Source organism: Cyprinus carpio, chromosome B23, assembly GCF_018340385.1.
Source record: "Cyprinus carpio isolate SPL01 chromosome B23, ASM1834038v1, whole genome shotgun sequence".
Classification (NCBI taxonomy): Eukaryota; Metazoa; Chordata; class Actinopteri; order Cypriniformes; family Cyprinidae; genus Cyprinus; species Cyprinus carpio.
In genome coordinates, this window is record NC_056619.1 from 4,746,139 (window position 1) to 4,818,227 (window position 72,089).

The 72,089-nt window shown below is 37.5% G+C and overlaps 1 pseudogene; it reads left to right on the forward strand.

The window, feature by feature from the left end:
• The first annotated feature begins 2,887 nt into the window (after positions 1-2,887).
• Positions 2,888-39,140, forward strand: LOC109065328 (annotated as a pseudogene).
• The last annotated feature ends 32,949 nt before the right edge of the window (positions 39,141-72,089 follow it).

A 72,089-nucleotide genomic window follows, 5' to 3' on the forward strand; every position in this document is an offset into this window, starting at 1 on the left:
AAATATTAATTATCTTTTTTTTTTTTTTGGACCAATCAGTACTCCTACAATACTCCAATAATCCTTCCCCTGATACCACCTGCCACTGACTAACAATAGCTAGTAGCAAATCATGGCTTTGTCAACTGATGTCAGCTGGCTAGTTTCACACACACACACACACACACACACACACACACACACACACACACACACACACACACACAGCAACAACAACAACAAAAAAAGTTATTTATGATATTCTGCCTCCACTTCCTGTTTCAATAAAAAATACATCAACACAAGAAAGAAAATGTATGCATTTAGTTCAGTTGTTTAGTTCAGATGCATGTGTGTTTGTTGTGTGTTTGTGTGTGTGGTCAGCATTAGTCTGTGATCAGCGACTCTAGCTGAGAGAGTAAAAGTTGATGCTCAAGTGTGTGTGTGGGTGTGTGTAGGGTCAAGTCAAGGGTCATCGAGTCCTAATCGACGCAGCTCTCCATCCACAGACTCCTTCACTGCAGGTGTAACGACAACAGGGGTCAGCGGGGGCCTGGGGGTCACCGGAGGTCAGGGGATGGAAGAAGACGGGCCACACAGAGATCACTCTCACAACTTCTGTCACTCCTAATACTCTTCATCTCTTCAATGCATTCAGAATCCTCTCAAAGACTCAATGAAAATGGTCTGACAAGTATTTTTTTCCCCTTTGTTGAAATTTCCTATTAAAATAGGAAGTTGAGGTGGGACATATTGATGAGCTTGATGGGCCTTTATATTAGACTTTCCATTCACTACCATTCATATGCATGCAAATGTGGGGGAAACATTTTTTTTTTTTTTTTTTTTTTTTTTTGGTTGGGTTCTTCAAACAAGATTATTCATATAGTTGTTGTTCTCTTTACAATGGAAACTTTCAAACAGCAATAACTTAAGACCAAAACACTGCTCAGTTTTAGCAATCCTATAAGATCACTGCATGTCACACTGTGCAACATGGAGCAAATAAATATGGCTACGATGTGTGTGTAGACCAGGGGTGCCCAACCCTGCTCCTGGCTATCGACCACCCTGGGCACCCCTGGTGTAGACTGTATGATGATGACACCTATTTACCCGACTAAGCCTGGTTTCCATTCTGTCACCGATGGAGTTTTGGTTCCTTGCCGCTGTCACCTCTGGCTTGCTTCGTTGGGGACACTTCTTTTCCAGCGATATCGTCGACTTGAGTGTTTAGGCTTTTAATGGAATAAACTATTTACTACGTTGACTTTTCCCCATGTTTTGCGGTCTGGAGGAGTTGGTGCTAGTCAGAGCCACTCTTCAGATTTTGGGCAGTCAGAGTTGACAGATTTCATAGAAAATCATGTTGTGTATGATAGGCACAAACATATTAGCTTCAGGCTATAGGCTGTTAGAATCTGAAGGTCTATAACATGCACAGGATGGTACCTCCCAAAACTGATTGGGTTTCTGAGGCAGCATAATAGTTTAATAATCTACAACTAAACAGAGCAACTAAGCAAATATTTCGTTTCTACAGTATTAATTTTCCAACTGAAATTACATTAAAAATGGAAAGTAAAAACATGCATTTACATGAAAACTGACCACCAACAGCAACTTTCAGATGGCATCTTTAGTTTTTAGCTCAATTATGGAATCGAATGAGGGAGTTCCCTCAGATAACTGAGGGAAATCATTAATCCTTCAGTAGACAGGATGTGACATGATTCATTAGATTCAGGACGTGCCTTGTTATCTTATACATCTATGTGCTGCCTGCAGAGGCTGCATTTTTTTCAGATGGCGGAGATTCAAATGTTAATGTTTAGAACATTTGTTTGTTGGTAACACTTTAGTATAGGGACCAATTCTCACTGTTGCTAATTAGAATGCCTATTATTTACATATTGTCTGTTTATTGGCACATATTCTGCATGACCATATTTTACATCCCTAACTCTACCCCAATATCTAAACTTAACTACCGCACTAACTATCAATAAGCAGCAACATAGGGGTTTATTGAGGCAAAAGTCATAGTTAATGGTTTGTTAATAGCGAAAATTAGACCTTAAAATAAAGTGTGACCTTATTGTTTTCATTTGTCATGTGACTCCTTGCAATGAGACACATGTTTCTGTATGAGCTTGTTGTGCTCAGAACACCTGAATGAGTGAAGGTCTTCAGGCATTTAGTTTTACTTTGTAACCATTTACAAAGTCAGCAAGTGTTTTATTGTCTAGTGTTTCAAAACATTTGTTCAAATTTTAATAGTTGTGCAGTATATGCCAACCTTTACTTTCTTCCATCAACCACAAAGAGATGTTTTGAGAATGTTTAAGCAGGCTCAACCAAAACACAATTGTTCCTCATAACAGATGCAGAAGGTTGAAATACTTTAACGTACTGTACTAATGTACTGAGGTTGATCTGGATATAACTGTCCTGTATACCTGCACAATTCACAATTGTACAAACCGTATAAAATGTACTAAGAGATTGCACGATATCCACAGACACTGGTTTTAGTCTAATGGCCCTTGGCCTTAAAAGCCTGGTGCATCTGTAGGCTAGGCCCATTTTTCTCAGTCGTTCTTAGCAGAAACCTGTTTTTTAATACATCCAGGTTAGTAGAAGGGCCATTATACCGCATCTAAACACGTGTGGCGCACAAACAATGCTGTGATTGTTAACAGCAAATTATATTCCCATCCATCCTCCATTCACTGCAGATTGTACAGCCAGGTTGTTTATAAAACATTAAATCAAATAGCTTTAAAATTCAATTAATTTTAAAGAAAACACAATGTGCACATAAAACAGAGACCACACAGACAGACTAGAGGCTAACGTTCATGCTGAGGTGCATTAGTTCTGTTTGGAAGTCAGATGTAAATAAAACATGTCAGTAAAATGGTAATGTTAATTTAATTCAATGCTGTTATATGTTTTAAATATGGACCATCTCTTTACTTTAATAGGCCTGAGGCAGTTTTGTTATGAGATGCCCCCCCCCCCCCCCCCCCCCCCGCCCCCCCCCCCCCCCGACTCCCCCCAAGAGTTGGCAATATAACAGAGGCCTGTGGTGGTCCCCCACAAACCTAAAATAATAATAAACAATTATTAATAATAATCAAATATTAATAATAATAATAATAATAATAAATCAATTAATAAAAATATAAAAAGTAAATAATAATGAAGTGATTCTACATTTTATAATCACGATTTATTCATGCGTGATTTTAGTTTTATTTCGTGTTTGTAGAATTATATGGTGCATTTTCCCGGGAAAGTAAAATAAAGTAGCTCACGGCAATAAACGTTCCACCAATCAGATTTCAGAAACTAACTCCGTTACCGCCACTAACGTGGAGCATCAGAAACTTTCCACCTTTCACTTTTGATTAACCTTATCATCATTATGGGTAAATACCACGGAAAAAACAATTGCCAAATGTAAACTGTTTTAAAAATGAATTTCGTATGTTATTATCTTCCTTGAACCTTGTAAAAAATTCTAAACAAACTGTAGAAGCTATTTGTTATGCTGCTGAAATGTTTTTGATCCTGTAACACATATTTTATTTTGAGAACAATGCCTTATTTTATTTATTTATTTATTTTTATTTTTTTCATTGTCAAATCTGCATTTTGTTGATGCCTTGCCTGTTTTTCTTATGCTGTTGTCTCCACGAGAGTTTGTAATAAACATTATAAAAAAAATAAAATAAACTTTTCCACCAATCAGAGCGCAGATACGCGTTCTCTGTACGGCCAACAACCAATCGGAGCGCAGAGCTAGTCTCCTGTACAAACAGTAACATGGAAGACCAGACTGGACTGAGATTAACAAACACAGCGAGCAGAGAAAGTCAAAGCAGCTCCTAACCTGTGTTTCCGAGCGCGTTTTCGTCTGTTTTGAAGAAAGGCGTTTTCCTGAAGTAATGAGGATGTTGGGCATGTATGTGCTGGGCAGATTTTTGCTGAAGTCCTCTAAAGTTCAGGACGGGATGGGGTTACACTGACAGTGCAGTCAAAAAGGTTCGTGCATATAAAACAAACCCTCAGCATGAACGATGAAGTATGCGTAGTGCAGGACGCTTCTGTTTTAGCCTACTGATTTTACTTCGCACATGGAGCATTGAGTATATTCGCCTGGTTGTAGATGCATTCCTCTGTGCATGTGCTTACATGTGCTGCCACGTCCCTTATAAACAATCACCATGGTAACCATCGTTTCCGCCAAAAAATCATCATGACAGCCACCGTTTCCGCCACAATATACAGCTACTGGACAGTAAAACTGTGTTTTCTGTTGTACTCTACTGTCTTAAAAAATGAAACAAACACCAAGAAGAGTTTGCTCTGTTTGAAAGAGATCCAGTATTGACTTATATTTCACCCCAGCATAAGAAAATACACAATTTTAAAAGTGACAGTAAAACGTGTGTAAAAAATTAAGCAATTGTCATCATCCTAAATACGTAAAATATTATAATTGTAAGTTCTTTGCACTTATGGTTTTAAAATTTTTGCACATAATTGCACTTATTTGCTAAAATATTTAGCATATATTTAAAAAAAGTACTTATTTAAATAATATAGGCTACTTTAAAAGAATGTACTTAAGAGCAAACTAAATGTAATGATTTCAGACACTTAATATGCTATTAGTTATTTACAATTTAATGAATATGTGTAAAAGTGTAACATTTATATTAAATGCAACTAGTTGAAATTAGTGGCACTTTTTGACCCACTTAATTGGACTTAATTATGTTTACATTGGTGTGTCCTTTCATAATCACGTTAATCGTCTTTGAAATATGGTTTAACTGTGCTGTCAAATGTACTGACAATCATTTATGTCGAAACTTGTATGTCATGCAGTTAAATATCTTTGTATTGATGAAGTTGCATTTTAAAAGTTTGAAAATGAAGTTGCATGAAATATACTAATGGGTTAGTTCACCCAAAAAATGAAAATTAGCCCCATAAATTACTCCCCCTCAGACGAATCCAGCCAGAGTTATATTAAAAATTGTCTTTGATCTTTCAAGCTGTTTCATGGCCTCAGCGGGTGTTGCATGCATCAGTCCAAAAGAAGTTAAATAAAAGTGACAAATAAAAAAAAGTGTCTCACACGATTCCGGGGCTGAACAAAGGCCTACTGTAGTGAATTGATGCAATTTTGTATTATATCATATTCAAAATGTAATAAGCAATTTAATCTAGCTTATGCTCACTGTTGTACACGGAAGCAGTTCCGGGATGATGGCGTATGAGGTCAGCTTTGCGCATGCAGAAGTACAAAACGAGGATTTGTAAAGAAGAATGTTGGATGATTTCGATATAAGCCAAAAGGAGACTGGTTTTCCTAAAGTAAGGAAACTTTGCTTCTTTTGCTCCTGTTAACAAACGTTGGTGTTCACGAGACTAACCGGCACATGTGCAACTCTGACCTCATACGTCATGCTTCCGGAACTGCTTCCTGTGTACAAACTGTTGGCGCAAGCTAGATTAAAGTGATTATTACATTTTAAATATGGATATTTTTCTTACAAAAATGCATCGATTCACTACAGGAAGCCTTTGTTCACCCACTGGAGCTGTGTGAGACACTTTTTTTTTTTTTTACGGATGGGCCCTTTTTATTAAACTTCTTTTGGACTGATGCATGCAAAGATCAAAGACAATTTTTAATATAACTCCGACTGGATTCGTCTGAAAGAAGAAAGTCTTATACTTGAGGGTGAGTAATTTATGGACTAATTTTCATTTTTGGGTGAACTAACCCTTTAACGTTAAATGTTACATTTTACATTTACATTTAATCATTTAGCAGACGCTTTTATCCAAAGTGACTTACAAATGAGAACAATAGAAGCAATCAGATCAACAAGAGAACAACAACGGTATACAAGTGCCATGACAAGTCTCAGTAAGTCTAGTACAGAACACGTAGCCAGGGTTTTTTTTAAAGAATATGATAGACAAGAAAAGAAAAGGTAAGTACTAGTATTAGTTGGTTAAGTGCTGGCGAAAAAGATGAGTTTTAGATGTTTTTTGAAAATGAGTAAAGACTCAGCTGTTCGAATTGAGATCGGGGGGGTCATTCCACCAGCTGGGCGCAGTGCAGGAAAAGGTCTATGAGAGTGATTTTGAACCTCTTTGGGATGGCACCACAAGGCGTCGTTCACTTGCAGAGCGCAAACTTCTGGAGGGCGCATAAGATTGAATTAATGAGCTTAGGTATGTTGGTGCCGTGCCAGTGGTTGTCTTGTAGGCAAGCATCAGTACCTTGAATTTGATGCGAGCGGGCTACTGGTAGCCAGTGTAACCTGATGAGGAGAGGAGTAACATGAGCTGTTTTTTGACTCATTGAGACCAACCCTCGCTGCTGCATTCTGGATCAGTTGCAGAGGCTTGATAGTACATGCAGGATGGCCCGCCAGGAGAGCATTTACAATAGTCCAGTCTGGAGAGAACAAGAGCTTGGACAAGAAGTTGGGTGGCTTGCTCTGAAAGGAAGGGTCTAATCTTCCTAAACGTTGTATAAGGCAAACCTACAGGGACCGGGTCGTTGTAGCAATATGGTCTGTGAAGCTTAACTGATGATCCATCACAACTCCTAAGTTTCTGGCTGTCCTGGAAGGAGTTATGGTTGACGAACCCAGCTGTATAGAGAAGTTGTGATGAAACGATGGGTTAGCTGGAACCACCAGCAGATCAGTCTTAGTACACAGCAAAATCCCCAGTGTTAATTTAACACTCTGAGTGTGGACTCATATAAACACCGAAGTAGTGTTAAAAGTAACACTGAAGTAGTGTTAAAGTTTGTGAGATAATTAGGTGATTAATTGAGTGATAATTGACCATTATTGAAGACACCTGATGTTAACAAGCAGAATCACTAAACGAGAAAATCACAATTTGTGTGTCACCATTATAGTGGTCAGTGTTTGCTTTAGTTGGGATCTTGACCTTGACTTTTTAACATTAAATTTTGTTTGGCTGATATAACTGAGTTATAACAGACAGATAAGCCGAGAGTAAAAGTCATCAGGTTGTGATGATTATGTTTTAATGTAATCATTATGTGATCTGAATCACTGAACTCACTCAGAGTCTTTTCTCTGAGTTATATTTCCTTGATTGAATATAACAACTTTTGATGCCACAGTGAAAAAGTCTGTATCTGCTATACATTTGTGTAAGGGTCCCTTGCAAACTGTTCTGATTTCTTTTTCAAGGTTTATTATTTTAGGCACACACAGACATCAAGAATCAGTGTATGAATCTCAACAACGGTGACAAACAGCATATTCAGATAAACAGATCAACTCTGAACATCACAAAACTAAATACTAAAAAGTCACATCTGTCTGATTAGGCCAAAATGCAAGGTCTTGTATTTTTCATTTAACTTATGTAATAAATAAAGACAATCCAACTCAAGTATTCAGACCCAAAACACAACCAACGACACATGACCACATTTCCTCTGGTTTGTTTGTCTGTTATAACTCAGTTACCACAGCCACACAAAACCTAAAGTTAACCACTTAACGGTCAAGATCCCAACTAAAGCTAATACTGACCACTATAATGGTGACACACAAATTGTGATTGTATTCTTTGGTGATTCTGGCTTGTTAACATCAGGTGTCTTCAATAATAGTCAATCATCACTCAATCAAAAACACCTAATTATCTCATTAACTTCAACACTGCTTCAGTGTTACTTTTAACACTACTTCGGTGTTTATATGAGTCCACACTCAGAGTGTTAAATTAACACTGGGGATTTTGCTGTGTAAGGTTGAGCTGAAGGTGATGGTCATTCATCCAGCTAGAAATGTCACTCAGACAGGCTGAAATGCGAGCAGTTACCATTGGGTCATCTGGTTGGAATGAGAAGTAGAGTTGAGTGTCATCAGCGTAGCAGTGATAGGAAAAGCCATGCTTCTGAATGATCCTAATGACGTTCTGAGACATTTTGAGACAAAACAAAGGCACTGACATGTTTTAAGATCAATTTTTCAGTTGAAACAGCTCAAACTTGCATTTTAGTCTGGGTCTAGGATTAAGGCTTGTCTGTGAAACTGGGGGATAATGATTTAAATTGTACTTTAAAGTAGGGCTAAAACTTTTTAAAAGTGTACTTAAAGGGATAGTTCTCCCAAAAATGAAAAGTTGATGTTTATCTGCTTATCCCCAGGACATCCAAGATGTAGACGACTTTGTTTCTTCAGTAGAACACAAACTGAGATTTTTAACAAAAACCATTGCAGTCTGTCAGTCTTATAATGAAAATGGATGGGAATCACGGCTAAAACAAAACCAAATTAAACCCTGCGGCTTGTGTGACTAGGGCTGGACCAGAAATATTTTGATTATTCGAATATTCGATTGGTGGGTTGGCATTCGATTAAAAATTTTGAGATTCAAATAATCTTTTTCTTTTTTGAGCACCTGACATCCCCCGCAAAACAGTCTTCATTCGCACTTGAATATAGCCATTTATTTTACTATTTGGCCGAACGGTTCTAAGGACTGTAAGGTACGGTTACAGTTGTATTTCCACGTGAGCCTGGTATGGCGCGGCATGGTTACAAACCGTTCTCGGCCTGGAATTCTAGGCACGGTTAGACTGCCGTGCTTAGCCGTGCTGTTAGAGTGCGTGTGCTTGACTACGCCACTCTGTTGCCTGGCTACCAGTTTCTCCAAACACTCAAGTAAACAGCTACGCTACGTTCAATATAAAAAAGGAAAAAAAATGTCTTGAGACAGTTTGGGTCTGTGGAGGAAACATCTGCACATTATTGATATTATACCCGTCGTCGCCTTCTGTTTATTTTATTTTTCACATAGAGAGTTGTCTTTTTTTCTGTTATTGAACGAAGTAAATATCAGATAAAAAAAGGAGTCCCAAAAACAGAAATATCTGAACATCGTCCATATCGCTGTTTATATTACACTTGCCTTACCAAGGCAAGGACCGGCGTGTTGTTATTGCATTCCAAAGACCTCCGTTATCAGCACCACAGTGGAAAATGAAACCATATCTGTGCTGACTGGCCGGGATCGGCATGGAATGGAACGGTTAAGCAAAGAGAACCGTTCCGTCCGATAGTAGAAAAGCTGCTTATGAATCCCCTGTGATGTGAACGTCATAATTCAGTTCATCTGGAAAGAGACGAACAAAATGATGCAGAAGACCTCAGCTGTGTGGGAGAACTTTAAATAGAGTGAGGACAAGACAAAGGCAGTGTGCCAGATATGCGATTTGAAACTGGCCTACCACAACAGCACATCAAGTTTGAAAAATCACCTGAGTTCTGTAAGTAGTATGCCTATAGTATATTGTTGGGGTAAAAAAAACGAGCTGCATTTATCCGCCATGTTAATCAGTAATTTTACACATTATAAAAAATGCACTTAATTTGCTTGGAAAATACTTGCGAATACGGGATCCATTTAAAAGTAGGGCTGATTTTTTGCTTCGAAGCTCAAAAAATGGTATTCGGATCAGCCCTACTCGTGACGATACATTGACGTGTAAAGACACAAAATGATCGGTCTGTGCAAGAAACTGAACAGTATTTATATTGTTGTTTTTATGCAACACGAACTGCAGGGTTTAATTTGGTTTTGTTTGTGTATGTTTTTTTGTTTTGTTTTATTGTATGTTTTAGCTTTGATTCCCCATCCACTTCCATTATGAGACTGACAGACTGCAACGGTTTGTGTTAAAAATCTTTGTTTATGTTCTACTGAAGAAACAAAGTCGTCTACATCTTGGATGCCCTGGGGGTAAGCAGATAAACATAAAATTTTCATTTTTGGGTGAACTATCCCTTCAAGTGTCTTAAGAAATGTAGTCATGAAAGTGTACTTCCTTTAATTACACTTAAGTGGCATTTAATTTAATTAATATTATGTACAATTAGTACAAGTGCATTGTTTTAAAAAAAAATATGCTTTTAAAGGGGTCATATGACGTTGCTAAAAAGAACATTATTTTGTGTATTTGGTGTATTGCAATGTGTTTATGTGGTTTAAGGTTAAAAAAAAACATTAATTTTCACTTACTGTACATTATTGTTTCTCCTCTATGCACGGCCTTTCTGAAACGTGTCAATTATTACAAATTTCATCGTTCTGAAAAGCAAGGTGTGCTCTGATTGGCCAGCTATCCAGTGTGTTGTGATTGGCTAAATGCTTCAAGCGTGTGACGGAAATGTTACGGCCCTTAACATTCTGTGATGCTGTGTGTCCTGGCTCGATGAGACAAAAACAATAAAAACCCATTACAAACAAGGCATTTGTTGCATCCAGTGGAGACATAATTACTGATTATAATGACAAATAAGGCATTTGTTGCATCCAGTGGAGACATAATTACTGATCGCCTTGCTAATATTAATGCAGAACAGAACATTTTTATTCGCAAACATGTCTGTATTTGTACAAATTGCTCCACAGTCATTTAATCCTGAATTCCATAGACTCAAATTGAAAGGCATTTGTTTGTGGTTAGTAAGATAAATGTATAAAAGTTATGAAGTACATGGATAATTGTGCATGCATCTGTTAATCATTTTGAGTCTAATTTCATCCCATATGCACACATCTGAATATTTGGGTTGAACTGTTCTGGAACAGTGTTGTAAATACAACTTAACCACTGATTTCTAGTTGTGTCCTCTTTTGGAAATACAAACAAAGTAGTTTCGCTTTCACAATGAAACACACAGCGTCTCCACAACATGGTGCCGGTGGCAACAGCGAGAACAAAAGTTAGGACTTCTTTCTTTGCACAAACATTTTGGGCAGCGTTATGCAAATCTTCCCACATGGTGACGTAGAGATAGTGGGTGGTTGGTGTGTTAGAATAACAGTACAAACCCGATTCCAAAAAAGTTGGGACACTGTACAAATTGTGAATAAAAACAGAATGCAATGATGTAGAATTTTCAAATTTCAATATTTTATTCAGAAAACAACATAGATGAAATATCAAATGTTTAAACTGAGAAAATGTATCATTTTAGTGGGAAAAATAAGTTGATTTTAAATTTCATGGCATCAACACATCTCAAAAAAGTTGGGGAAAAGGCCATGTTTACCACTGTGTGGCATCCCCTCTTCTTTTTATAACACAGTTTGCAAACGTCTGGGGACGGAGGAGACAAGTTGCTCAAGTTTAGGAATAGGAATGTTGTCCCATTCTTGTCCTAATACAGGCTTCTAGTTGCTCAACTGTCTTAGGTCTTCTTTGTCGCATCTTCCTCTTTATGATGCGCCAAATGTTTTCTCTGGGTGAAAGATCTGTACTGCAGTCTGGCCATTTCAGTACCAGATCCTTCTTCTACGCAGCCATGATGTTGTAATTGATGCAGTATGTGGTCTGGCATTGTCATGTTGGAAATGCAAGGTCTTCCCTAAAAAGAGACAACGTCTGGATGGGAGCATATGTTGTTCTAGAACTTGGATATACCTTTCAGCATTGAATTGCCTTTCCAGATGTGTAAGCTGCCCATGCCACATGTACTCATGCAACCCCATACCATCAGAGATGCAGGCTTCTGAACTGAGCGCTGATAACAACTTGGGTTGTCCTTGTCCTCTTTAGTCTGGATGACATGGCGTCCCAGTTTTCCAAAATGAACTTCAAATTTTGATTCGTCTGACCACAGAACAGTTTTTCCACTTTGCCACAGTCCATTTTAAATGAGCCTTGGCCCAGAGAAAACACTTATGCTTCTGGATCATGTTTAGATATGGCTTCTTTTTGACCTATAGAGATTAGCCGGCAACGGCGAATGGCACGCGTGGATTGTGTTCACCGACAATGTTTTCTGGAAGTATTCCTGAGGCCATGTTGTGATTTCCATTACAGTAGCCTTCCTGTATGTGATGCAGTGCCGTCTAAGGGCCCAAAGATCACGGGCATCCAGTATGGTTTTCTGGCCTTGACCCTTATGCACAGAGATTGTTCCAGATTCTCTGAATCTTTGGATGATATTATGCACTGTAGATGATGATAACTTCAAATTCTTTGCAATTTTTCTCTGAGAAACTCCTTTCTGATATTGCTCCACTATTTTTCGCCGCAGCATTAGGGGAATTGGTGATCCTCTGCCCATCTTGACTTCTGAGAGAGACTGCCACTCTGAGAGGTTCTTTTTATACCCAATCATGTTGCCAGTTGACCTAATAAGTTGCAAATTGGTTCTCCAGCTGTTTCCTTATATGTACATTTAACTTTTCTGGCCTCTTATTGCTACCTGTCCCAACTTTTTTGGAATGTGTAGTTCTCATGAAATCCAAAATGAACCAATATTTTGCATGACATTTAAAAAATGTCTCACTTTCAACATTTGATATGTTATCTATATTCTATTGTGAATAAAATATAAGTTTATGAGATTTGTAAATTATTCCATTCCTTTTTTACTCACAATTTGTACAGTGTCCCAACTTTTTTGGAATCGGGTTTGTATATATAATCACTTTATTTCTTAATAAGATTCAACCTGGTATCTTATGTTTCACTTTCTTTGCTTGTCTTGAGTTTTCAATCGGTCGCATCTTAATTAGGTCAAGTCACCTGAAGCATACACAAACCTTCGGACAGATTTCGGACCATTTTTAACATATATAGCATGTTTTGAAACTGTATTCTGAACCTGTCTGAGTCAACTTGACATCTCTCTAAATGTGTGCATCTCAGAATAAGCTCTATGAGTGGAGAATCAACCCATAGATGCTTAGAGATCCCACAGAGCCTTTCCTTGATCATGTTCAGATAGCACACAGAAACTGCTGAATGTGACATCCAAAGCCTAGTCACACCACACACACACACACAACACAAATATACACACACATTCGCTCTTTCTTCACAGGGTGAGAAGTTTGGTCCATTTGTAGGTGAAAAGCAGATGCTGAGTGACTTGGATGAAAGCATAAATCCCGACTGATGTGGGAGGTGGGTGACTAGACTCAACAATCTTTCCATCGCTTTACCCACAATGCATTGCTATACGTATTTTTGTTTTTGTGTCACTTCAAAGGCAGCTCATATCTTATCAACCCTTTCGAAATGCTAGATGGTAGTTTATATCTGGCCTATTTTATGACTGTACAACATTTATGTTTATCTGAAGAGAATGAGAGTAGTTGCACATACAAACTCACTGTGACCATCATATTAAATTGCCAAGGTGTCCTGAGTGTTTTATAATGTGTTGATATATAGTTTGCTATAGATTTCTGTCTCTGATATATTTTTTTTTACCTTTGTCAAACAGAAGAAGAGATTTCTGTCCCTCCATTGACAGTCTATGCAACTACCACTTGACGCTTCAAAAAGATCAAAAAGAGTTTGTAAAACTAATGCGTATGATTAGTGGTAATAGTCCAAATTTTCTGAAGAGACTAGTGGTTCAACGGATCACAAATCTGTTTGGAGCATATTAAGGTTTTTGAGCCTCGGATTGGATCATTTTTCGGATCAGGAAGAAAAAAAAATTCAATGTAACTTTGCTATCCATTACTCAAAGCTAAGTACTTCTTCTATACCACAGCAGAAACTCCTAGCCTAAGAAAGTTCAAACATTATTAAGGAGACAAGTGAAAAGCCAGTAGAAATACTAAAAAGAATGAACAAATACACAAATTACACAAATTAGATAAATCCAACAATGTTACAAATAAATAAGGCACGGAATCACAGTAATGGTAAGGGGAGTAACATTTCGGTCACCCACGCTTGAGGAATTCGGGTAATCACAACGCACTGCATAGCTGGCCAATCAGTGTACACCTCGTTTTCAGAACAGTGAGCTTTGTAAAAATCGACGTGTTTCAGGAGCAACAATAATGCACATTATGTGGAAAATAATGTGTTTTTTGAACCTTTACATTACACTAAATGCACAAAATAATGTTCTTTTTAGCAATGTCATATGACCCCTTTAATTATTTAAATTATGACAGAGACACAGCAATGCATCCTGTTTTCTAATCTAGATCATCATGTTTGTTGTGTGTTCCCGGGGGATTAAAACGTACAATATATATTTCAGACCTAGTGGAGTAATAGTAAATACTTATATAGTAAGTAATTGTAAATGTGTAAAGTTGCATAAGTTTGTTACTTAGTGTCATATCCATATAAATCATTATTATGGTTTCTATGGGTAGAGGACCTGCAGTTCCTAAAAGGATTTAAGTTTACTACTAGACTAAAAACAGTTAAAGTTAGCAGGTTGCATTTAGACAGCGCTACATCCCACTTCAAAACGCACAATATTTTTATTCTTTTGTGAAAAATTATCTGTCAGGTTCTTTGGGAAAATGATGAAAGGCAAATTTTTTCACTATCACACTGATAGTTTTTGCAGTGGATTGCCCAACATTGCATTCTTTTATTGCACTTTGACCTCTCTTTTGTTGTTATTCTGTCTATTTCTGTGTATCTGTGCTGTTATTCAGTTTGAATTTTCACCCCCAAAATGGGGCCGGCCGCCGCGCTACCGAAAAAGCATTAGAGTTCACCTTTTGGGCTTCTATACTCTTTGGTGCAATCAAATACAAAAGTTGACAGGCCAACCTACTACTGTAACCAAAAGATTGCAACGCTTGCCCTGCCTCCGGGGTCTTCTGATCGGTCCACTGTTTTAGAAATGACTAAACCGCTACATTCATATGCTTTCATTTTATGATCTCTTTGTCAACTTTTTGAAGCATCAAAGTGGTAGTTGCATAGACTGTCAATGTATTGAAATCTTCATATGTGTTCTGATAATTATTTATCCCCAGCATAATGGGTTGATTTAACCCAGCTAATGGGTTTATTCATTTGTACTATATTACTAGCTCTATTTGTTACTTCATACATTAAATAATGTTTACATATTAACTTAAATCCTCTAAACTTTTCTAAAATACTCCATACAGCCACTGGTTTTGCATGATAATTTCCTTTATTTTCCTTTATTTAACATTTAAAATATTGTTTAGCCTATATCATTTTTAATAGGCTATACATATTGCCTATATTTAAACTCTTTTAACAAACATTAGAAGAAAAATTAAACATTAAATAGAAGTAATTCACGTGTAATTGACAGTCTCTTGTTATTTTGTTTCCACCGTAATGGCGTTGGTTCTCGTGCCCGAGCTGGGGTCGTGTTCGGCGGGGAGGAACTGCTAACGGAATGCCGCCCTGCTGCATTTCACTCTAGCTCTGAGGACATGTTTTAACATCCAAAGTATTATATTCTGTATCTTTATGAATAAAATTGGTTATTTTATGCAAAGCATCAGGCTTTTCCATCACGCGAAAAGACCGCAACACTTGTTTAAGTTGATTCACACTATGAGTTACACAAAAACTACCCAAACATTGGATTGTTATAAATAACAATCCCCCAAAAATGGGTTAAATAAATAACCCAGGATTTTTTAGAGGGAAAAGTCTTACAGGTTTAGAGTTGCAAACAAGCAGTAAACATCCAGTAAAGTTATGCATATTTTAAAAAAAATTATTAAAAGAAAATCCAGAATTGTATGGAATTTTTTCCAAAATTCTGGAAAGTTCCCAGAAATTCAGGACAATTTGCAAGTTTGGAACGACATGAGGGTGAGCAAATGATGACAGAAGTTTCATTTTTGGGTGAACTATCCCTTATATATATCCTAATATCTATATATATATATATATATATATATATATATATATATATATATATATATATATATATATATGGTATGTATATATATTATATATATATATATATATATATATATATATATATATGTATATATATATATATATTATATTTATATATATATAAAATACTTTCAGTTAATATAATATTAAAGAAATAAAAGGCCCCTTAAGTGACTTAAAGAGAGTTCATGAATACGCTTATTAACACAGAAGTACGCTTTAAAATGCACTTTGTAATTATGTCAGATTCAGTTAATACATTTGAAATGGACATGGCATACAAGTTTTAATAGAAACAACATTACAATTATAAATTCAGTTTACCATAAATACTTGTCAGTAAATTTCAGTCAGTACTGTACAGTTTAACCATATGAAGTCCTACTTAAGTGGGTCAAAAACACTTTAAAACTCAATTAATTGCATTTAATATAAATTTAAGCCATATTACATTTTTTTTACCGTATTTTTTGCTTTTAAATATTCAGCTGAGTGTCTAAAATATTTAATTCATTTTGCACTTAATTAAATTCTGGTAAATAGTGGCATGGCTTAATTCTCTCATTCATTGTAAGTCTGTTGGACTTTTCGCCTGTTTTATTGTTCTCCAGACAAAAACACCTCTCAACAAGTCACATGACTTGTGGTTTCATTCATGTCTGTAGCACAAACAGTGTGGTTTAGTACTTTGGGTTAGAGGTTTGTTCAGATAATACTAACACTTAATAGTCATGTTTGTCTTTGCAAAGACCACTAATACCGGTTTCAGATTTTTTTTTTTTTTGCATTTAAATCTCTCTGACTGCGATCTTTGAGGTCTGACTGAATTTTAAAACCGTCTTGGAGAAGTTGTTGCCCCCTTGTTGAGACAGATGCATCACTGCTCATCTCCAGGCAACCATTAATTGGATGAGACGTGCCAGCATGAACTCAACTCACGCTGACTCTCCCATGCCAGACACGTCTCCCAGTGCATGCCGTATCTAATATCCCATCAAATATCTGCTCTCGAAACTAAAGATTTGGGTTTATTTTCGGCTGCATTAAAGTTTTAATTATAACGCAGACCGGGTCGGGGTTCAGCCACATTAGAGTTGTGATTTATTGATCTGCCTGCCCTGATGACACTATTCTGCACAAAGTATAGTGAGCTTAAGTTCTCCCAAATTACATACTTGTGCATATAATTATTATGATAGATCATCTTAGTATGCAATCTTTGACTGTGCCGCTCTTTCATTCTGCTTTGTGTGTTGTGATGCAGGCAATTTCAGGGAATTTACCTTTCAAGATTAGTCAGAATAAGTCACTATTAGTCAACGTTTCAGTAAGTTAAGAACAAGAAATATCTCAAAATAATAATTTGTATCCAAAAACAGTGGGACCAAGGTACTCGTCAGATTTGGGAAAAGAGCATTCCTGTGGGAAGTGAGCAATTTTCCTGATTCAAGACTGGAATTTCAAAAAAAAAATCCATCTGTGTGCTTACATGATGACAAAAAAGATGTACTTGTTTGAGAATATGTCTGATTACACCCCTAGTAAAAAAGTAATATATTTGAAATAGATTTAAAATTGCTCCAGGGTTACTGATATAAAAATTGTAATGCAAAACATTATTTGGAGTACTTTACTTGTGCACAATGCACATTTCTTAACATTAAGCCTAAATATCACTATTGACAAGGATTGTATGATTTTTTGAATAATATCAGGCTTTACATGCAAGATATTTAAAGTGGTACCTGACTTATACTTGCAATAGTTCTTTTTTTAGCACAATCAAATAGATGGACTACTTCAGCACAATTAAAGTGCATTAAATACAAAAATAGTTGTTACAATTTTAGCATAGTGTGTATATATATATATATATATATATATATATATATATATATATATATCTATATATATATATATATATATATATATATATATATATATATATATATATATAGGAAGGAATCTATTGGAACATTGAAAATGATGGACTGGCCCCTCAAAGTCCAGTGTCCTGACATTTTATCCTACCCATCTGATTTTCCTACCAGGGTTTACTGTGCATGCACACACCAATATTGAAGTGTTATTTTTCTCATGCTGAACAACATTTAATGTATCTGCATTACTGTAAGGGTAGGTTTAGGGTTGGGGTAGGTGTAGACTTTAATAAAACACAATCTGATAGGTAGAAAAAATATTTATTGTTGGTTTCCTGTAGCTGTATCCTTTCTAGCTACAACCACAAATATAATGCATAATTACTGTATTTGCATTACTGTAAGGGTGGGTTTGGGTTGTGGTAGGTGTAGACGTTAATAAACCATAACTTTACCGGTAGCATTTTTTCGTTGTCAGTTGTACTACCCACTGTTTTAATGGGAGGTAGCAAAATCTGACAGGATAGCACAAATCGACAGAACACTGGACCTTAACTCCATCAAGCAAATTTGAAGTGTGTTGGAAAATACGTTCAAAGGAAAATGTTTTGCTTGAGTTGCAGAAGGCATGGGGTAACATTAGTGTAGTAGAAGTTCTTTGACATTTAATTATTGCATGTTTTCATCACATTCTGAGTTTGCATTTCACTGTTTTATTCATTTTGATGAAATACTGAATCTGTTTTTGTGCAAGTAAGCTGAATAAATGCATGTTGACATTTAGTCTAGACCTACATTAACATCACGCTGCTTCTCTTATAGTGTTCGTAAGAAACTAGTTGTTCAATTAATATTTCCGTTTTTTGATTACTGTGATGTGGTTTATCAGACGGCATTAAAATCTGATCTTGTCCCACTTAATTCGGCATATAATAGAATTTGCAGATTCGTTTTAGGATGTTCTTTTTTCACTCACCATTGTACAATGTATGATGCACTTCAGTGGCCATCTTTGAATGTGAGAAGGCAGATTCACTGGCTCCAATTTATATTTAAATGTATTTACTTTGATTATCCTAGTTATCTACAACAATACTTTGTACTCTTTTCTTCAAATCATCAAGTTAGGCACTCTGTCCAGATTTACTTTCTCGTTCCTCGTGTTAAAAAAACAATTGGTAAGAGAGCATTTATGTTTAAATCTGTACTAGACTGGAATAATTTGCCTGTAGATATTTGTTTAACTCTTGTTCTGATGTTTTTTAGAATGTTTTTATTATCTTTTTTTTGTTTAGATTGTTTATGATATCATTGAAACTGTCGTTGTTGTTATGTGTACTGTTTTTTTTTTTTTTTTTTTGGGTGGTGTTTTATTGTTTGCCTGTTTGTTGATGTTTTGTTTATTGTAATCTTGTTATGCTCTTTAAGTTGTAATTGTGTTTCATTGTAAGGACCCCCTCGAAAACGAGATGATACATCTCAAGGGGTTAATCCTAATAAATTCTAATAATAACGTTCACACAGCACACTCAGCTTCTCTGCACTTACTCCTGATTTCTTTCAAGATGAGGACAGGAGAGCCGTCAGTCAATACATGAGAAAACAAAGTAACTGGTGTTATTGATTTGAAAACATAACTGATATTTTCTTGTAACTTATAAATGTAATGCATTACTTTACTAGTTACTTGAAAAAAATCAATCTGATTACGCAGCTCACGTTACTTGTAATGCATTTCCCCCAGCACTGATTGTGCATCTCTAATAATAAGTATTTTAAGTATTTTGGGCCCCACTTGGACGCTATGCAATTCATGTGCTTCTGCAGGTTCGAGAGAATAAAAGGGACGTGCTTTATATCCTGGACGCTAGTAACCCTCGCCATGCTAACTGGCTTCCCTTCATTCATCAGGCCCCTTCACAGGAGCAGAAGAACCTGGGCGCCATTCAGGTATGAGAAGATGCCACAGCCTGATAACCACAGAGATCTCTTTACACTCTCACACATGCAAACTGTTGTCATAAGAATGAGAGTCCAAAACAGCTGATAAAAACATCACAATAATCCACAATTAATCCAAACCACTCCAGTCCATCAGTTAACGTCTTGTTAAGTGTAAACTTGTGTGTAAGAAGGAGTTATTGGTAAGATGGTTTAACTTTAAACAGCTCTAAACAAGTATGTGAGGGACAACAGGAGATGGACTTTTTCAAGTGTTTCTGGATTATGGATCTGTATTTTGGCCAGAAGTGATGGTTTAAAGTTAAAAACGTCTTAATTATGGGTTTGTTCACTATCGTTACTTCACTCATACTGCATCTGCTTTTGGGGAAAACACTTTTTTTCTCTGAATACTGAAGCCTTTTTAACTCACACAGTGTAACTGCATGGCCATTGGTTTGTGTAGTGTATCAAAAATGAACCAATGGCTCGGCAGCGGAGCTGCACAAGCCTATGGTGGCACAGCCGGCCACAGTCCGCCAATATGGGTGGGACATCTGACTCAATAAGCGTGCACTTCGCCATAGGATCCTCAGATTTCTGCTCCATCAGCGACAACTCTGATCTTCGCACTACGAGACTCAAAGCCTTCGCCATGAACAAGCCTCGCGGTTCCCTGCTCCCCTGCACGTCACTGACTGTCACGGCGAGCGCGTTTCATGCTTGGGCACTGCCCACGCTGAAGCTGCACTGACCGAGACAGAATGTCCTCACTGTGAGGATATGAGTCTCTCCTGTCTGTGCTCACGGATAGCTTTTTTTCAGAAAGCAACTCCCGAGACAGAATGTCCTCACTGTTTGTTTATGAGTGTATGATGTATTGGGGCAGAGGATCTCAGTGCCCAGTGATGAACAAGCCCATACTGGCTGAGCCCCCGCATACCTCACTCATTCCACATAGAGAGGTTCCCCCTGTCCTCTTCTCTCACCTGGACCAGCATCCCTCTGCAGCTGTGAGCGAGTGTGACGCCATGGACGACAGTGTGTCTCTGGCTGCCTCAGATGCAGAGGAGCTGTCGGGCTCGTCTTTCGACCCCACCCCCCTGCAGTCTGCAGAGCCCATCACTTTTCCGAGTCCTGTCTAAGGCTGTCCAAGAGCTGGGTTTGGATTGGTCTCCACCGGAGAAGCCCACCCGCAGCCGCCTGGATGAATGGTTCTTGTTGGGGTGCTGACAAGCCCCTTGACAACAAGCTTCTCCATTCTTTCCAGAAGTCCATGAAGAGATCACCAGATCTTGGTCCACCCCCTACTCGGCCCGCCTGCGTGCCTCCTCTTCGTCTTCCCTCACTACAGTCACCGGTGCCGAAGAAAAGGGGTATGTAGTAAATTAGCTCAAAAGGGAAATGTATATAAATAATTACGATTAATTATGATTAATTACAATTATTTATATGAGCTGCCAGTAGTAACTGTAGAAGGATTAATTTGCCATCAACTAATCTGTTCGTCCAGCGAACATTTAGCGTAATTTCATATAAACTCTAAGAAAGGATATCTTCTTACAGTAGCCTAATAATGCATTAGAGCATGTAGCAAGGATCAAAATCGTAAAGGGACAATTAATTTGTAAGGCAGAATCAGAAACTCATGTCATTTTTGCACAAGAGTTTTATTAACTAAACACTAACAAAAACAAGTCTAACAAACAAACAAACATACATACACTCACGCGTGCATAAAAAAAGGGGAGCTAAAATTGATAAATGAAGCCATTAGAGAAACCTAAGAATACTGTCATGGAAAGAGTCAGTTAACCACCTGAGTAAAACCATCAGCGCCATTTATAATGGGGTCTATAGCATATATTAAACCTCTGTTTCATATAGTTAAATGTACAATACTTGCATTGCCTTGGTCATTGACGAGAGTCCGGATGCAGTCTCGTATGAAAGTCTTAATGGTTTCAAGGTTTCGGACTTGCGATCACATTCTTCCAGATTTGAAGAGTGATGAATTCCAAAGATGTTCTGACTCTATGGTGATTGGGAGTTTCTTCCCAGTGGAAAGTGAAAAAGAGCTAAGAGAGACATCAGCTAAGATCCTAGGATCTTTAGTGAATGGAAAGTCAAGGCCGAGGCCTGGCAGGAACTTAGGGTGTCCTTAGAAGACTAGCTCAACATCCCCATCTTCTCAGAATCTAACAGAACCACTGATTGAAGGTGGGTCAATGATGTGAGGCCTTTAAGGTCTGAGAAGATTCATGCCTCTCAGGATGGGCTCGTCCAATGAGAAAGGCTGAAATTCCAAGCGGGGGGTTGGACATACTAGAGAGTTTTACGGCCCTTTGTCTGAGAGCATGGTAATTTGCATATGGTACTTGATTGGGTGTTGATGCAAAATTACTAAAGATTCTTAGAACACTAATTTATCGCCTATGTACCAACATATAATATACACTCCCATTTAGATCATCAGAAGACAAATTCATAGATACTAAATAATTGGATACTGATTGGACTAATTGGATGCTTAACATGGTAAGATTACATATAGGTAAGATTACATGAACGAGTGGTTCTATTATAAACATGCATAAAACAGTATACAATACAAAAGACAATATACAACAGTAACAGTAACAACATACACAATGACCTGAATTATAAGTGTGTTCATTCAAAGAAAGGTTTTCCTATGAATTAATTAGAGAAGAGTCCATTTTTATGGGCATTATGTGTCTGTTTTAGAGAGAACGGAGTAGGAGGAAGATTCTGTCTACATACTTTTGGGTCGTAAAATTTTATCTTATCTGGCAGGGGGGTCCTGGTTGCAATGGTAACCAGGGGCCTGGTGTCATTCGCAGACATCCTGGCACCCAGTATGTATAGTGGGTGAGGGGTCTGTGACAATTTGTTAATCTAATGAATAATTGATTTGTTAAATCTAATGAAAAATGGTTTGTCTGATTGGTCCAAATACTACAGATATGATAAATTTCATCCCCTGGATGAGTCAGTGGCCGCGCATCTCCCCCTGTCCGTGGCCATCGACTGGAAGGCAAAGCCCACCCACCTGTCCAAGGCGTGCAGGGCGACTTCAGTGCTCGCTGGAAGGGCCTACTTCTCTGCTGGACAAGCGGCCTCTGTGCTTAACTCCGTGGCGGTCCTCCAGGTCCTTCCAGAAAATGGACGAGTCTGAACCGGACCCCACAGCTTTCAAAGAGCTATGAAGTGCCACCGACCCGGCTTTACGCGCCACAAAGATGACAGCTCAGGCGATCAGTCGATCCATGGCCAGCCTTGTGGTGCTCGAGTCTCTGGTCTCCCCCTCTGGCCTGTTTTAAACCTGTGGTTGAAGGGTTTGCAGAGCGATTCACTGCTGCACAGAAGTCTTCCCAGGCAATGCGACATTTCTTGCCAAAAGGATGGCGGCCTAAGGCCCATCCTCAATTTCAGACACCTGAACTGCAATCTCATGAGACGGCCATTCAGGGTGATTACATTGAAGCAGATCATCTCACAAGTGTGCCCAGGGGACTGGTTCTTTTTGCTGGATCTGAAAGATGCCTACTTTCACTTCCAGATAGCCCCCAACCACAGGCAATCCTTGAGATTTCCTTTGAGGGAGTGGCATATCAGTACATGGTCCTTCACTTTTATGAAGTGCATGGATGCGGCTCTTTCCCTGCACAGACAGATGGGAATCCGCATCCTTAATTATCTCGATGACTGGCTCATCCTGGTCCAGTCAGAGAACGAGCTATAATCCCACAGATCCTTACTCTTCAGCCACTTGGAGTGCCTGGGACTCAGGGTCAACTTTGCCAAGAGTGCTGTCCCCCAGCCAACAGATATTGTTCCTGGGAACAGTTCTTGACAGCCCGAATGAGGGGGGTAGTCACACCAGATCGTTCACTGGCTATTCGGCAGCTCGCGGCCTTGTTCAAAATTGGAGCCATTCGCCCTCTCAAGTCGTTTCAGCAGATGTCGGGCCTAATGGCCTCTGCGTCTCCAGTACTTTAGCTGGGCCTGCTTTGCATGTGGCCCCTTCAGTACTGGCTGAAACCACAAGTTCTGTCCCACGTCTGGTGCCATGGACACATGTGTGTCAATGTGAGCAGGGCCTGCAGAGCCCTCCTTTCGAGCCGCTACAGTCCATTGACCTTTGTACCCTGATGCTAAAAACTGTTCTGCTACTGGCGTTAGCATCGGTAAAGCGTATAGGGTGATCTGCTTGGCCCCCACTGGGTTCCAAGGCTGTACGATATTTTCTTGGAACGATTACTTAGCGTCGGGCTGACCGGCTTCCCGTGGGGCTTCCCTGCAATTACTTGGTCCCTCTGGGCCCTTGGTGCTCAAGGCCAATTCTAGCATTAGTCGTTCCTCTAACATAGCACATAGCTGCTCAACTCAGTCGTCACTTAAGTCCTATGGTGAAGTGCACGCTTGTATAGCCAGATGCCCCGCCCATATTGGTGGGCTCTGGCGAGCTGTGCCGCCATAGGCTTGTGCAACTCTGCTGCTGAGCCATTGGTTCGTTTTTAATACACTGCACGAACCAGTGGCCGTGCAGTTACACTGCGTGATTTAAAAAGGCTTCAGTATTCAGAGAAAAAGATTTTTCCCCAAAGCGTCTTAAGCAGATGCAGTACTCGTTCCTGTATCTCAGGGAACTGAGGTTACATTAGTAACGGAGTACGTTTCTTACAAACACACAGCTCTACAATATGTTAATTCATGGACTGGAGTGGTGTGGATTACTTTTGGATTATTGTGATGTATTTATCAGAATCTCATTCTGACAGCACCTATTCACTGCAGAGGATCCATTGACAGGCAAGTGATGCAATGCTACATTTCTCCAAATCTGATAAAGAAACAAACTCGTCTACATCTTGAATGGATGGAGGTTGACTAAATTTACAGCAAAATTTCATATTTGGGAAAATTATTCCTTTAATTTTTTATTCTGTCTCACTTCTGATATTTTTGATGGATTTTTCCACTAAGATTGTTGCAGCACTTTTTGGGTTTGCCTTCAGAACATGTGTGATGCAGCCTTAGTTTTTGTTAAAATTAGCTAAAAAGTGCTGCCTATGAAGGCCACTCATTAGATTTGGGTACAGAGCCACAGAGTATGACAGAAGCTTTGCATAAGGCTAAGAAACAGAAGCAGACAGCGGAGAGAATTAGATGGAATGACTTGTTTATGTCTGGCAGTGTTGATGTGCTTTCGCAGTGCCAGAGATCTGAAAACACCAAAGAGTGTGGAGATAAGAGGAGTGTAATGAGCCTTAGATCAATAACACACACACACACACACACACACACACACACACACACACACACACACACACACACACACACACATGCACGTGGGCGTACACATTTGAGGTCACATGTGCTGGATATGGCAGTTGAGTAGCAACCAATGGTGCAGTGATCTGGCAACCTCCAGTGCCCTAATCACAGTCAGTGTTAATGCACCTGTAGCACCTCATGATTCAGATGCAATTTTGGAAATGATGCTGTGATTACAGAATGATTTCACAACTCATCTCAATGTGTAAAAACATAACATATTTCAGTGCTTAACATGCAATAACTCACTGCAGGGTTCACTATAGAATCAATCACAACAAAAAGAGAATGTAAATATGCATTATGATTCTGTATGTTAGACCTTTCCCTAGGGCTGCACGATAATGGTAATGGTTACACAGATAACTATTTTGATGATTATTTTACTTAAAAAATTATAAACGTTAATATTAATCAAAATTGTTGTCATTTAAGACATTTCTTCATAATTTCATATAAGCACCAATCAAGAGAATATCAACTTAAATGCATTGTTTATTTTAGCTCATCTCGTTTACTGATTTATTATATTTATCATATACACTGACATGCTCTCTACCTTATGAAAACTGGTATAACAAATCTTCTAAAGCTAAATCAAAAGCTAAGAAAGTGAAGACATTAATTTTATTTCAAATAATTGCAATTAATATTTAATATTTCCAATTACAGTAATTCTGTTTTTTTTTTTTTTTTGGTAGAAGTTCAGCAGTCAGATGTTTGCCAGACCTTAACTGTAAAAAAACAAAACAAAAAAAAGTAGCAACCTTTTTTTTTTGATATAAGATTGAAATTAAATTAACATTATAGCTGGTGTCATACCAAATTACATTGTTGTGACAAACGTGACACTAAAATAAGAGTTTTCACTTAAAAAAATAAATAATTTTAATATAATTTTACAGTCTTTTTCTTTAAAATCAAAAAAATTAATGTCAGTGATATCTGTTACATCTTTTCCCTGTATATAGTAAGGAAACTTAATGTTAACCAATTAACAAGTTTTGGCAGTAGATTTTTACAGTCGTTTACTGTTAAGATTTTTTTACAGTCACTTTCATTTGCAAAGAATATCTCAGTAAAGATGGCTAAACTCCAACAACATACTGTTTGATTATGCCTAATTCATCTAGATTAGCAGAAATTGTGATTTTGTGGTTAAAATTCGATTTAGTGAAGTCCTATGTGTTCCCATAATATTAAGATTAAAAAATATATATATCAGTAACATTTTTTCTTTTTTTCAATAAAATAAATTAATACTATACTACTATAATACTATACTATAAATGATTAATTATTAAAATTGAATGGTACGTTTATATGTTTTATTATGAATGCTTTCACATGGATTGCTCAATCGTTGCAGTGTGTCTGTGAACGGGTCTCTAGTGAGTTTGAGATGTTGGCGATCTGATGGCCATTACAGCAGAATCAAGAGAACAGAGTCTGTGTTTCCTCACACATGACACTTCTCTCACCGTCTCCCTGTGGATAAATCTGGGGCCATAATGTACAGCAAACATGCTTATTTCTGCATGACCTTTTAGGAAATGAAGGTCTGATAAAGCCATTAAACAGAGGTTCAAGTGTTTGGCCTTTGACCTTAATCAGGAAGCGCTGCTGATCTTACGCTTCCCCTCGTGTAAATGTTTGATTGCGTCTCCCAGCAGATCTCTGTTGTGTTGTCTGTTTAGTGTCAGACGACACCTGGATCTTTGCTTTTCTACGTCTAATTTAGTTTTATGTCTTTTGTAATAAGACACACACACACAAACACAACAGTTACTTCTGGTTCTCTTATTGGCTGAGAGTCTTTCCAGCTATGCAGTATTTTACCAGTATCAGCATGGGAACTGATAATATGTTTATAAAAAAAAAAAAAAAAAAAAAAGGCTGACGCTTTGACTCAAGTTTATAACATGTAAACACTAATGTTTATTTTTGCATTTATTTTCTTTGGTAAAACAGACATTTATTGTACTGTCACTTTTGATCAGTTGAATATGAATGAAGTAGCCGAGACTGTTTCTATAAACAGGATGGAGAGAATATCTTCTATCTGGCTGTTGATGACATTGAGATGGATACAGAGCTTCTGATTGGCTACCTGGAAAGCGATATGAAGGAAGAAGAGGAGGACCTTGAGGAAGATCAGGACATCCAAGATGAAGATGGGAACAGTACAGAGAGCAAACACCTCAGTGCAGAAACAGATATGTGTTTAGTGTCTTTCTAAAATGGATAATGAATGACTGGTTTTATGAGCAATTTACACAGAAATGTGAGATTGGGTCTACAGATAGCCATCTAGATCACAACAGTTTGGCATAAATATAATGACATAACAATAATACTCGTTATGAATAAATACATAGTTCATGGTTCATTGTAGTCTAATGGCCATGTAGTCATTATTGTGTCGAAAAGCAGCAGTAAAACAATAATTCAAAATCAGTTCTGCATATCCATTATCAGGAACTTAGGTGTAGTTCACCAAAAAATGAAAGTTTCCTAAAAATAACCTCACCCTCAGCCAATCCAAGATGTAGATAAGTTTGTTTTTTCATCAAATTTGGAGAAATGTAAGATTGCATCACTTGCTCATCAATGGATGCTCTGCAGTGAATGGGTGCCGTCAGAATGAGAGTCCAAACAGCTGATAAAACATCACAAACATACACAAGTAATCCACACCACTCCAGTCCATCAATTAATGTCTTGTGAAGAGAAAAGCTGCATGTTTGTAAGAAACAAACCCATCATTAAGATGTTTTTAACTTGAAATCATCACTTCTGGCCAAAATATGAGTGCATAATAACATAATAAAAAGTCCATCTCACGTTGTCCTCTCTTATCAAAATCCACCAACATATTTGTTCAGATTTGTTTTGTTTTAGACTGTTTTCGTTTGGAATCGGTGCTTGATCTGTGCATATCGCTCTATTGATTCACACAACTTATTATGCCATTGTATTAGGTTTTATGATAAGTATGGCAGCATTATATCAGCCAATGCAAAACTCGTATCAGCCGAGCACTGGTTCATAAAGTACATTTAATTGTGTCTGTGTGTGTGTGTGTGTGTGTGTGTAGAGCTGGTAATTAAGAAGGAAGATAACCCATGTCTGCTGTGTGAGAGCAGCTTCCCCAGTGAAGAAGTGTTAGCTGAACATCTTCAGAGTCTTGATCAGAGAGGAAGTACAGAGGACAAAGAGTTCAAATGTCACTCCTGCGGAAAAGAGTTTCCCGTCAAACAGGCCCTTCAAGGCCATGTCAGTACCACACACACACACAGAGACACTTTCACAATGTCTCATGTATTAATGCTGATGCCCTGTTGATTTGGAGTGTTCTTCACTGTACAGAGAGCTCTGCTTCATCAGGGAGACCCTTCGAAAGCTCATCAGTGTGTCCTGTGTCACAGCACCTTCTGTTCAGAGTCCAGGTACATCAATATTTAGTCGTTACCAATCTAATATGCGATCCCTGTTTTCATGATCCCCTGAATATCCCGTTTGACTCGGAAATATGCCACATTTCAGAAGAGAGCAACTAAAATTGAGTGTTTTTATGTGCAGTTTTGAGCAGTTAAAGAGGTGTGTAAAGGAGACAGATGGTTCATCTGTAAGGTTGAGGGCTGTGGGAAAAGATTCAGGAGTAAAGACGCCCTGAAGAAACACAAAGGCAACGTCCACACAGGTTGGTCACACACACACACAAACATGCGAGAGAGAAATTACCCGTCTGTAATGAGAGTCTAATCAGCGGCTGTTTAACATCTTCATTAATCTCTTCATTTCTGAGCCGCTCTTCATCCCCTCTGTCTGTCAGATAAACGCTAAGCGCGCCCTCCCTCTCTGCACTCATCTTTTCACCAGACTCTCAGCGCGTCTGTCTCTCTGCCAGAAGCGCACACATCTGAGAAAATGAGTCAAAGACCCCTAATCGGCTGTGTTATTGTCAGTAATTATAATTGGACCGTTTAGCCACATGCAAGTGAATCAGTCATTTGCAAATGAATCCAAACAGTAAGCTAAACGATTAAGTTTATGGAACGATTAAGCCTCGGCGCTTGTGAAAGTGCTTACAGCTACATTAATGATTGTGTGTGTTTTGCTATAATAAGAGTCTTTAAAGTGGACATGGAAAACAGGATGCTGTTTTGAAATAAAGGCTTGATGTAAATTTCCCTGATCCAACCAAACGTCTTTTCTGTTGTTCTGTTCATTCTGGGCTGTAAATATAATCTCAGTCAAGTTTTCAGACAGAAAATTAAGCTAAATGGTTTACAAGTAGATATGTTATGATTAACAAGTCTTTATGCACTTTGCATGCCAACAACTTGACAACTTCTAATTTAGCTTACCTGTTTATTGCCAATAAAGTTATTGTATTTAGAGTTATCATTAGTGTGAATTGTTTGCAATGAATTTTATGTTGTTCATTTCAATAACTTCTAACCATGTCATTAAAGCCAACCCAAGAAGCACTCTGGATGTTAAAATACTCTCACAATCACAACTAATGTCACATTTGTCAATGTACGATGAAATCTGTTTTCTCTGTTTTCATTTACTCACCCTCAAGTTGTTCCAAACCTGTATGAGTTTCTTTCTTCCGTAGAACACAGAAGAAGATATTTTGGAGAATGCTGTTAACAAACAGTTGCTGGTCCCCGTTGACTTCCATTGTATTTTTCTTCTGTACTATTGAAGTCAACGGTGACCAGAAACTGAAGGAAGAAACACATATTAAAGGTGAACAAATGAAGAGTTTTTATTTCTTGGTGAACTATCCCTTTAAAATTGATCAGTAAGCCAGTATGCTAAAATTAATCAATCACAAGAATTTTAAAGAAGCAATACAATAGAGATACAAAAAAACAATATTAATGAATAATAATAAAAATAATAATTGTCTGTGAGAAGATGGGAAATGTACACTAAATTCTGACGTTTTTGCCACAAGAAACATTGCCTAAGATTAAAGTGTCTTTATTACTGAATAAAATGCTACAAAGTGTAGAATATACCCTTTTAAAGCATTTTAAAATACCAGTGCTTTAAGAACTGTTTTTGAGGTGTCCACTTCCTTTTCCATGGGAAATACGTATTAGCTGACCTTTCACCCCTGTTAAATATAGTTATTTTCGTTTTGGTGTTGTACTTCATTGTGAACCAGGAACTGATTTATGTAAGGGCTTCCTGATGTTTATTTGGAACTGATGCAGTGTCTCCATTAGCAGCTCCTCATGCCATCAGGATGTGTCCTGCTGCTCATGTGATGTATGATCTTTGTGTGTGTGTGTTTGTTTGTGTGTGTGTGTGTGTGTGTGTTTAGGGAGTGCTCGCAGGAAGTTGGTATGCACCATCTGTAATAAGAAGTGCTCATCCTCACTCAACCTGCAGGAGCACCGCAAGGTCAGATCATTCCTTCATAAATCTCCTCTTATCGTTCATCCAGTCCATCTCTTCATATTTCTTACCGTTTGCTCGTCTATTTTGGCTTTAATCTTTCTCCTCTGTCACGCCATCTATCCGTCTGTTCTTTCTCTGGCCTGGTCTCAAATTGCACCCTCAGCAGTTGCAGTCCAGACTTTAGCACTAAAGGAATTATGCAAATCAGGTAATGTAACGAACATGTTCAAAACTCTAATACTGAACACAATTTGCACCACGTACAGTAATTCGCCATCTTGCAGGCTTGATTTGAGTGCTTTGCTGTGAAGGATGTAGCAGATGATTAAGATCTGACATACTTTGCAGGGACCATAGAGCGCCATTGATCACATTTGTGAATAAAACACAATTATGAGTCTATGATTCTGTGTAAATTATTATTATTATTATTATTATTATTATTTTAGTTTTATTTTTTTACGTAAAAAGGAGCCATATTTGCAACTAAAAGTATGACAGTGACTTAATTTAAATGTGTTTGGTGCAGCACTGTACTAGCTCAAATATCATTAAATTAAACTTACTTTTATGAGATTTTCCAAGAGAAAAATTTGAATTAAAAAACAGAATATGAGTAATATATGAGTCTCTGATGTTTGTTAATTAAAATGTTTAATTAAAATGTTTGTATGTTTATCTCACAATTCAGACTTTTTTAAAATTGGAATGGCCTGATAAACTTGCATTTCCAACTTTGTTTTCTCAGAATTGCAAGATACTGCGAGATAAACTCACAAATGTGTGTAATAAAGTCAGATTTGTGAGATATAAAATCACAATTGCATGTTATAAAGTCATAATTGCATGTATAAAGTCACAGTTGCATGTAAAAAGGTCACAGTTGTGAGATATAAAGTCAGAATTGCATGGGACAGTCACAATTGCATGTAATGAGTGAGAATTGCTAGACATAAAGTCACAATTACTTGTTATAAAGTCAGAATTACATAATATAAAGTCGCAGTTGCGTGTTATAAAGTCAGAATTGCTTGACATAAGCCCTATTCGCACGGAATATCTCCCGGATACCCAGATGTCAAGGGTTTGAGCGTGCCGTTCTATGGTTCAGATGGATTAAAAAAAAAATAATAATTATATAGTTTCTTGCGCTGTGTCATTTACATTTCACCAGGTTAAAATAACATCTCAAGCTTTATGCTTGATTTATTTGTAACACATTAACCTCAAAACCTTTTTAGCTTTTTCTTTCTGCAAATTGTATGGTGTAGCGATTTGGCAGCACCCAAAATACTATCAAACACTCCAACGCAGCTCCATTCTTCGCGAAAGATCGATAAAAAGGCGCATAGGTAAAAAAACCTCGAAAAATGATATATGAGTCAGAGATGTTGATTCGCACGGGACTAATATTATCACAGGACCTCGGTGTTCGCCGAAATATGGTAGGTCTTTTGCGGGGGAATTTTTACTTTACAAATTACAGACATGGCCGATTCGCACGGGATTAAGTTCACAGACAACCTCCACAATTATTACAATACTAATCCCGTGCAAATAGGGCTATAGTCACAGTTGCGAGATATAGTCGTAATTGCATGCTATAAAGTCAGAATTGCATGATATAAAGTGGCAATTGTGTGTTACGAAGTTACAATTGTGTGTAAGAAAGTAAGAGTTGCAATATATAAAGTCGCAATTGTGTTATAAAGTCAGAATTATGATATATAAAGTTTCAATTGCAAGTTATGTAAACTCACAATTCTCACTTTGTTTCTCAGAATTTCAAGATACAACCTCACAATTGCAAGTTATAAAGTCAGAATTGCAGGATATACAGTAAACTCGCAATTCAGACTTGTTTTCTCAGAATTGTGAGATACGTCAAGTACACCATTTAGGATGATGCCTCATCTCTTGGATCTCACTTGAGTTCTCGACTTTTTTTGGCTGCTGTCTGATCCATTTATGTACTTCTGTCCTCATCTGTTTCATTGTTTTTGAAAAGATGGCAAAAATAAGAAACATAGCCGTCTTAGACTCTGGTTTGCTCTTGTATGCCATCCATCTCTCTCTGTCTCTCAGCTGGAGGTGGGCTTCATGTTGATGTTGTAAGGTTTTCCACTGGTGTGAGTGTGTACAGAAAGTTCGTCTTTTGTTTCACAAGCTCATCCATGTGGCCCTCGTGAAATTTAAGAGTTGGGGAGTCCAGACTGCCCAACCTTCCTGCTGGCGTCAGGGTTCCTCTGCAAAAAGACCAGAGGAATATCAGACAAATGGCTTCATCACCATCTCCAAATCACCACAAATGTCAGAGCTCTGAAATGGTTCCTGGTCCATTTTCTCTTGGGAAGATTTATGGATAGGCTGTGTGGGCGTCCTATTCAAATCTATATACCACTTTTAAGATGCTTTTCAATGAAACCGCAGCGCTAAACTTTGGCAGAGCGAGTTGAGAGCGACAAATGAAGGTAATTTGATTTTCTGACTGAAGGAGGTAGGTGAAGAACCACAATTCAGGTTTAATGTTCTTACGATTGGAATGCATCCCAAGCTTCCACTGCTCCACCAAACCAACATCCCGCTCTGTTTTGGCCTGGAGAATGCTATCGTCACTCTCTTTGCCTAAACTTGACGTAAAACAGGCACTTCCTCCTGTCAGCGTTCACTCATCAGCAGTTATTAGCGCAGCCGTTCTGAGAGCGAGCCTTTCCAGTCGCAGCTGTCCGGATTTGGCTTCAACCTGCAAGAGCGTCATGCTGCTCTGGTGTGCGTTTCTGATTGTTCGGCAGCGGTCAGTCTCTCTCGAGAGGAAATGCTAATGTTTCTGTAAAATTCTTCCCGCGGGTGATGTTAAATCCAAACCTGTTTGGCTCTTCTATGTCATTTTGTTTTATTGGACACTTTCTTGCTCAAAGATGCATCCAAATGATTTAATATTATGTTATTTTAGAATGTTTTTATAATATTTCTGCCCAGGCTCATTGGAAATACGTGGTTCTTCCTAAATTTCTGTACAACTCAAAACACATACAAATCACTGCAGTTTCTAGTTGAAATGAACACTAGAGGCAGTACAACTCTGTTCATTTTAATTAGTTTTCTCACAAATTATGATTTACAGGGCGAGAGTTCTGATTAAGAAAGCCTAATTTTTGCACAATATGTTATGACTTCAAAACAATATTAACATGCTGTGAGAGTTGACACTTTTGAACATTAGCGTCACATATACAGCTTCATGTGTATGGATTTTCTAACGCAATTTGCTCGGTAGCTCATGCCATACAGCATTGCTCTTGTGAGCTGAAGCACTCCGATATGAATCCCATGTAACTACGGGTCGACAAAACAGCTCAAACCCACATGTAAGGAAGTTAAAATACCACAGTTGCATCAGCAAATGTGTTTTTAGAGCATTCGTCAACACTATTGGTTAGGTTCAGGGTTTGGTTTGGTGTAGGCGGTATGTTATTTTCCAACACGATAGAGCATTATGGTGTGTGCACACCAAAAGCAAAAAAAAAAAAAAAAAGGTGACGTGACATACAGCCAAGTATGGTGACCCATACTCAGAATTCATGCTCTGCATTTAACCCATCCAAAGTGAACACACACAGCAGTGAACACACACCCGGAGCAGTGGGCAGCCATTTATGCTGCGGTGCCCGGGGAGCAGCTGGGGGTTCGGTACCTTGCTCAAGGGCACCTCAGTCGTAGTATTGCCAGCATGAGTCTCGAACCCACAACCTTAGGGTTAGGAGTCAAACTCTCTAACCATTAGGCCACGACTTCCCCATAAATAAATGTATTTATTTGCGTGAGTATGTTACATACAAAGTCAATCCAAAGATGGGCATAGATGCAAATTTGCACCAGGAGAAGTGAATGACATGAATTTGGGATGTGATTGCCACAACCACACGATAAACGCCTCAATCGCATCTTCCACACAAGTTCAAAATTTTCTAAAACTTGAGTAGAATAGTTGCATAATGTCACGCAAGCCAATCAGCGAAGAGCTTAATGAAACGTCCAGTGTGACACGTCCAGTTGTATCAAAAAATGAAGGAAAGCATTACACAATGATTTTATTTTGGCATGTGACACGGACAAAATTTGTAATCTAGAGCGATAACGTGATGCGAATAATCACTTCGCTTTTAGCCATTAGCATTAGCCTTTTAGTAACACTTCAGCTTCGGACATTTGAATTTTGAACCGCCGAAATACATGTCTGAAGCAGAGTAATAAAAAAGTGGCTACAGTCAAGTAATAAATGTTTTAGTGCCATTAATTGGACATTTCACTTTGAAACTGCTGTGAAAAGTGTAGTATGCGCATGTACGTGATGTCGATGTTGCAGTAGGATGAATTATATCTATCAATTTAGTATAAACTTTATTCTTTATCAAAAGAAAGTTAGTTGAGAATCTGATCTATTAACATTTTAGATAATGTATGCATAGTTAACACATTTACCTTTTTTAACTCATTGATGGAATAATTCTGGCATTATAGGTCTAACAAAAAAAAAAAAAACTCCCCCACAGGATGATAAATTTAGGTTTTATTTAAGTAGAATGAAGTTTAAATGTCTGTGGCCTTACTTAATGTCCTGGACTGCCCGATATACAAACACAGTTTGGCCGTAGACCTTTTTACCAGCTTTCCATCCATCTCCATCTTTGTCTGCGTAATAGATGTCAAGTCTTCCTTTTTGCACCAGACCATGTCCATCCGACTGCAGGTCGTTCATTAGAAAGCCTGTGAATATGATTTACTCTGTGAGAAGTAGAAACTTGAAAGACTCTGTAGAGTCTCTTCCACATGCAGACAGCTTCTCTATACATTCATAAACTGGCATGAGAAGATTACAAGTGCCAAGCATTTCACAGAAAACTAAGCCATCAGAGCTGTGCTGCAGAGCTTGTAGCTCTGCACTCAGTATTTATAGACACAAAGAGAAGATCTTAGTAATGAGTTTCAGTGCTTTAATAGAGTGACATTTCAAATTAAATGACTATACAAAATCAGATATGTTCACAGTAGTGTCGGGTAAGATGGACCAGTTTTTCATAAAATAATAGTTTATTCAAAAATGGAAATTATGTGATTTATTTTATTTATCCTCGTGTTGTTCCCAACCCACAACATTTCTGTTTGTTCAAAACACAAATTAAAATATTTTTATTGAAACCTGAAAAAATTCTGTCCCTCAATTGAAAGTCAATTCCACCAAAATTTGGATGCTTCAAAAAGTATATAATTCAATTCAATTCAATTTTTACGATACAAATCGATGCAAAGCAACTTTACAGAAAATTAAGATTCTACAATATTTAATAGTAGCTTATCAGTGGTGACATAAGGAGCAAACAAGTACAGTTGATCTTCCATTTACATATGTGATGTCCTCAATACATGTATGCTGATTAACGTTTACTGTAAATGTCATCAATGTTTATATGAATATGGATTGCTTTTACAATGTCTTTATGAACTTCTTTGATCGTCAAAGTTTTGGTGCATTTTGTGAGACAGCTTACCCACTGGCACATCTTACCCCACCCTACCCTGTATAAGTCTATATAGGTTCTCACACAGATGATGTTTAAACATAATATTTACTTGACATCTTAACTTTTAACAAAACACAATTTTAAGGAGCCATCACTGCAAAAAGGGCAATAAAATACCACTGGAAAAATCCCTCAGATTTATAGCTGGAGCACATTTTTTGACAGCAACAGATTATTCACAGTTGTATAAAACTTCAGTGGGTGTTTAATTGGACAATTACTTTGTGTAAAACCACTACATAGTTTCAACAGTGCAATCTGAGCAGGACTGTCAATTTTAATTTATACAGTGCTACTAATTGCACTAGAACGACAGTAGCTCATACAATTGCATATATCACAGCAACAACCTGTAGTGGGAAAGTCTGTGAGAACAAGACTGTTTTTATATTACACTGTATTGTGCACAAAGCTTGAAACAAGAAAACAATTGCACACGCTCCCAGAATGCTCAAGTTATTGAAGTTCATTGAATCGGCTCATTCTTAAAGTTCTAAAATGATTGTTCATTTGAGTCATCACTCAATAGTGTTCACTCCAGCATGTAACAAATTTTTATCGATATTTAATGAAGTATACTAATGTTCACGCTTGATGTTAAATTTGCTGCTGTCTCTTTAAATGGCTTCAGTGTTGGTGGCTTTATGTTAGTAGTTTGATGTGCAGCCAACTAAACTTCAAAAGAGTTAGTAGCTACAAATTTCTAATCATTTAAAGTAGTTAAACTAAATTATTAGAAGCTTGTAGCTTGGAAAGATAGTGTTTCAAAGTACTTCAACACTGGTTTTACATCACGTACTGTGACACATGTGGCGCCTTGTTTTCACCATACTGGATGAAGCAGCAGAGAAAATTTGACAGGTTTATTATTGACCGTTTATAATTTTCAACGGAAAGTGACTGGCTGGAGTACACAGTCATTTGTACCTCCTGATTCCCTGTGAGAAATTGAACTGAAATCTTCAGACAGACTGAAATGTGAACATTTTTCAGCCGAAGTGCAGAATTGTGTTTAGCAGCGGAGTTATTCAAAACCGCTCAGAAGTTTAATTACATTTCCATCTGTCCGTGTGTGTGTGTGTCGTCCTCTGTGAGTTGGGTTAAGGATATTTTCAAGGTCACACACCAAGAACAGGCAACTAAATCCCACCCAAGAGTTCAACAATCACCCTCAACGGCCCATTAAAAGACCTCAGATGTGTTCTGGTCATTACGTTCATACACAGAGCGCTCGATTCTGGTCTGGTCTGTCAGTGTGTTGTACTTTGTGGTTACTAAACACAATTGTTGACACTGAAAATTCACAGTTTGAAAGTTATCTACACAATGGAATTGAACGGTAACCAAAATTGTTTGGTTCAAAATATCTTTGCAAAAGATTTCACATAAATGTTTGAAGCGGCATGAGAGTGAGTAAATGATGACAAAAATCTTATTTATTTATGAATTTATATATATATATATATATATATATATATATATATATATATATATATATATATATATATATATATATATATATATTTCACTTTCACAGTATTGTTTTGTATTTTTTTGTACTTATAAAATACCTTTTTTTGTGTGTGTGTGTGTTTTCAGGTTCATGAGATATTTGACTGTACTGACTGTGATAAAAAAGTTAATCTCCACGAATCTGTTGAAGCGACACATGATCACACACTCTGGTAAACAACATACACACATACAATTAGTGTAATTACACCAGCAAAAGCTAGTTTACTAAGATGTTGTATTTGTGATGTGTGTGCAGAAAAGCGTACATACACCTGTGACATCTGCAGCCGAAGCTTCAAGCGTCTGGATCAGACCGCGGCTCACAAGATCATCCACAGTGAGGATAAACCCTACAAGTGTAAGTGGTGCTGGAAGGAGTTCGCCCACCGCAACGACTACAAGAACCACAAGAAGGTACCAGTCAGTGTGTGTGTTTGTTCTTGATGTCTTGAGAGGCATTCTTTTGTTCCAGTTCAAAGTCAGGCAAAGTGGAAGAATTAAACAGGGAATACATATGGTTGGACAGACAGATCGATCCGACAGATTTTTGGCCAAATAAACTGCTGGCATCTTATCTTAATGGAGATCTGGAGCCCAATCAGCCACTGTGGAGCCTAATCAAAACCTTCAGCCTAAACCTGACCCGTGGTGACCCCACACGACCCCTGACCTTTACACCCTGCAGATAACATTAACCCCAAAACCCCACACAGCTCTGAACACAGAGAGAAAAGAAAACAAAGCAACATTCAGAACTAGAGGGATAATAAGACAACATTTGCTTTCCTAATAAATGACTCTAATCAACAATAAATTGAAACTTTTTTCTAAATATGATAACATTCTCTGCTTTTGCTTTTTTATTTTTTTATTTTGCGTCTTATTGATTTGACCAAGGAAACGTAACATTCACTTCATTTTTACATTTTGAACTAAAAATGAGTGGTACTTTGCTTGTACAGTTTTGCTGATGCTATTGTGTGCAAGGTCAGGAGTTTCCAAAGTTTTTGATTCCAATGTCCCTCAGATGTGATGATAATTAAAATGGGACCCCTTCCAAAATAAAAGGACAGCATTACATTTACATGTATAAAACTCATTATAATACTATTTATATTATATATAACTAATTATATATCTACTTCTGTGGTTTCTAGGGTGTTGTGGGTGGTTAATAGGTGGCTCATACGACCCAAGTCAATATCGTCCACCAGTGACAGTAAGAAGTCTGAAAAAGTAACACCAACCTTTACTGAACGAGGCACCAAAATATGGTGTTTCATTTTGTTGTTGATTCATTATTGAAACCTTCAGCTTCTTAAATCCCTTCTCTGACCTGTTTTCTGTCTGCAGACTCATTCAGAGGACAGGCCTTTCCAGTGTGAGGAGTGTAAGGCCCTCTTCCGCACCCCGTTCTTCTTACAGCGCCCCCCCCCCCCCCTTATTCATACCAGTAAGTGTCTGTATTTGTGCATATACGAGCCTCTATCGGCCCCCAGCGCCCCTGAACCCTGTCTGTGGGGGCTTCTGGAGCCGACTGGTCCAGGCAGGATGGACCTCAGCGCTGCTCTGCCCAGTCTAGACTGATCACACTGAGATTATTGAGCTGGAGGAATTTCCTGCTGTCCTCCCCAGAGACTCTCAAACACACACACACACACACACATATATATATAAATACTGGGCTAACACTCTTTTATGTATCTGGAGGGCAGGGGTTGCACAGTGGGTTTGAGTGATGTGTGCTGTATTTACAGTATGTGTGTGTGTGTGTGTGTGTGCGTGCGTGTGTGTGGGTGAGATCACTTATGGCCAACTGTGACATAATCTGATCCATCTGTGTCAATATTTGGTTTTCAAATAAAGCTGTTTTTTGTGACTATCTATTAAACACACATTATCGTTTTTAAAAGGCCCGAGTGGCTCAGTAGGGTAAGTCCTTCACAAATATTTCACAAACACCTCCCCCTGTGCATGTGTGTGTGTGTGTGTGTGTGTATGTTTGTAGTCTAGATCATCTTCAGTGCCTTTTGGCATAGTATCATTTACACTAAATCAAAGATCAATATTTACATTGCAGAAGCTATTGACAAATTCACTAGTCTTTTGTTATTATTGGCATTGTGCTTGATCACTTGACCGATTAACAGAAGTGTTATCTCTCCCACCTCCAAAATAAAATTCCAAAATATATATGATTTGCAGATTTCAAGTAAATATGCTAAAAATTTAATAGCTTAAATGTGCATTGCAACTGCTATAAATAAATTGTTTAGCTTATGCACTACCATATATACCATACCATATATATAATACTTTTATTTAGCAAGAGTGCATTAAATTGATCAGAAGTTACAGTAAAGAAATTTGTGTTACATAAGATTTCAATTTCATGCTGTTCTTTTAAATTTTCTATTCATCAAAGAATCTTGAAAAAGAAAATGCCACTGTTTCCACAAAATGCTTAAGCAGCAACTGTTTTCAACATTGATAATAAATGCTTCTTGAGCAGCAAATCAGCATACTAGAATGATTTCTGAAGGATCATGTGACACTGAAGAGTGGAGGAATGATGCTGAAAATTCAACTGCATTGCATTTTATTAAAATATAAAAACTATTAAACTATTAAAATATTAGTTATTTAAAACTAATATTTACTGTATTAACATTAGTTAACTACATTAGTTAACATAAATCAATAATTAAAAAAAAATACTTCTAAAGCATTTATTATTAATTTATTCATTTATCTTTCAACATTTACAAATATTTTTTCAACATTTACAACATATTAAAATCAAAAGTTGCATCTGTTAATGTTATTTAACTGACCTGAGCTAACATGAACTAGCATGACCTTATCGTAAAGTGTTCCCAAAAAAATCTTGCCAACTTAAACTGTGTACTGTAAAACTGCATGATATGCATCTGTTTCAGTCACGTGACGTTTCTGTTCACATATGACTATCAGCAGAGCAAAGTAATGGTGGTGAATACAAAAACACAATGCACTGCACACACACATTTAGATCTGACTCCATTCTGCCCACTTTTAACAATCCAGTCAATGGAAAGATAAAATTAAAACTCATCCTACATTCTGTTTTTATTTTTTTTATTTTTTTTTTTATTTTGTTTCACATAGAAGTCAAATGTATTATAAATGCCACTTCATGATGATTGATTATTGAATGATTCTTTCACTGAAGCAAAATTCTGTATAAAATGACACAGTCACAGTCAGTGGCAACATATTTGATATAGGATTTTGGACCAGCTACCAAAAAATGTTTTAATGCAGAATACTGTTAATGCTTAGGCAAAGAATACAAGCTAGTCTCTCAATATCAGGAGAGCAAATACCACCATCACCTTTCCCAGAATTCAAAGATCTAAAATCAAATCTTACAAGTGGAGTTTCAATACTGACTGAAATTACAAACACACCAACAAACCTTTGTGGATTGTGGACTACAATCAGTTTCTGACCTGCTTACATGACGGAGCAACAGAACGTTCTCATAAGAAGGTATCACACAACCTTATAAGCTCTGATATGTGTCCAGATACCAGCAAAACCACCTCAAGAATAAACCGATTCACTGGCACGGAAAAGAAGTGATGACAAGACTGGCATAGCCGCTCTTTATGGCCATTAATTTAAAGACATTGTTCATAGTCCAGGTTTTTATAACCCAGCATTCAGTCCGTTCTGCTGGTGATTAGATGCGGTGACGTGTTGGACTTGATTCAACTATTTATAGACTAGAACTAGAGTTTTGGCACAGCCTCTGCGCATTTGCATTGTTTGAGCAGAAGAGGTTTTCACAGCACAAACTATATTTTTGATTTGTATTTATGATTTGGAGGAGGATTTGGAATGGCTTATTATGATGAGTTATACATTTCACCTCTTTTCCTACCTGCTTTAAATCTCTCCATCTTTCAAAACAACAGGAAACACAGGGTTGACATCCTTTTCTTCTAAAGCAAAAGGTGGCACATAAAAGAATAATGGGACAGTTTTGACTCCGAGGGCAGCAAAGTGGGTTTAGACACAAAGAGAGTCCCTGTTAAGCTGCGCTTTTAGAAGGGCCGTGAACATTTTTCTTGGGACAGTTTTGACTCCGAGGGCAGCGTGTGACCTTTGGCATCTCAGGGAGTCTGGGTGTGTGACGCAATCATGTGCCTTTTCTGCTCTTCTCCATCCAGGTGAGAGAACATTTAAGTGCGACCAGTGTGTTCGTCACGCCATCTGTTCAGAATCTCTGAGCTCAGAAGTTTGCCACTAAAATAAAGAATAATCCAAGATTTCATTAGTGCCAAAACACTTCACGTTTATGTCATAAGCTGACCCACACAAAATCTGAAGACGCAGATCTCTGCAGAAAGCTTTGACAATTTAAAAACTCTATTTATTCCCACACGTTGTGTGTTTATTCAATATTTTTTCGCTTAATTCAACAATGCTGTCAGCTACCAATAAGAGTATAAATGTTCAACAAATTTTCCGTCATTTCAATAGGAATCCTTACGTGAGGGCGGAAGATTTCCACACAGTTTTTTGCAATGGATTCGAGATGAGCTGTGTGTGAGCTGTGATTCATACATCACTACATTACTGACAATAGACAATGACTCTTTTTGCCTACAAAATTGCCCCCAAATATTATCAGCTCTGTGTGATTTTAAAACATTTAAATCAATTCCACAGAATTCTAGATATTCCCCTCAAATCAGTCTGCACATTCCATGCTGGTCTGGTCATGAGTTTGCGTGCTCACACTTTAGACTTGATCAGCCACTGTATGGGTGGTCCAGAAATGAAATGTAAGGGGGAAAAAATCTGATTTGTCAGATGTTTAATTTAATTTAATTTAATTTAATTTAATTTAATTTAATTGTATTGTATTGTATTGTATTGTATTGTATTGTATTGTATTGTATTTCATTTCATTTCATTTCATTTCATTTCATTTTATTTTTTATTTAATCTTAAAAAATTCTAATTGGTTAATCATGACATCTTGTATTCAAAAACCATCTATTTATAACATAGCTATACTAGTTTTATATCTTTTAATCACTCTTCGCTGATTTTTCACATAATACTCAAAAATGCGTGTTCATTTATTTATTTTAGCTATGTAATAAGCAGCATAATGTACAATCAGTCAGTCAGTGTCACAAAGAGCAGAGCAATCAAGACGCCTCCGCTTAAATTTTGTGGTGAAATTTGACATTATCTTAGGTTTACCCACTGACTGTTGTATGGAACAATTACAGTTTCGATAAAAAGCAGTTAAGCTCTTTTCTAATATAAGCACTTTTATATCTCGGTTGAAAAGCTTTTATTTATTTTTCAGCTGAAGTTTGCTCACATATAATCCAGCACTTTAATGTTTCCAATCTGTTTCCTCACACGGTGAAACTGAATTCCATAATCATCTTATATCCTGCACATCGTATAACCAGCAGTTCATCCAATCATAACGGAGCATGGCTCGATCATGATTTATTGCCCCATCCACACAGAGAATGATTGTACTTGCATACCTTCAGCTTCATATTCAATTTCATCTCATATTTAAACTTCAGTTAAAGCACTTAATATGAACAGCAGCACAGTGACACCAAATTCTATATAGTTTTAAAGCCGGGTATGTGATTACAGTTGAGATAGCATTGGCTGAGTTTGACATTGTGTTATCTAATTTCAGACAGGACTGAAAAGTGACCTGCTGCTGGCACAAGAGTAAAGAAGCTTTATCATATTCCATGACTTTCTGACAGCATGAGGAGAATAGAGGCCCAGCTGCATGTCAGATACACTATTACTGATATTGTGATCATGAAATCAAAATCGACCCCTATTGTGTAGTAAATGTCCCTTATTGTGCACAATTCATCAAAAAGACAAAGACAATGTCCGTTTTCATAACCTTTCAACAAAACTAAACTGACAACGTTCTTGCCATCTGTAAGGTCTTTCGTGCTAGCATAACTAAAACCACATGGGTGGGGAAAATGTTCAAACAAGAACAGCATAGCTAAACACATTTCATTTATATTACAGTACAATATTTTTTAAAAAAGAATAGTGAACCAAAAATTTCAATTCCACCATTTATTTTGAAAGACCACAAAAGTAATTATAGAAGGTCCTGACTGCACTGGAGTGGACAATATCATGCTCAGTTACAAATCTTTTGGTGAACTATTCCTTTAATTATCTGTTTGTTTGTTTTTTCTTTCGGTCCTTAGTTAGAAACAAAATGGTATTATATGCTACCACACACTTATTTATCACCTATGTTGGAGAGCAACTAGTTACATGTAACAGAATGTTTTTTTGTTTGAGTTATTTGTGTTGTTTTATCAGGTTTTTACACTACATCACAGGAGCATTTTAAAGTGTAATGGTGTTTTAAACTGTCTTGTTGCGCTTTATGGGTGAGTGATGTATTGTATAAGGGGGGTCAAGAGAGAGGGAGAGGAGAGGAAGTGATGGAGGTGAGGAAGTGGAGATGGGAGGGGAGGGGAGGGGAGGGATAAGAGGCGGGGAAGGAAGTGAGAGGGAAAAGGGAGGAAAAGAGGAAAAAGATAAAGAGATGCAGAAAATGGCAGGAGGAGCTGGTGCAGCTATTCCCTCCAGCGCTCTGAGATAAGCCCTGTTTACAGCAGCTTCATGGGAATATGACCCAAGAATGATATGATTCACGTCATTGCTATGAATCAAGATCTGCATGAGAATATGCATTCCCAGAGGTTTACATAAGTGATGGAAGGAATAGTGAACGCACATGTGAAATGATCTCACCATTTTACGTAAGTCATACCAGTTTAGAATGACGTCATTTTAAACTAGTTTGACTTTCTTTCATGCTCACAGGTTTTCGCATGATCTACACACATTTATTGTGGCCATGGATGTTAAGACCCCAAAATGAAAAACACCATAAATTTGACTCATGAACTCATTTATTTTGGTCCCCTGAAGCCTTATGGCAGCTTTCCTTGAGGGAAAAAAAAATCCAAAATGTATTATAGAGGGATTATATCCCCTGTAAGTAAACAGGTAAATAATTGTTGCGACCAATCAAATCAATGATTTGAACTCAAGAACCAGATCAATGAACTGGTTATTTTCAGTCAAACAGTTAATTCAGTTTATAAAACAGACTTCACATCGATTCAGTTCAAATCTCTGTAGTTAACTTATATCAGTTAAGTCAACTTTTAAGTTGTTCAGATGAGTTCAGATCAGCCCATTTCAAATCACCTCAGTTTGGATCACTGCAGGTCACTAATTCAGATCACCTCAGTATAAATCAAATCAGTTCAGATCACCTTATAAATCACATTAGTTAGATATTGTTCAGATTATGTCAGCTCGGTTCACTTCAGTTCAAATAACATCAGTTCTGAACTGATCATTTCAGGTTAGTTCAGATGAACTCCGTTCGGTTCATTTCATTTCTGATCACTGCAGTTCAGAACTGTTCCGATCACATAAGCTCAGTTCAAAACACATCAGTTTGGATCAGTTCAGTTCAAATTCATTCAGATCACCCTCGTTTAGATCAATTCAGATCACTTCAAGTCTGATTAGCTCAGTTTAGATCACTTAAATTTGGATCAGTTCATAAGTTTATTTCAAATCAGTTTAGTTCAAATAAGTTCAGATCACTTCAGCTTCAGATCTGTTCACATCAGCTTAGTCAAGCCTAGATCAGTTAAGTTCAGTTCACTTCACTTTTGCACAGCTTTTACTCTATATAACAGAAAGTCAGGAGTAAAAGCAGCAGGAGTAAAGACATCTAGGGTATTCATACTGGTTGTTTATCTGGGACGACAAATAAAACTACAAGTGTGAGCAGCCCAGATACTCATTTCTCATCAGCAATGAATCATACATAAATTAGAGGATCATTCTCAAATGTTAAAACCCTGTTACACTGTGTTTCTATCTTTTAGACCCATACAGGAGAGAAGGAGAAGATCTGTCCATACTGCGGCCAGAAGTTTGCCAGTAATGGCACATTGAGAGTGCACATCCGCAGCAACATGGGTCAGTACCTCCTCATCCAAACGTACACTGTTTGCTTTTTGCCTTTCATCTTTAATCTGAGTTTTACCTAACTTCAGAGGTTGGCCTAAAACTCAGGGAACTAAACAATACTTTAGATGCTTATTTTCATGGCATGACAACGGATGGTGAGTTCAAGAAAGAAAAGAAAAAAATGTGATTGGAAAATATATAGTATGCCACCCACCACAGTAGATGCATGGCATTTGGCATGTCTCTCTGTCTCTGTCTTTCTGTTGTTGAACATCTCAGCGTGGACATGGTGACAGAGAGCATGTTCATTAAAGAGCCTTTATAGTGGAGAGCTCAACATTCCAGTGTGCTGCCATAACAACAGACTACCACACTCTCTCTCACACACACACACACGCGCATGTATAAGGATCGTTTTCTAACCCCTAGCCCACACATCCATACACACAGTTAAACAAGGCCAACACATGCCCAGTGGAGTAAAAACACTGTATGTGTGTGCTGGAATGCAGTAGACATGGTGAGAGTGAGTGATGCGCCTGAAAGAAAGAAACACTCTTTGTAGGCATCCAGCATTGTGACCCCTGACCTCTACCGCCTGTAAATCTGACTGCCCGTTCTTTTAACTGCACTAGTATTATTTCCTTTTCTTTTTTTTAAGAGACACATGCTGAAAAACATCAGTGTTGTTGAATAACTTTGTCTACCTGGTCTTGATAAGACGATCGCCAATAAGAAACTTAAATAATTCAATATACAGCTATGAAGAGCAGGATTTTTGTTAAATTAAGGATAATTTGATTTAATTTATATAAACATTTATATTTATATTTTATATATATATGTATTTTTTTTTACATTAAGTTAGCATGAAATGATTTGTTTTCTTTCTATTTCTTCCGTTTTTGTAAATCCTTTTTTTTTTTTTTAAATCCTTTATATTTGGATGAACGTCACAGTACAGACTTTAATGTATTTTCTACAGAATTTTAATGTATGAAACATTTTGTCGAGATTTTAATTTAACTTTTTCAACACTTAAGGCGCTTTTGCTACTGATGTATTAGAAATGCTACTATAACACCTCTTTATTAACACTCTCAATACCTGCATATGGAAAATGTCAACTTGATTGAGTTGCTTAGTTTTTATGTCACTGGCAGCTTCATCATGATTATTTCATGGTCATTCAATATTTCGCCCAGCACATTAGTAATTAGCAATATATGTCAAAAACAGAACTTCAGTTTGGTAAGCAGAGGTGGACAGTAATGAAGTATACATTTTTTTTATTTACTTTTTATCAGTCTGTATTTACAGCAATTTCACTGTCGCACCACTCGGTTCAAATGTGGATGGACAGCTACACGTAGATGTGTGCACCAAGCGGCAACCTCCCACTCGCTCTCGTAAAGCCAACAAGGAATTGAATTAAACTGTAATCTATCATCTGGCCGCTAGAGGCTAGCTTCAAAAGGGAGTCAGTCCCATAGACTCCCCATGTTAAAATGCCCAACTTTACAGCAGAAAAAAAAAAAAAAAAAAAACATGTTTACAGCCTGGTTCAAAAAATTATTTTGATCTATATAGCTGATTTTGCCATTCATGACAACTGTGAGGGGGTGCATTTTTTATAACTCATCCATTTAAATTATATTAAGCCTTAAAGTTCTGCATAATTAAGGGCTTTAAAAGTACTTGAGTAAAAACCTGTCTTTACAACTTTCACTTGTAATGGAGTAATTTTTGACCAGCAGTATCTACACTTTCACTCAAGTAATGGAATTTTGTACTTTGTCCGCCTCTGTTGGTAAGCAAGGTACATTTTTGGGTAGTTTAAGATGTGTGTTGAAAAACCAAAACCACTGAAGAAATCAGCGATAGATCTAGCAGCAAAACAGATTTCTGTTTCAGTTGTGTCTTCCTCTGTCCTTCCCCCAGCTCACCTCTGCTCGACGGGGTTAAAACCCTGCACTGACAGCCTCTCCGCTGGTTCAAAGGGTTAATCTCAAGATTGTTTGTTTGGTTTACCTGCTTGATTAGAAGCTTGATTCAGAGTCTTCTAGCAAAAAAGAAAAACTCAACCCAGTACTTCCTATAAATGAAATCATGCCTAATTAAAACATTTAAACCTAATCATAAACCCAACCATCTCTTTCTCAGATCCGCACTTAAACTCAACTAAACACAAAATGTTCATTCCACCTGCTCATTAACATCCAAAAAGCTGTGTTTTTAACTCTTTAATTTCTGTGGTGACAGAGTAGCCTTTTCAGGCACTGCTGAATGTGCTATACGTGTGATTAAGGCTGTTTATTTGGTAATACCGGGTTGGGACGTGACAGGCCACAGAACAGCTGACGCCACGTCTGGCTGCTGGAGAATAATGCAAATCCACCTTTACTGAACTCAGCGGTGTTGATGATGTCATCCTCAGGCGCCACATGGGATTCTGCTTGTTAGCCCTGTGGTATACAAAAAACTACCTTTAAAAACATATAGCCTCACATCATTTCCATTTTATAATGCCACAAGTGTACCTCTTAACAGCTCAGTGAATGATTTTATTCTTTTCAGCTATAAGTTCAATAAAAGACGTCTATGTGACTCATAACCTATATTCAAAAATTGAGGTTCCTGAGCTAACTGTGGTGTTCACTTGCATCAGCGTCAACATTTTTTTGCTTGAACACTGCAAAGACTAAATCAGAATCAGAAAGAGCTTTATTGCCAAGTATGCTTACGCATACAAGGAATTTGTTTTAGTGACATAAGCTTCCAGTACACAGAGTCAACAACAACACACAGAAAAAACAAAAACAAAAAACAAATTGCAAATTAATAAATTGTATGAACAGTTGTGCTATAGATGATAATGAACAGAATAGAGTAAGATGCAGAGATGTACTTGGATGGAGTGGGGTAAACAAATAAATATAAGAATATTGCACATTTTTATTGCATAAGTGGGGAACATTTAACTGTTCGTGAGGTAGATTGCCTGGGGGAAGAAGAAAGAAGAAAACTGTTCTTGTGCCTGACTGTCCTGGTATTTGCGGCTCTGAAGCGCTGGCCAGATGGCAAAAGTTCAAAAAAGGGGGTAACTTGGATGTGAGGGATCCAGAGTGATTTTTCTGAGCCCTTTTCCTCACTCTGGATGTATACAGTTCTTGAATGGTGGGCAGGGGGGGCACCAATAATCCTTTCAGCAGTCCGAACTGTTCTCTGTAGTCTTCTGATGTCTGATTTTGTAGCTTGTCCCACTTCAGGTCCTGAGAGATGGTGGTTCCCAGGAATCTGAATGACTCCACTGCAGTCACAGTGCTGTTCATGATGGTGAGTGGGGGGAGTGCAGGGGGGTTTCTCCTGAAGTCCACGATCATCTCCACTGTTTTGAGAGTGTTCAGCTCCAGGTTTTTAAGACTGCACCAGACAACCAGCTGCTCAACCTCTTGTCTGTAAGCAGACTCGTCACCATCCTGGATGAGGCCAATGACTGTAGTGTCGTCTGCAAACTTCAGGAGCTTGACAGAGGGGTCTTTAGAGGTGCAGTCGTTGGTGTAGAGGGAGAAGAGCGCAGGGGGGAGAGAACGACATCCCTGAGGGGCACCAGTGTTGGTGGAGCAGCTGTTGGACATGAATTTCCCCAGTCTCACTAGCTGTTGCCTATCTGTCAGAAAGCTGGTGATCCACTGACAGATAGAGCTAGGAATAGAGAGTTGGGTCGGTTTGGTCTGAAGGGCTGTTGGGATGATGGTGTTGAAAGCCGAACTAAAGTCCACAAACAGGACTTAAGGACTTAACACAAACAGGAAATAACTCTCCATACCAGCAAATGGAAGTAGTCTGTATTCAACATAGAAAAATAGAAACCAGAACTAGGACTGTCGATATGAAAAATAAGAAGATCCTTCATGTGTGCCATCTTGACTTGACTAGTTGATTTCGTGCTTCCGTTTTGTTCTTGTGCACTGGTTTGGTAAGCTGAACAGCCAATCAGAGCATTCTGCAACAGAGAGCTGCTGACAGGGTCTGACTTATGCCATTGGTGCAAAACACACACCAAAAACTAAGCCGACAGATGCTCAATGCTGACCCAACATTAGGCGACCTTCAGCTTGATGTGTCACGGCCGTAAGATTGCCAAATACAGTACAGAACATCAAAGAGCATGGAGACTGGGCTGTTTTACGGACTGGACGGAATGGGTGTTTCTCTTTAAAACACTGTCCAAACAGATCCAAGGACTCCGGCGTGAATGGATGTTCTGTTTGCTTGTATGCATTAGTCTTGGTTTGCACGCTCTGCTGGGTTAGTGTGGTGCCATTGGCAGGAGGAATGCAGGAGGACCTAAAGGAAACACTTATGGAATGTGAAGGGCTGAATGACATCATGTGAGGTGTCAAGGCCTGGAAGAAGCTAAAGTTGCCCTAGTTTTACATCTCATTTACGCAAAAACTGAAAAGAGCCATTGTACGGCCATGATGTTGTAAGGTTGGGTGTGTGTGTGTGTGCGTGTGTGTGTGTGTGTGTGTGTGTGTGTGGTGTGTGTGTGTTGTGTGTGTGTGTGTGTGTGTGTGTGGAAAAGCCTATGCATTTGCCCCTCAGGACAGATCAAGCCGCATTACGTCTAGTGCCCTCATCAGTGAAAAGTAGTTCAGTGAGGTCAGTGCACATGCTATTTGATGATTGAAGGTGAAAGTGACACAAAAACATTAGCCAAGATCTGAACATCCTCTCTAACATTAACTAGAAACGCGTTTTTACAAAACTTTTGTCCTGTCTCTCCTGCATCCTGTCTGGTTTTGTTTTCCACCCTAGTTTCTTGCTACCCCTCTGTTGCTTATGTTGTTTTGCCAAAGAATTCAGCGACCGAATGTAGCATGCCACTTCGGGGACAGGATTTGATGTAGATTTTCTAAAACTGTCTTTGTAAAGAATTATTTAATCAGATTCACTATTGAATTAACATTCAAAATTTGATAGATATAAAATTGTTGTTAAACTGATTTAAACCTGCAGTAGAGAAGATGCAATACAGAATCGTGTTTAAAACAAAGTATCAACACTGGACTTGATGTTAAGAGAAAACTTAGAGCCTTATATTTAAACCAGCCCAGACATGGCTTTTTCTTCTCCGAACATTTTGTTGTATGTCAGTGCTACATAACTTTTATGTTATTTATTTTAGAACAACAGTGGAAGTTACCATGCCAAATTACATTAACACATATCTCTTTCTCTATATATCTCTTTGTCTCTGTTACTTACAGATGTTTAGGAAGGAACTAGTGTTTATGTCATTATTGACATTTGCTCTAATAAAATGATCAAGTTTAACCATGGGTGCACCACTATGCCTCAAACCTTCATATTCTTCCTCACTTAGCTGAAGCCCAATTCAAGTAATTACAAGAACAAGAACATTGTAACTTGCAGTTTTACCGCCTCAAACCATTAGAGGGCCAAATAACAGTAAGTGATAAGAAATTGAAACTAGAAACGTAGTTTAGAAAACTAGTCCCATCCGAATAGGGCTTTTAACTTAATAATAATAATAATAATAATAATAATAATAATAATAATAATAATTTGACCAATATATCACTGTGGTCTCCACTTGTCTAGTCTATAAATAATAATCTGATGAAAGCCTTGCCAGATGAAAGGCATCATGGTTTCCTTATCCACTTTTTTTTTCTGCCAGAACTCTGAATCTTGCACTTCTCTTAGAGAACAGGGTCAGGGAGGTACTACACCAATATAGTTGAATACAATCCATTTAAAAAAACAGCAGGATTGTGGGTTTCCCGCACTCTGCCCATGGGCCGCTAACTGACAGCTTGATGCAATGAAGCATACAATAATAAAAATAGCTTTATTAAAATCCCACGTCTGATTCCAGTCTAATAGGCTGGCTTTACATAATTTCCGCTGGTCAGGATGCACCGTGCACAGGTTTTAATCAGTCCACTGGAAAATAAAGTCGTGTTTACAGGATACTGGTCTTAGAATAAGCGTTTCTCAGGAAAAAACTGATTCCAGGATTTGTCACAGATTGCGAGGTTCATGGCGTGAAATCTCTGAACGGTATTTCTTAGTTTATTCATGCAAACATATTCCATACTGTCAGACAAATGTCCGTAAACTACTCAGAGCTTACTACTCCTGGACAGATGGAACTTCTGAACACAAAGTTTAAACACAATTTCCGATCATTATTAAGTGTTGTGTGGAAAGCCATACGCATGGATTGCTATAAATGACTGATTTATAAATAAACTACGCCCTGAATAACACTTAAAAACAAAAACAAAAGTTGTGATGTGTTTCCTGTACAACTTGCTGTTTAACTACCATAGTATCCATTGTTGAAAACTGGCTAGTCACAACTGTGTTCATTCAGTGTTTCAAAACTCAAGAGACACTGACAACGAATGTAACGTTATTGCCAATGAATTGATTGAATTTTTAATATTAAATGGGTTAATTGCCGTTGTCATGCAGCTTTAAAGTGATTAATTTAGTGATGCAACTTCTTTGAAATGGTTTCAAAATGCTAACAGGTGCAAAAATTCACTGCAATAAACGTTTTCCATTTGAATCATTGGTGCTATAGTTTTGGGAAATACAGGAAATCATTTAGCTATGTTGCTTACAACATGAAATCATTTAGCTATGTTGCTTACAACAGAATTGGCAACCATTGTTGGATAATGATAGTTATGGAAACTGCACACCTGGTCAGTCAGACGATCTCTTCCTGTCAAAATGGGCCAGAGCAAGCCCAAGACTTGTCGATGAAAACGCTAAAAGGGTTTTCACTTGATTTAGCACAGGGTTTCACACTTGATTTCCATCTTGATAAATGGTTTCACGCAAAAAATTAAACCTTGAGGAGACAAAGTGGTACTATCTCAGGGCTGGAGTGACATGTTTATGGTGCTCAGATGTGGAGGATAGCAGTATGAAATGTTACAGCACAGCTGTAGGAAGTTTCTGCCCATGTATCTTATAATGCTAAAGGAAGCTGGAGCACACGCTTTTTGTGTGTTGTAGTGATGGGTAATTCTTTTGGGAGGTTCTCGCTGCAGGAGCCCGTGTCCTCACAGTAGTCTAACTTAGTGGCCAACACACTTAGACACACACAGACACACCACACACACAACACAACACACACACAAGACCCCAAACACACACACACACACACACACACACACACACTGTCCGTCCACATCTGGAAAGTGAAACCCATCCAGTCCAGTAAGACTATGTATGTGTGTGATATAAACATCTCTACTCAGCTGCCTACTGCTGGATCCAAACAACAGAAGAAGAGCAGCTTTTTCCACTTGAATGAATTCAGATTCAAGATGTGTTTGGGAAATATTTTTCCTCAGTTACTGTATCTGCCACTGTTGATTGATTTGACGACAGCGCTGGGAGTAGGGCTATGCAAAACTATGCATTTTTCACAGTGATTATTTGGAGAGTTGTTTGAATTAGGGGACTTCCAGCGTTTTTCATGCTAGAAAAAATAATGGTCAATCTCAACCCCAAACAAAAACATAAAATTAAAAATAAAGTTATTATGAGAACAAAGAGAACACACACACATTTGTTCTCTTTCTCGTTTTTCATTTTCCTTTATTTAATAATAGGTATAATTTCCTTTATTTATTTAAAATGTAAATATTTCCTTTTCCACACCGGGTAGTGCCTCCTTTTCAAGTCCATTGCATTACTATAAGACTTATTGTGATATATATCTATATATAGCCTTTAGGATTATAAAAGTAGTGTTTAATGCATTAATTATGCTTTTTAATGCACCTTATAATGCATTGTACAGTCTCATGAATAATTGTAACCACAGTTAATACATTATAACACTTATCAATTACATAGTTACACTATGCATTTTAAATTTGGTTATAACTATTTACGACAATATATAATGTATTACAATGCACATTATAAATAATTATAACGCATTATACCCTTTAATAACCCTTTATAATGTGTTATACATAAAAGCTTTAAGTAAAGTGTTACCATTTTGTTTTGCCTTGTTAGTGGCACAGCAAGTAAAAGAAGCCTAATGACTTTATTGAAGTACTGTAATGATGCACTGATGTAGAAATTGCAGTTCAGTACATGATAGCGGCAAATATGTTGAATCAGTTAGAAAGTAGGTCAGGATTCATCAAGCTGTTTAACATATAAATTATGCTGGTTTAGGATAATGTCCAAAATAGACACATCAAAAGTGTTTTTGGAGCGATTCACACAGCTGGACATAACTCGAATAGAACGAGACTCCTGTAAAAACTAAAGGAGACGCTGAAAAAAGTGGTGAAATTCAATGCTACGACCAATGAATTAATTTGATTTTTTTTTTTTATTAAAATGGTTTAATTACCATAAGTAATGGAGCTGTTTTAAAGTTATTATTTGCGTTTCAAGGTGTGCATGTAACAATATTACATTGTACTCTATTTAGGCTTGTTCACAAAATGAATGTTTTGGCGCAAAAAATGCGTGGCAGTGAACTTTTTCATTTGAATGAACAGCTGTTAAGCAGCTTTTTGTTCTGTTGTCTACAGCATGGCACAAAACATTTGATTGCTGTCAAATGCGACAGAGTTATTAGTATTTTTTTTTTTTCTTTACACTGCAAAAAAAAAAAAAAGAAAAAAAGCTGGCCAACCAATAAGATTTGCACTTTTGGTCACATAATCAGAGCCACTGCTGTGGCAGCTTGTTGAAGAAAAGAATCCAGACACTGCTCTGTTGTCACTGTACTTAGTGTTTCTTGGTGTTGTTTGATATACATCATATCTTAATTTTCACAGTAAGCGCCACCTACTTTCAGAGAGTGAATCTGAATTTTCATTTAGCCTGTCATGCTGTTTTTTTTTTTTTTTTTTTTTCTTTTTTTTTTCAGCATTGGTCACAAAAACAAACAAAAAATCACATGTGAAAGCCCAATGCTCTTCGTCAGACTGTTTAGTCGTGCAAAAGTCTTTGGCGCAATTAAGCCAGTACACTTCTAATCATTTCAATCAACCTCCTCGTCCAACCACAATATACTCCCACTTGTCAGACGCATACCTGACACTATCTGCAGATGTGTTCGACATGCATGCCATGTAGGCGAGGTAGCTGAACACAGGCGCATCCTGGGGTAACGGTTTAAGCCTGTGTGGCGGCCTGCAGCATTAGTTGTGGAGGGTCTGTCAGTAATCACACAGGTCAGAGTGTGAAGTGATTGGGTGTGTCTGTGACTGATCAATGACGTTCGCAATCACTTATCGGGTTCCAAACCAAACTAAAAAAAATAAATAAGATCAATATTGTATTTACCAGCACCGCATCATCATCTGCTGGTCGCGTAGCCGGCCTTGCCTGCATGCAGCCTACATTTCCTAGGTCTTGGGTGTGTATGAATGGATTAACCTGCTTTGAATTTGAAATGAGAAAAGAGGAAGCCAGGATGGAGTGTGTGATGGACAGGCCTAATGTCTTTCATTATTCATACTGAAGCCCTGATCCCCAAAATATCTCCCATAAACCAGCACAATGCTCGGCAGTGACGGGACACCATCTGTTCAACAGACACACTAACACACCTCACTCGTCACACAGGGGGTCCAAACGGAATCGATTAGCAGACGGGGGTGTCCTGGGGCCACAGGGGACCGCCTGGGATCTGGAAAGAGAGCAGAGACCCTCGTCACACAAAGATGGTGCGCATTACACCACATGCTAATCAGTTAGTTGGGCCTTCCGCACTGCCACCCACCAGAGACTCCGGATATGATCCCTTTCGCTAAAAATCCAAAAAAGCAAGAGATTTCACAGTTTGGAAGAGAACTGCTAAAACGCACTGCCACAACACTAAAGTCTTTTAAGTAATTGATATTATGGGGATGTTTACCAGCCCACTTCATAAGAGAACCACCCTCATATAAATCGTGATATTATGTTTCTCGCTCTCATATGCGCTCAGGTGGCTGTGTTTCTTATGTTTTTATTATACTTTAATTTTGGCTTGTTTTGTTTTGTTTTTTTTGGAATAATAGACCACAACCCCAAAATGACCCCCACCTAAAAAAAATGGACAGTATCAGAAAAGCCGATGATAGACAGCCCCCCACAAAAGATGAACAATATAGCATTGTCACAGTAAACGAATATAAGTCATATTGCTAATTGCATCACAGGGACTCTAGGTAAGGCCCCTTAGTGAAAAAGAAAACATCAACCCCTTTTTTTACTTTTCTTTTTTTTTTTTTCATTTTTTAAATTAAAGCCGTGTATATACAGATATAATATGACGATTTATAGTTGTATTGAATACACTGGTACTAAGCTTGCGCGTATCAACCATTTGCTTCATTGCATATAAACACTCGTATTACATTTCTTAATATTACAAGCCCTAAATGTGCTTTAATGTCACTATTGATGAGGATTGTATGATCTCTGTATAATATGCAAGATATTTAATGTTACCTGATGTATACTTGCAATAGCTCCATTTTTTGCACAATCAAATATACGCTAAGCGGATAATGTACATCAGCTGGTTGTTCTCGCAGAATAAACCCTGACAGGGGGATCAGGTCTTGATCAGCCTGAAGGGGTTTATTATGCAATCGCACTGTATACCAGCCTGGATGTACATTATCTCTTATGTATATTTGATTATTCCGTGCTAAAACCCAGCGCTCAGTGTAGACCAACATCCTAAGGTAAGGAGTGCGCCATGTATCGGAAGACTCCTATTATTGCATCAGACCGTGCGAAGAGGAGGCAGAACTCAGCCAGGAACGGTCCTCCTCAAATACCATCTGCTCTTTTTGTCTGGAGCCCCTAATCCCTGTTTTACAGACCTGACAGATGCTCAAATTCCTCACACCCAGGCCCAGACCCAACACTATATTGCTGGATCCCTCTTCTAATGTCTTCTACAGAGGGACTAAGACAAGCTCTACCCCCAATACCCTACTTGTTACATTAAAATGACGGATCTCCTCCTCGCACTGCACCCGAGAACATCTGTGAAGTACATTGACTTGGGTTGTCAACACGCCCCCCCTGACCCTGTAAACCGACACCAGCGCTCTTCATGAAAGTTTCAAATGGCCATCAAGCCATGCAAGACACATCAACTTGACTGCAACGGACGCAGTGGTGATAAATAGCTTTACAGGGCGAGGACGTTTCCTGATGGCAGAAATACACACCCAAATACAAACCAGAGGAGAAACCACTTTGATCTTGAGAGATGGGGAAGTGATACATAGGTTTTGAGATGCCAGCTGTCAAGACCAGTTTCAAGATTTGTCATAAAACCATTTCTAGAAATGCTTTTGGAAGGATGTGGAAGTGCCATTTTTCCGTACGACGGAGAACCCCTTGGTGGACTACAAATGGGTTTTGCACTGGTGCATTGAATCCACATTTGGAAAAGTAATGAGCGGAAGCGGTGTCACCATCAAACTCAGCACACAACGTGGGTCAGTTTCAAGGACTCTTCTGCACAGTCGTGTTTGGAGAGCGCTCTACATGTTTAATGAACACTCTTACATGTGCATTCCCCCTGAAGCCTGAGCTAATTAACCTTATTATTCAAAGGGCAGCAAAAAAAGTTTTCCTCACCACATCTCTTCGTTTATCTATATTAATCTACATTCGTCTTTTTGAATCCAACAGTTATTCCCATCAAGAGATTGCATTAACAAGAAGGCGAAATTAGAAACGGGGATGTGTTGCACAATCAGACACACACAGGAAACACAGCAGTTGGCATCTCTCTGAAAGACAGGTGTCTTATTAAGTTATGTTTTGCCATTTCACATCCTGATTTTTCTCTGTGGGGGCTTACAAAAATCAGCCACAACTGCCCTTGCCAGGCGCATTAAAAAAACAAATACTATCTCCAGAAGCGGAGCCACTCTCCATCCCCAGAAAACCCTTATTCATTTATTAGCCAGAAAAGGCCCACCCCGTAATGAAGAAGCTGTATTTTCACGTGCGCGGTGGGTGCTTTTCTCTCTGCTTCCTGGCTGGTGATGGACTGGATCTCACGGTTCTGTGAGCCTGACGATTTTACAATCTTTTTTCCGAAACTCTCTGAATAATTTCCTATACGACATGCCAGAGCAACAGAAGCTAGCTGTGCCAGTGAGTTGACTTTTAATCTCTCGCTGTTCCAGTTATACGGAGCTCTGTTTTTTTATGCGGGAAATTATTTTGCTGCTGGCATCATGCAGAACTAGGATTGTACGCTGCATAGGGTCTGTGATTTTAGAAATAAATCAGTCAGAACACAATTCGTAATATATAATGCACAGTGTACTTGGTTGAAAGGGGCACTATAGGAGACATAAAGTAAAGTATCTGTAAAAACTGTATGATCACACAGATCTATATATAGTTACATATATTATATACAGCTATATTTGCATATATTTTTTTCTCTCAAAATATAACTTTATGACTGTATACTGTTCTTTGAATAGGGTATTCTTTTATTGTGTTTTCATGTTTTTATGAAGTGTCATTTACATGTGCTGCAGACACCCGTGTGAAACAGGCCATAATCTATTAGAGAGAGATGTCCCATTTTCATCATTAATTGCCAAATTCAACAAGATTATGTTAAAGTATGACTTTGTCTGATCACACTTTATATTGTAGTGTCCATGTTGTAATTACACTCAAGAAATGACAGAAAATCTTTTGCATGTTCTTTGTTGATTTTGCGGAAAAAAGAAATCAGTGTAATTCCGTGGAATGGCTTTAAATGTGCTAAACTATGCAGAGAGTGCAACAGTGTTATTGGAATAAGGCATTTATATAAATACGGTATGCTTGCCTTATTTTAACAAAACCAGAAAATAAAATCCAGTCTATTTTTTAAGGGTAAAGACAATATACAGCTACATTCTCTACTGAAACCTGTCAATAATGTTATTATCTTGGCATATGATGGCTAGTGTGTTTGAAGTTCATGGTAATATAAGAAATTTGGATGATTCATGATCCAAAATAATATATTATTTATATATATATATATATATATATATATCTATATATATATATATATATATATATATATATATACTATATATATCACATGTTTATTTTGTATAATAAAACTGTTGGATATTGCCTATGTGTGATATCCAGTTTGCATTCTATATCCTGAAGAAAAAAAAGATGTGAGGACCATTACATTTTTTGCATATTTTAGTATTATTGATTTGCTATTATTATGGCATTTATTAATATTTTGAATTAGCTTTTATTTTGATCTTTTCATGTTCATGTTTCATGTTCATGGTTTTCATGTTCATTTTATTTGAGTATTTTGTGCTTTTGTTCAGGCTTTTTTTGTTTTGGTTTTAATATTTTCTATTTAGCTATATTTATTTATTTATGTTTTCGTTTTAGTAATTTTAGTACCTAAAATAAGTTAAGTTAGTTGCCATTTAATATATTTCAGAGATTTAAATCAAATATTTGTTTTATTTCATCGTTTTTTCAGTTGATGATTTTTAATAGCTTTAATTTTAGTTAACTGTGACAACACTGACTAAAACATTGTTATTTTGATAAATTATCTTTATGTATAATATATTGACCTTGTAATGCAGTTTTTCATAATTATGTTAATTAGTAGCTTTTTTTTTCCAACTAAACAAAATCAGAAGTACTGAATTTTGGGCCTCCAGTTGCAGCGGTGTTTGTTACTCGCACTGCGGGATTGTAGCGCTGCAATCATAACCGCTTCTGCTATCTGCAGCCAGGATCAGCTTTATCTAAAACAGACCCACGTGTTTGTCCACTCTTTGATTGACAGCTTGTCACTCCTTCTGTGTGCTGATACTGAGCGCGCTCAGATAGCATCTCTCCCATTCAGCTCAGCGACGCTTTGATCCACGGAGGGGGCGGGGCTTAACCGGCTCCACCCACTGCAGGTCTCTGCGGTTCAAGATGCTGGAGATAGAGGACACAAAAACCCTGTGTGTGTTTTTTTTACGTTTCTGGAGAGGAAGACTGGCAAATCTAAAGACACACGAAGTATTGATTTTTTTGGGAAATCCTGTTTATCGTATAGTTTTAGATTCCTTGTGGACACGTTATTCCAGACTTCATGTAGTCAAAGATCAGAAAGCATAGATCTAGACCCTCTATGGGCCAAATCGTTAATATATATTTCCATTCATAAAGATTTAAAGGTTTCTCTGTTGGCATATTGGCATGAATACATACATTCTGAATGAAATATCATTATGCAGCTAGTATCCATGATTCCAGTCAAGCAGGTTGTTTACTGGACTTGATCTTGGGCTTAAAAAGGCATTTATGATCAAAAACGCGGGAACAAATTTTTTACAAAAAGATAATCCAGCCCTGAAGGGTGCAGAGTTTTAAACTCTCAAAGTAAGTCATCAAATCCGTCTTTTGCTGGTTCTGTGCATGACACAGTTACTTTCTGCATTCAATCCCACACATATTTTGGACGCTTGACTTTAACATTATGCAGATTCCTGTGTTCTGTGCCAGTCTTCTCCGTTTCCAAAGCCGAATTATGTCTGGCATCAAAACACATTCTTGATCCAAAGAGTCAGAAGATTCCAGTTTTTCCAAGCTTTGATTCCAGTGGTGCAGAACCTTAGGAGTGATGATGAAAGCCATAATGTGCCTTGATCACCAATTAGAGCGTTCATTTTCCAATGGAAAACCGCTCCTGGCACATGCTGATCGGATGGGGATCAGTGGCGTTCTTTCAAAACAAACTGACTTAGGAACAATGACGTAACCTTACTAAAAAAAAAACAGCCAGCAAATAAACATGCCACACTAGTGGTCACAGTCTATGTTTTTCCAGTTCTTACTCCTAGTTTGAGTATGTTTTTTTTGGAACGCCAAATAACTGTATTAAGTGCCATCATTGGCTTTGCTGTCATGGTTAGATTTTATGTACTTATGGATATTATGATGGACACAACCATCTCTCTTCATATCAGTGCCACCTCATTTGTCATCAGCACCATGTCTGCACCAAAGGGCTTTAAGATTACCTGAAATTCAAAGTCATGGTCACTGCTTTTTGGAAAACTGGCCTCTGTTTGATGCTCTCACAGCATATTGCTGTGGTCCAGCACTGTATGTGTCATGAGGTAAAAGTTTTTTTTTTTGTTTGTTTTACATGGTTTACTGTACCTGGTTCATTTGTTTGTTCATGTTAAGCAGATGGATGTGTGGATGTTGTCTGGACAGTTGTCTGATGTTTGTTGTGCTTGTCTTCAGGTGAGTGGCCGTATCAGTGTCCTATCACTGTGAACAAGGCCTTCAGCAGGAACGACGGCCTTAAAACAAAACTCGGGTAAGACTGCTTCCATACAAGCACACATTAATTTACAAGGTTCCTTAAAAATAACAATGTGAATGTAGCAACTGAAGTGGAGAGATATTTTTTTCAAACTAAAAAAACTATATACTAGGGTCTATTATGGAAGCCCGTTTCTGCCCCTGAATGAAAAATAAAACAAGGTAATTGTGGCTTTTATCTTGCAATTCTGACTTTTTGTACTCGCGAATGTGACGTTGTCTCACAGTTCTGTTTTCTCACAATTCTTGTACCCATCACGAGGACTTCTTTTCTCAGATTTGTGAAATAAAAACTCAATTGCAAGTCATAAAGTCTAATTCTGAGGGGAAAAATACAATTGTTTATTTATTTTACAATTGTGAGTTTATAGGTCATTTTTATGTCTTTATTATTAGCAATTCTGAGGAAAAAAGTCAGAATTGTCAGTTTACATAACGCAATTGTGGGGAAAGAAGTCATTATTGTGAAAGTTACAATTTCCTTTCATTTTTTTATTTTTTTCTTTTTTTTTACAGTGGCAGAAACAGGCTTTCATAATATCCTCATGTTAAAATTGACTGTAAATAACATCTGTCACTTTCTTTACCCCTGTGGAGCTGTGTAGTTGTGTGTTTTTAGTGTCTACACAGCGGATGTTTTTAACCTCCACAGCAGCAGGTCATTAGGAAACATCTCAGCACAGAACAAAACACAAGAAATACATTATCTTCAACATATGCCTAAAAAGGCTACTGCCTAAAACACCCTGTTAAGTGTGAGTTTGCGTGTCCAGACGTATCATGTGTGTGACATAAAAGCAGCTACAGAGACATGATTAGGACCACATTACACAACTCGTTTAACAGATGTGAGAGTTTAAACATTTAGTTTTACTGTTTACCTCAGGGTCACTGGAGAGGACTGTCCCTGATATTACTGTAATATAGTCAGTATGGATGAGGGGTGATAGTAGACAGTTCTCCCCCTTCACATATTATAACACTTGACGTACTGTAAATGAGCCCGACACTGATTGGGTGGAAAATCTCTAGCTTGAGATGCTTTTAATGGGATCTGCTAAATAGCAAGAAATGAAACATGTTTTTGGAAAGCCGTGTTCTGATGATGGATGGCATGGCTGTTTGTTGTGACATCATTTCGTGAAATAACTCTATCACTTCTCCGTCTTTTCCCCAGTCGTTTAGTTTAGCAGTGTCCCTCTTATTTATAACACAGACCAAGTGGCAACATCAGCACTAATCCAAGAAAACTTAAGAACGCAGAACAGATGCAGCACATCATTACAAGTCTTTGCCAAATTTGGAGCGTGATCCTGCAGTTCTGCAGTGTAACATATGAGCTGTAGACTGACACACAACAGAAAGACATCATGTGAAAACAGAGCTACGGTGATAAAGTAATGAGAACAAGCAGTGACAGAACTGTGCTAATCCTCTTACGTGACAGATATTTCTTTCTGTTTGGGCCTCACTAAAGACTTGCCAAATTTATAGCACTGTATTTCAGCACAACATCCTCCAGCTTATTCAAATACTGCTTGCACTTCAGGTTATTCAGATGCTATATGTGCTGGAACAGTGATGCACCATGTGTACTCAATTTCTGTGCAAACAAGGTTCATTATATACTCTTAAAAATAAATGTTTCAAAAAGGGGTTTTCACAGCAATGTGATTGATATAATAGTTTTATTTTTGGTTCCTCAAAGAACCTTTGAGTGTTTTTTTTTTTTGTTTGTTTGAAGTTTTTTTTAATTGTATGACCTTTTTTCACTGTAAAGAAACTTGGCAAGGTTCCATTGATGTTAAAGGTTCTTTATGGAACCATACATGCCAATACAAATGTGTATAATGCATCAGATTACATTTTTTTTTTTTTTTTTTTTTTTTTTCAATCAGCCTTGTTGGAAGTATTTTTCCATTAATTTTCTTTCCCATAGGCATCTAAAAAAAAACCAGTTACTATTAGTGCTGTACAAACAATAGAGCCATGAGGAGAGGAAAACATTTGAAAAATCATAACCATATATCTAATTTAAGAAATATAAGAGAAACCTTAAAAAAAAAAAAAAAAAAATAACAGTCAAAATCTTAAATAAAGACAAAAGAAGCACATATGGCACTAGCAACCTTTGCACTTATCTTTGATCAAACTCTATCATAACAAAAAATATATTTTCAGATGGCTTTTAAACTCACAGAGCATCGGTATGTCCCTAATGTTTAGCAGCAGGCTGTTTTCAAAATTTAGGGACTGCGACCGCAAAAGTGCGTGATTCCCTCTAGATTTCATCTTAGAGCGAGGAACAAGAAAAGTTTATTTGATTGAGATCGTAAAGATCTCATTGACAAAATATGCATAAATATCCAAATATTTAAGTAGTTTGAGAACATGGGGAGACTGACTATTATATGGGGGGTGCTAAAGTGATATTTTTTTGCAGTTTGCTTGTTTCGGGTTCTCTGATTGCAGAATCCAGGGTATTGTAGTTTTTCACCTGGAATAATATGAACCGACAACTTGAACAATAACATATATAGCATTAACAACCTCAGAGCTCAGAGTAGGTCTGTCTTTAAATGTTTAGAAGTTATCACTAAAAATCACTTCCCATTCACTTACTGTTGCCCTCTTTTGGCCTGATGCTACTATTTCCTGCTCTGCTTTTCAACAATAGTGTGGCACTAATACTGAATCGACAGAGCCACATATTAAATTAGGGGCCAAGCACCAAAGGTGAGTAGACACCACTAGTAAATGTTAGTTTTCTTATTATTCTACTTCTTCCTTCACAAAAATCAAACCAGATCATCCTCAGACCATGCTGGCAAGTTATGGAATTCAGGTTGATTAGTCAAACCATTCTCGAATAACGTGTGAACAAATTTGATGAAATAGTGGTCAGGTCATCAATTGCTATTTTTGGTTATGTTTTCTGAACGGTTGGGCCAAAAATCACACAAAAGTACTGAGTCAAACGATACACTTTTGTCCCATGTCAGTCATTTGGAATTTTGATGTAAAATGCTATATTTTCTGAACAAATTGGCATATCGTTACAAAACTCGGTATGTGACATCGGCCCACCATGCCCTGAAGGCACTCAAAACCCTTCAGGGAAGTGCAACCTTGTGGTCAAAAATCATAATAAAATTAAAAAAAATGCAAATAGCTATTAATTAATTTTGGCTATTGTAATGTTACTGGTCTTGATAGATCCTTGGATCATGCCGAGAACACTGCTAACAATTTTGCCATAATCAGCCAAACTTCTTTTCCGCCATTTTTTATTTATTTATACCTACTTTTTCAAACTCAATTTCGCTCAGATCATCTTCAGACCATGCCAGCAAAAATTTATGGATTTCATGTCGATAGGCAAAATGTTTACTGCAGAGATGTATTAATGTGTCCTTAGTAAAATAAGTAGTAATATTAAACAAGAATGTGTTTACTACAGGTTTAGGGTTAGGATTTGGTTTAGTGTTAATTACTTTTAATTTTGCCCAATTTATTACTATAGTAAATACATCTAACATAAATAAGGACACATAAAAATATAGTGTTACCAAAAAATCTATAGCATTGTCTTATCTGGATGCATGCAAAAACAGCATTGTGGGATTGTTCACAGGCAGCAAAGGGTACATGCTTTCAAAAAAAAAAAAAAAAAAAAACGACCGGATGAAGGTACATTGGTAAACTGACAAAGCTGCAAGCCATTATGGGCCATCCACTATTGTCCATCTATGCTAATATATGTCGTAGAGTGTGACTCTTGACCTTCACATATTTTTGTTGGGGTCGTATTGCTGACGCTCCCAGCTGACAGTTTTACTGCTGATCTGATTCAGCGATAGAGCCTCTCAGCTACACGCTGGATGTATTATGCTCTACAAATGCCAGAACTCTCATCTTACACTAAATCTTTTTGTCTCTCTTAGTCAAACACACGTGTCTATGCTGGCCCAGGCCCATATTGATTACGTCTGTCTTTGACAAACACACACACACTTGATCCACAACACCTTGCATATCCTGTGTGGTGTGACCACACCTTGCCCTGCTCCAATTCCCAGGATCCTCTCTTCCTGTGTCCACCCATTCCCGTGACAGCTGGGTGTTGGAAGAGTGAGTGGACTATCAATGTATGCATGTTCACCACCCTGCTCAACACTCACACACACACATTATCTGTAATAGACACATCTGCTGTCAGACACTTCTTGTGTGTATTTACTTAGCTACAATTAAAATTGTCCAATAAAACGGTTCATGCATAAAAACAAATATCTATATTACTTACATAATATATGCACTTTGCTTTAAAAGTTTAAAGTCATTAAGATTTTTTTGTTTGTATTTAAGATTTTTTTATTTTTTTGTTCAAGTATGCATTAAGTTTTTTGTTGTTGAAGGATTGTTTAATTTTTTTGAAAGTGAAGACATGTATAGTTCTTTTGAACTTTGTTCATTAAAAAAAAACTAAAAAAAAGATTAAAATGTATGCATTTTATAATGTAAAATATATAAATATAATCAAATGTAGTATTTTCGATCAAATAAATGCACACATTAGTGAAATTTTTAACAGCATTTTATGTGTGTGTGTATATGTATATGTGTGTGTGTGTGTGTGTGTATATATATATATATATATATATATATATATATATATATGTGTGTGTGTGTATTAGTGCCGTCAAACTATTAATCATGATTAATCGCATCCACAATAAAAGTTTTGGTTTACATAATATGTGTGTGTGTGTACTGTGTATCTTTATTATGTATATAAATACACACGCATGTATATATTTAATAAAAAAATTATATTTCTATAGTAAATATATTTATATATAATATAAATTATGTAAATATATACATGTAAATACATGTAAATATTTCAAAATATATACTGTATGTGTGTATACGCAGTACACAAACATATAATACACAAACAAAAACTTTTATCATGAATGTGTGCGATTAATTGTGATTAAATCTTTTGACAGCACTAATATGTGTGTGTGTGTGTGTGTGTGTGTGTGTGTGTGTGTGTGTGTGTGTGTGTGTGTGTATTGTGTGTTCACACACCAAAACGTATGTTATTATGTCCAGGTGCGTTTTATTCAGTAAATATGTTTGTGTTTGTGATGTGACAGCACTGCTGTGTGTTTTCAGTCTGTTATATATGTAAATGTATGCGTGTGCCTATATGAAATGAGTTCCAGGTGTGTAACACATGAAAGGCACTTTATTTGTTTATCCCAGGCCATCTTGGGTGTGTGTGTGTGTGTGTGTGTGTGTGTAATGGGGATCTCTAGTTTCTGTAAACATACAGATGTATGTTCATGCCTGAGGGATTATTCTGTCTCTCTCTGAATGTATCAGCCCTTCATTAGTCTCTTCAAAAACACAATAACTGTAGTCAATCCCTCCAACAGCGCCCACTATTACACACTCACACGCCTTCAGATCATAATTAGGAAAGTCCTATATCAGGTGTGTCCAGTACTGAGTGGAAAGCAAGTTTGTAGTGAATGTTGTTCATCACTGAACTTTCACAGTTTGCTTCACACTGATAGTGATACCATGTAAAAAAAAAAAAAAAAAAAAAAAAAGATTTTTGAAGAATTTTGAATTTAGAGGTAGTTGCACTGTAAATAAAAGATGTTTTTTCCTTCAAAATAAGGGATAAGAAGGGAATCAATTTAAAAGTAAATGTACATTGCTCTTAAAGGGACAGTTCACCCAAAAATGTTAATGTTGTTGCGAACCGGTATGAGATTGTTTCTTCTGTTGAACACACACACAAGCAAAATAAGACATTTTGAAGAATGTTGGTAACCAAACAGTTGACGGTAACCATTGACTTGTATATACATGTATTTTTTTCTCCATACTATGGAATCCAGTGGCTACCAGCACCTGTTTGGTTAGCATTCTTCAAAATATCTTCTTTTGTGTTTAACAGCTGAAGGACACTCATACAGGTTCGGATCAGCTTGAGGGTAAATAAATTATGACAGAATTTTAATTTTTGGGTGCACTATTCCTTTAAGGTGGGCATCTTCCCCAAATATTACCCTATATTTGTGTCAAGTCATCTTTATTTATATAGAGCTTTATACAATACAGTTTGTGTCAAAGCAGCTTTACAGTGTCAAACAGGAAAATAGTTTGTCAACAATGCAAGAGGACAATAACAGAGTCATTTTTTTAGTTCAAGTCAATTCAGGTGATTACTTGTGTTGGTTTTTGGTCTGATAAATAAAACCTCTGTTTTTCCAGAATTTAGCAGTAGGGAATTACTAGTCATCCAGTTTTTATATCAACAATGCATTCCATTAGTTTTGCAAATTGGTATTTTTCATCTGACCGCAAAAAAAAAAATATAGAGCAGTGAAAGCTAACACCATGTTTCCTTATGATATCTCCCAAGGGTAACATGTAAACCGTGAAAAGTAACGGTCCTAGTACTGAGCCATGAGGTACTCCATACTGTACTTGTGATCAATATGATACCTTGTATTCACTGTTACAAATTAATGACAGTCAGATAAGTATGATTTGAGCCATGCCAATGCACTTTCACAAACATCATTTTGTAGCCTATTCAAGAGAATGTTGTTGTCAATAGTGTCAAACGCAGCACTAATAGAGAGATACAACCACGATCTGATAAGTGTAGGTCATTTGTAACTCTGATGAGAGCAGTCTCATTACTATGATACGGTCTAAATCCAAACTGGAAATCCTCACAGATACCATTTCTCTCAAAGAAGGAACATAGCTGAGAGGATACTACCTTTTCTAGGATTGTGTGTTAATCATCACTCACTTTTACAGGAAAAGCCGTATAAATGCAGCGAGTGCAACAAGGCCTTCAGTCAGAAGCGCGGCCTGGATGAACACATGCACACACACACACCGGAGAGAAGCCCTTCCAGTGTGACGTGAGTTACACACGCAGACCGCATTGCATAATGCTGCATTCTAACACACAAACACAGGCTCTTTTTATGTCTGATTCTGGCTGACTATCAGACAACCGCTCTCGATGCACCGCAGCCACATCCCAGTGGAATAGCAGAGAGAGAGGTGGCTTGTGGGTAGTGTGTGACGTTCAACAGGGTTTAGTCTTAGACCGCTGGAAGAGCTAAAGCTGGTCCTGAGTTTAACCCTGCGGCCCAGGCAGAGTCCACATAATCAGCACCGTGACGCGCATCAGACCACGAACCAGAACGCCCTCGCAGTACAGTAACCAGCACACACTCACGCTGTCTATCTGTATGTGTGTGTGTGTGTGTGTGTGTGTGTATGTGTGTGTGTGTGTGTGTGTGTGAGGGTGTTACTGTGGTGTCAAAGCCACAGTGGAAGGACGTCCTGCCAGGCGGACACAAGGATGAAACCGCCCTGTGCAAACTGACCCATCTCTGACCCTTAAGACACACACAATCAGCTCCAAACCACAGCAGTTGTGAACTCCTCTCTATCTTCTCACTGTCCCTGAAAAGACATTTGTGTCCATCGGTTTCTTTGGACACACACAAACACACAGTTCAGCCAGTCAGCTCTTACATTAGTGATTAAAGACATGATTGAATCAATATATATTGTATTTTTTCTTTCTTAAAGGGACAGTTTACATAAGTCATCATCCTACTCACTTTCATGTCCTTGTATGAAAAATGCACCCTTCACTTTTTTCCTTGCAATTACATTGAAAGATGACTGGAGCTTTCAAGATTCAAAGAGGCACCATAAAAAAGCATCGTAACAGTGGTTCATAGGAATCAGATTCCAAGTTTTCTGAAGTCATGAGACAGCGCTGTGTGAAGGACAGACCAATGTGAAGTTGCTCTTTACTGATAATCTTCCCCTGCAGTGAGCTGTTAACCGCTGTGACCGGATCACTGAGTCAGTGAGTTTGACACAAGAACCTGGTCACTTTGATTCATGAGTGAATCATTTAAAACTGGATTAACCAGTACAGTTCAAAGATCTGACTCCTGGTCTTACTGAGTATTATTCATTAGTGCATAGTATGGGCTTTCACAAATTTTCTTCCATGTTTTAATTTTAACAGTAAACTTCTGTTTGCCATAAAATAAAAGGAATTGTTCAATTTTCTTTTGCATTACATTTTGAAAGATGAATTAAAAAGTTAATGTTTTATGCCTTTAATTCCCACCATTTTTAAATAATAAATTTGTATAAAAAAAAAAAAAAAAAGCATTTCTGGAAAGATAGCAGCAACAAAGAAATAATTATTTAATTTTTAAAGTTTTATAAATTAAATTGATTAGCCTATTTTTACATTTAATTAAACAATTCAAATGGAATACAGAAATATTAGAATGGGGGGAAAGAAGTTGCTAAATTGTTCTAATTGTCTTTTTACTCAAATCTTAAGTAGTTACATGTTTTTATACATCTGTCAGATGAAAATTGTGTGATCACTTACAGTCAATTAGCACACCTCAAAAAGACACATGATTTGATTGTGCTACAGATGTGAATGATTCCTCAAATCACGTAACATGTTGAGGACAGGAGTGCTGACTATTCTTCACCATCAGACCTACAATTTAATACTTTATTATTGTTTTCTCTTAGGCAGTGTGTGAATCAGACTGCAATATAAAGATACACACTCACACAGGCTGTTTCCTCTCCGTCTGAAACACTTTGCCAACAGTGAACACACTCTGCAGGAGACTCTTGAGGAATCTAAACACACACACTTACTTCACTAAGGAAAATGAGAAACATTCCTCCTGTATTTATTTGATTTCTATGGCAAGCTGCAAGCATGTCTTTCTAAGTTTTGACTGCTTTAAAGAGCATAAGAGAATGAAATTGGCTGTTTCCTCAGTTTTTTTTTCTCTCTGCATTTGACGTGACAAGTCTTTTAAGCCTGGAGTGATTTGGTCTGAAATCTGGCGCTCTGATGACGGTTGTTAGAATGGCTTCCATTGATGATGGCAAATTATCCCGGGACTTCTTTCATGCGCAGCATTTTTGAAGTGCAGCTTGCCAGAAACCATCCATACTCCAAATTCATTTATTTTTGACTCGCTTTCCCTGAGTATTTGACTGCATTTGAAGTGGTTTGTGGGGTGGTCGTGCCTGTCTTTCACGGCTCCTGTTGAAGTTAAAGAACAGGAACTTTGTGGTGTCAAAATGAGGATTTAACGTTCTGAAACACTTTTGCCACATTTTTGGTCTAAAGAAACTTAATGGGCTCTGATTTGTTAATCTGTTTTAGATTGTGAGTGATCATGTTTTAGATTTACTAAAATGCACTAAAATTCACAATATAGCAACAAAGGACCATTCAAACCTGTTATAAATAAATCACATATTTCAATGTATTTAAACAAGCTTGATCTCATTAAAGTATAAGCACACTAGCACTTTGGCCGATTGCTTGTTCTATACACTGAGTACAGGATAAAAAAACTCCTTGTTCCACAACCTACCTTCCTTTGTATTAGTGTTTTTGTATGGTGTCCTGTAGTGGCTGCAGTTAAACTAAAGTGACAGTAAAGTGAAACCGGAGCAAGTGAACCGCTCTGTGTGTGCTTTGGATGTCTGAGAGGCTCTGGGATTGTTTAGCGAATTTATAGCCCAATACAACATCCACTTGCATGTTGAGATGTGCAGTACGACCAAATTCTTATATGAGAGTTTGATTCATTTTATGTCGCAGTTACACTATATAGTGAGTTTCAGCTGGAAATTCACCCCTAAAGTACACTACCATTCAAAAGATGTTTCTTAAGCAGGAAATCAGCATATTAGAATGATTTCTGAAGGATCACGTGACATTTTACAATATATTCACATAGAAAATTGTTATTTTAAATTGCAATAATGTATTTTAAAAAAAAATAAATGCAGCATTAAAAATGTTACCAAATGGTTGGGTATACTTTAAAAATATAGTACAAAAAAAAATTTATATTCTTGTTTCGTCCTTTTTTAACATGGAATTTAGGTTTATTTGAACACACCAAACATATATATATATATATAGATATATATATATATATATATATATATATATATATATATATATATACACTTTGTATATATATTGCTTGCAACAAAGTGTTCTATAGTTTTCTACTTAGTGTTTTTTTTTTTTTTTTTTTTACCGTGCCATGGATACATCATAAATGGGAAACAGTATAAATGGTTTACAATCTCTAGTCCTCTATTGCTCACATGTGCCCACAACCATTAATATCTGCACTTCATGTCACAGTGAGAGACTGAGACTAATAAGTCGTCCATCAAGGCATTAAATGTTTTTTCATGCTGTTTAAATAAAAAACTACATTCATTTTATGAAGAAAGTGACAGCTGCAATATCTTTCACTGTCTCTTCATGGAGATAAAGAATATTGAGTGTTCTTGGAGAGATCAACTTGATTTATCATGTGAAATGGATTTGTGTGCCATTGGTGATGCATATTTGATAGTGTGTCTGTATGTGTGTGTGTGTGTGTGTGTGTGTGTGTGTGTGTGTGTGTGTGTCGTGGCACCAGGCCGCTGCAGGATTTAACTCAATGCGATTTACTGCTCGGTTTGGCTTCACTTTGCTAACTGGCTGTTTCTGAGTGTCTGTGTTGCTGGCAATGTTGCGTCCAATGGTTCTGGTGTGTGTGTGTGTGTGTGTGTGTGTTAAGGTCTCAACCAATAGCATATGGCAAACTTTAGAAGGTTTGGCCCTGGCTTGCAGTTCTTTGGTTGTGTTTTTGTTCCTTCAGTTATTGGTTGTTTGTGTGTCTGCTCTGATGTACTGAGCGTTGCCTTCACATCCTCTCTGCGGTCGCAGGGCATGAAGTCATGCTAACACACATCATTACAAAATGAAGTCTGTAAACAAGAGCTGTTTCACGAAATGTGAAATGCCAAAATAAAAACCATCTCTCATGGATCTTTTTCATGGGTTATGTAACGTAAATCCACTTATGGCTACTAGACTAATTTATTATGTCCTGTCCTGGCAAAAAAAAGTCTACAAAAGTCACAGCCACAATGTAGGTTTGCCAAGCCATTGCTTATGAAGTGGCTAAAATGCTTTTTAGCATGTTGCTTAATGGTTTCTGGATGGCTGCTTGGTGAATGATTACTAGTTTAAGTCAAAAAACATTGTGTCTCAATGATATT